Raw genomic sequence first — 62,875 nt, forward strand, 5'->3', positions numbered from 1 at the left:
CAGATCTTTCCTATGCATGCACACATAGTACTTGTGTATATACTACACACACACACACACACACACATACATGTACTTACAGATTATTTGGGTGGTTGTTGAGAGCCACAGCTGGCAGCAAACTTCCAGCTGCCGGCTGATGATTGGCTCACAGCACCCCAGCAACATCTAGCTGATTGGCTCCTCGGCCCCAGCAACATCTAGCTGATTGGCTCCTTTGCGGTGATGCTCATTGGACTGTTTCCCTGCCCTTTCAGACCACGGAGCTGCTCATTGGGGGACTTTTTTGGCTCCGCCCACGTGACCCAGCCAATCGGCCTCAAGAGCAGGAGGATTGTGGGAGGTGGGGAGAAGCTTGTGTGGGAGAGAGAGGCTTGTGGAAAGCCGGTGGTGGCAGTTGAGGCTCTGAGGGTTTTTCCTGAGAGGCTGTTTTGTTTGGCGTGTGTGGTTCTAAAAATAGTTAGTTTCTTTTGACAAGTGGCTCCTGATTGTGCCCAGCCAGACTGCGGCAGGTGGTTAATGTTAAACTCATGAAAAATGGTGTATTTATTCCACAGCTTGCTTTTAAATTTTTACAACTGTAATGGTCAATCTGAATTGTCAACTTGATTGGATTAAGATAAACCAATGACTAAAAGGATTATGGGTGTGTTAATGAGGGTGTGTCTAGGAATGATTTGCCTATGGGATAGCCAACTGAAATGGAAACCCTCCCTAAACTGGGCCTGAGGGACCACTAGGCTGATGACTTGGATGGAAAAACAAGGAAGCATTAGCAGATGCAAGCTCCATTCTTCTTGAACTGGTTTTTGGTTGCTGCTGTGATCAGCTGAGGATATAAGACTTTCTCTTCTTCACTCTTCCAAAGCGGACTCTGACAGTGACTGTTCAGAAGGCTTAGGTCTCAGACTGGAGTAGCACGGATGATCCCTCTTTTCTGGGGCTTCTGCCTCTTGGACTGTGCAGCTACTGGTTCTCCTAGCTCTCCAGCTTGCAGAGGGCCATTGTGGGCTATCCAACTTCTGGTCGCGCAAGCCAACCTAATAAGCCCCCTTTTTATAATTATAATTCCGATTGACTATATAGAAACAGAGTTTGGAAATCTTTCTCTATGAGTGTATATAGATCTTTGCCTCATCCTTGTAAAACAACATTGTATTTCTTAATATCGTGCCATAAAATTTTACTTGGCCATTTCTCTATTCATAGACATTTAGGTGGTTCAAATTTTCAGTTTAACAAATAGTGTTGCTTTATTCACACGTGTGTGCACGTACTCAACACTCTTGCCCACTTTGTATTTCTAGGGGACAGGTTGATAGAGGTGGAACAATAATTAAACTATTCTCATAATTCCTTTTGTTAATATTTATTTATTTAGGAACTGGGATTGGACCCAGGGGCACTTAACCACTGAGCCACATCCCCAGCCCTTTTTTTTATATTTTATTTTAGAGACAGGGTCTCGTGGAATTGCTAAGAGCTTTTCTAAATTGCTGAGGCTGACTGTGAACCTACACTGCTCCTGTCTTAGCCTCCCTATCCACTGGGATTATAAGTGTGCCTTTTGCACCCAGCCTTAATAGTCGTTTAATCAAACTGAAATTTGGAGGTATGAAATAGAAACTATTCCAATGAATAGTCCAATTATCTCATTTTCTAAAAATTGAATAGCTCACTCTTTTGATGGGGTTATCGAGGATTGAATTCAGGGGCACTAGGCCACTGAGCCACATTCCCAATCCTATTTTTTTTTTTTTATTCAGAGACAGGGTCTCATTAAGTTGTTTAGCACCTCACTAAATTGCTGAGACTGGCTTTGAATTTACCAGCCTCACTGAAGCAGCTTGGATCTGTTTCTTGACCATTTGTTTAGTCAGTCCCACTGACATTTACTTTACGCTAATATCAGTTTTAAATATTATAACTTTATAATATCTTTGACATTTTTTTAAAAACAAAATCTTTTCTCTCTCCTTTTTATCTATCTATCTATCTATCTATCTATCTATCTATCTATTTAGTGGTGCTGGGGACCAAACCCAAGGCCTCATAGATGCTTGGCAAATGCTCCATAAGCATACAAACAATACAACAGTAAACATCCTATTAGTTCAGTCTTAGAAAAAATGTAGAGAAAAATGTCTCCTGGGCTCTTACTGTTCTCCTCAGTTACTGCCCATTTTTCTCCATTTTAAGCCAAACTCCCAGAAACAGTTACCTGTACTTGCTGTCCCTATTCTTTACATGGACTCTTTTCTCATTTGCTTTTTATTCTTTATTCTTTTCTTGCAATTTTTTAAAGCATTGTCCCTGTTTATTTTGAAAATTTTTAAACTATGGAAAAGTTGAAAGAATGGTGCAAAGAGCATTCTTCATGTAATTTAACCCGTTGACTTTAAAAAAATTTTTAGTTGTAGATGGACACAATACATTTATTTTATTTGTTTTATTTTTATGTGGTGCTGAGGATTAAGCCCAGTGCCTCACACATGCTAGGCAAGCACTCTATCACTGAGCTATAACCCCAGCCCACCAAATGACATTTTACCACATTTTTCTCTTTCTATATATTTTAAACTTCAGCTTTCAAAATTGTTCTTCCCCTTTAGCATGTATCTGTTAAGAACAAGGATATTTTTAGTGGGGTGTGGTGGTGCTTGCTTGTAATCCCAGACGCTCCAGAGGCTGAAACAGGAGGAAGTTCAAAGCCAGCCTCAGCAATTTAGCAAGGTGCTAAGCAACTCAGTGAGACTCTTTCTCTAAATAAAATATAAAAAAGAGCTAGGGGTGTGGCTCAGTGGTTAAGCACCACTGGGTTCAATCTCTGGTAGCAAAAAAAAAAAAAGAACAAGGATATTCTCCACATCATGTAAGAATAGGATCCTAATATAATAAGATTCATACTTATTATAATATATAATAAGATACATACATACTTCTGTGTATGTATAATATGTCAAAATATACTCTGTTCTCATGTATATCTAAAAAGAACAAACTTAAAAAGTTAAAAAAAACCAAGAATATTCTCTAACATTCTTCTTCACAATCATAATACTGTTGATGTACCCCCAAGATACTGGAAATTAATGTAATATTTAATACACATTCCATATTAAAATTTCTTTAATTATTCTAACCTAATAATTTCCTCTTAATTAGTTAAAAATAATCTAAATGAGACACAGTGGTACATGGGGGTAGTCCCTGATATCCAGGAGGGTGAGACAGGAAGATTGCTTGAGCCCAGGAGTTCAAGAACAGCCTGAGTAACAGCAATGAGACCCTGTCTCAAAAAACAAAAACAAAGTGTAGTGCAGTTTGGCACATATCTGTAATCCCAGTGACTGGGGAGGCTGAGGCAGGAAGATCTCAAGTTCAAGACCAATCTCAGTTACTTAAAAGATCCTGTTTCAAAATAAAAATGGTTGAGTATGTAGCTCAGTGGGAGAGTGCCCCTGAGTTCAATCTCCAACACCACAAACAAACAAACAAAACCCCCAGAAATCACAATCCATGATCTGGTGACATTATCATGTTTCTTAAATCACCTTTAATATAGATCACTTCTAATCTATCTCGTGTGTGTGTGTGTGTGTGTGTGTGTGTGTGTGTATGTGTGTGTGTTTGGTTTTGTGGTTGGTTGGTTTGTTTGGTACTGGAAAATGAATGCTGAGTTACATCCCAGCCCTTTTTATTTTGTAATTGGAGACAGGGTCTCACCTAACGCTGAAGTTGTCCTTGAACTTGGAATCTTTCTCTTCATTCTCCTGAGTTGATGGGATTATAGGAGTGTGTCACCGCATCGGGCTACTTTTGTTTGTTTGTTTTTTTTTAAACAGTCCAGGATAGTTGTTTTGTCAACTGTCTTACACTTTGTATGTATCTGGTTGTTTCCTCATGATTACAATTTTTGTTCAACATTTGGGTGATGTGTCCTCAGCATCATGTCACCTTGTCTCATGATTGATGATGTGAAATTTGATCATTTTATTAAAGTCCCACTGTCTCTTTAATTCACTCCAATCATGTTTTGTTTCCTCTTTTTCACCAAAACTTATTCTAAATAGGATCACCAATGACCTCACTCATATGTTGTCAAATCCAATGGTCAGTTCCCAGACCTCACTCTTGTCAGTATTTGCTATAGGAGACCACTTCCTTTCTACCTGGGAGCACTTTCTTTTGACTTTCAGATCACCACCTTGTCTTTCTTCCTCTTTACTCACTCCTTCTCAGTCTCCTTTGGATATCACCTCCAGCCCTCTAAACTCTAAATGTTGAGTGCCTCAGTCCTGGACCTCTAATTTCTGTTACCTCCTCCCTTGGTGATCTCATCTAGCTTCTTGGCTTTAGTATTTCTTTTTTTTTTGGGGGGGGGAACCACTAAGTCACACCCTAGCCCTTTTTATTTTTTGAGACAGGATCTCGCTAAATTGTATAAGGCCTCACTAAGTTGCTGAGTGTGTCTTTGAACTTGTGATCCTCCTGCCTTAGCCTCCTGTGTTGCTGGGATTACAAGTGTGTGCCACCACACCCGGCTAGGTAGGATTACATTTTTACTAATGACTTCCAAATTTGTATTTCTAGCCCAAACCTCTTTTATAACCCCAAGCTCATACCCAATTTTTTTTTTAAAGAGAGAATTTTTTTTAATATTTATTTTTTAATATTTGGCGGACACAACATCTTTGTTTGTTTGTGGTGCTGAGGATCGAACCTGGGCCGCATGCATGGCAGGCGAGCACGCTACCGCTTGAGCCACATCCCCAGCCCCAGACATCTCAATCTTAACAGGTCTTACACTGAGCTCCTTAAATTCTCCCTGACTTGCTCCAAGTTTTCCCCTATGTCAAGCAATTAGCACCTTAATCTCATAGTTGCTGAAACCCCAAACCCTAACATTGTTAATTTTTTTTTTTTTTTTTTTTTTTTTTAATCAGGCCCCTCAACAGCAAATCCCAGCCATCTTGTCTTTTAAAAAATATCCAGAATGTGGGCTGGAGCAGTAGCTCAGTTGAGGCACTGGGTTTGTGTGAGGCACTGGGTTTGATCCTCAGCACCACAAAAATAAAATAAAGGTGCTGCATCCATCTACTACTACTACTACTACTACTACTAATAATAATAATAATAATAGAGTGTCACTTTGCACCACCTCTGCCCGTATGTCATGTCACAATAATTAGTGCAATAACTTCCTGATTTTCCTTCCCAAGTTAGTGCAATAACTTCCTGACTTTCCTTCCCACTGTACCCTTATTACTCTCAGACTATTCTCTTACTCAGCAGCTAAAGTAATTTTGTTAAAACATAAGTCAGACCATTTTCTCCTTTTGCTCAATTCTCCAGAGGCTTTCCATCTCAGTGACCCTGAAAGATCCTATAATGCCCCACATGCTCTGACTCCCATTATATCTCTAATTTTGCTCTTCTTGCTCCCTCTGCCTTTGCCTCCTTATTGTACTAGGAACACACCAGGCAGGGTCCCCTAGTGGAACTCTTTCAATAGGTCCTGGAATACTATTCTCTCTCATCCATGTGGCTTTCTCTTATTTTCTTCAGAGCTTTACTTGAAAGACATCTCTCACTGATGCCTTCTCTGGCCAACCTAACTTCCAACACCCAATCCCCTTGCAACACAACTTACCTCTATTTTTTTTTTTTTTTTTTTTTTTGTTGTTGTTGTAGATGGACACAATACTTTTATTTTTATGTGATGCTGAGGATCGAACCCAGTACTTCACACGCACTAGGCAAACGTTCTACCACTGAGCCATAACCCCAACCCCACTTTTTTCTCTAGCACTTATTTTTACCTTATGATCTATGTATTTTACTTTTTAATTATTTCCCTCACTAGAATTTAGCTCCATGGTGACAGAGAATTTTTTGTTTTGTTCACTTCTGCATCCTAACAGTACCTGGCACTTACGAATAAATAATGAATGAGGCATAGGGATAGGAGGTGATTTGCTTGAGGTCACCCAGCTAGGAGACTGGGAGTTTTGACTACATAGCCCAAACTCTGAATGTGAAGCTATACTGTAAATAATCATTTCTTTTTTAAAAATAATTTCCTCATTGACCTGAACTGTTTTCAAAGAATGTTTAATAATAGTAATGAAAAGAATATTGACTTTGAGAATGTCCCTTAGTTAGAATGTTCTGATTTTTGTCCCTTTGTTAAGATGATAAAAGTATACCTGCCTAGTCCTGTTTCATTGTGACACCAATGCTCAACAGTACGACGATACCTATTTAGCAGGAATCCTACCTGGAAATATTGGAAGTTTGATGCTAGGTTTTCCCCTACAACTCCGCAAGGAACAAGTATGTTGGTTTGCTTTATCATAATTTTCTATTCAAATTCAGCATTTATTGGGCATATTACATCAGGCCTTGCATTTCTGCATGTTCTCATTTAATCCTCAAAATAACAAATCAGTTTCTGTGTATTAGGATTATAGAAATTTAATGTTACCACATGAAAGCAGGAGTTTGGGACCCCTTGGTTGTAGACCAAGTGCTTAGCATGCATGAGGCGCTGGGTTTGATCCTCAGACTTGAAAAACAAAAAACCCAAAACTGGAAGGCAAGCATTAATATTCAATTCTAGGCGTTGATTTGTATGTAGGTTTACTGTAACAGCACTGCAACTATAATGGGAAACATAATAAAACTCCTGTTCTTGTAGCAGTGTAGTGAAAGTAGATTCAATAAAAAAGTAAACAAATTAACAAGGTAATTTCATATTTTGATAAATATTAAGGAAAAAAAAAAGCCAAAGAATATGGGAAAAGACATGTGGGTAAAGGGTTTGGCTGGGGCTTAAGTTGTACGTAGAAGGGGAATCGATTGGAAAGGCTGGATCACATTAAGGCCTCATGAGATTGTGAAGAGTTTATGTAGTTTGCCATGATAAGCTATGAGATATATATATATATTTTTAATATTTCTTATTTTTGAGAGAGAATTTTTTAATATTTATTTTTTAGTTTTTGGCAGACAACATCTTTGTTTGTATGTGGTGCTGAGGATCGAACCCGGGCTGCTCGCATACTAGGTGAGCGCGCTACTGCTTGAGCCACATCCCCAGCCCATGAGATATTTTTAGTGAGTGGGAAAATGACCTGGAACAGTTTAAGTTTTAGAGTCATTTCTCTGTGGTCTCTGTGGAAAAAAGGCCAGAGGGGATAGATGTAGATGAATTATTATGAGTCCAGGTCAGAGACAATAGCAGCTTGGACTAGGAAGGTTGAAGTGTTAAGTGGAAACTTTTGGATGCGATTTTGGAGGAAGCGCCAAAAGAAATTGAAGAGGTGAGAGGAATTAAGAGGAATGAGCAGGTGGTGAACAGCATGGTTTGATTGCACACAGGCTTAATTTTTTCTAAAATCTGTCCCCCTCATTCCTCATTTTGTCTCCCCCTGCCCATTTGTTTCTACTAATGCCAAGACTTAAACTTCTACGATCTATAGCATAATTGCTTTTTATTTTAGAGTATGGTCCTAAATTTGGCCTACCTGGGGACAAAATCCACCACCTCCATTTGCTGTTTAACTTTGGCAATTTCTTTATCTGCATAACAGGGTATTATAGTACCCATCTCATAGAATTAAACAAGTTGGAGCATACCTTTGCATCTACAGCATATACCAGGACTTCAATGTATTTGTAAACTTGAATTTATTTCTTATGTGGCCAAGATAAAGTGCAAGAGATTGGGCATCTATTTGTGATAGTTAAATGAGATTTCCCATTTGCTTAAGGGAGTGATGTTTTCACTTTTTTTTTCCCCAGCTGAGGATGAAACCCAGGGCCCAGTGTTATGTGGAGGTATTGAGCCACATCCCGCAGCCCCTCCAAATATCCTTCCAGTTTTAGTATTACTGATTTTCCTAAGACATACTTACCTGCAATTTTTTTTCTTACAATATAACTTTCTAGAGTTTTTTTTTTAAATCTGGAATTTTAAGGTGTTAACTAGCTATTTCTTTAAGTTACTTTAGTATTCAAAAGCTGAAACTTAACAGTGATTTTAGCTTTAATCCCCACACATGGTTTGGACCCAACTGCAATTTGCTATAAATTTTGACTTAGCAGTTATACCATCCCCAAAGCATGGTAGGGAAAAGGATTATTAGCCTCACAGTAACTGAGCACTAACCCAGGAGCCAATAGGCAGGCAGATGATATTCAAAACCTGAGTCAAAGAATAGTCTCAAGCTCAAAACTACTATGCATATTGGTCAGAACTCAAGAATACTTTTCCATTCAATTGCTTCACTTATATATACCTTTATGTGGTGCTGGGGTTTGAACCCAGTGCTTCACACGTTAGGCAAGTGCTCTACCACTGAGCTGCAATCATTGCACAAATATTAACATACCATGATATATTAAAGTTCAATCATACATTTGCATATTACCACTGAATGCAAAGCTCATTACATAATGCTAACTTTTGGTAATAAACACTTCATTGGTTATCTAAATAAGGTACATCATGCTAAAAAACTGGCAAATTAACTGCTTACAACCATTTTATGGGACAAGGAAAAAAAATACTTTTGGTTCACTAAAGCTTTATTAGAGTAATTTAGGATGGAGTCAGGCACACCTGTAATTCCAGTCACTTGTGAGGCTGAAGTAGGATTCCAAGTTTTAGCAATTTATCAAGAGCAGTAAAGAAAAGGGGTTAGGAATGTGGTAGCGCACTGCTGGGCTCAATCCCCAGTACTAGGGTGGGACGAACACAAATTAGGGCTCCAAGAACCTTAAGTATATAATCTACTTGTAAATAATTAGTCCCTAATGGATTCCAATAGTTAACATAACTTCCTCTCCCACGGAGACAGTTTACTTCTAAAAATTGTTTTCAATAACTACTAGATTTTGGTATCTTATACTGAAAAAACATAAGCAGAGGGAGAAAATGCCAGTACTTAGAAAGCCAACTATTACACCTTACTGATCTAAGTTTGTTCTTAGCCCAATAATTAGGTTTCATTCAATTTAATGTCACATTAGGTCTTATGTTATCTTCATTCCACATTAATCATTCCACTGCTAAATGTAGCTTATGAACTATTAGTACTTGCAGGGTTAACAAGTACACATCATAAAACAGACAGAGCTGCAATACACTAATACTTTTTGAGTTAAATTTAACAGCATAGTACTTTTTTGAGTGTACATTTAGTATTCAACACAGATTCAACTATTTCCAGGTGGTTTGAGAATCAACACAATGTATGTCCAGAGTTAAGATCTGGTTTTGGCAAATATTTACCATCTACACATTTTTAAAAATTAGAAATAAAGGGCTGAGGTAGCACTCACCTAGCATGTGCGCGCGGCCCAGGGTTCGATCCTCAGCACCGCATAAAAATAAATAAATAAAATAAAGATATTGTGTTCAACAACAACAAAAAAATAGAAATAAAGCCTTGTTTCCTTTCCATGCTAAGCTTATACTTATCCACACCTCAACAGTTTTGTCTTGAAGCACTTGTAACTAAAATCAGTTTTTAACATGGAACCTTTGAATTAATTGTATGGATAAGGTTGATTAATAAAGACCAAAAGCAAGTATAGTTTAATGTATTTTAATAGCAAACTTACAGGAACAGCACAGAAGACAGACAACATTAAAAACATGTACTTGAATGTAGGACAACTCAGTTAGAAAAGTATAGTGAATGGATGGAATCTACTGTATGATAAAAATGCTACAAACACCATTTAGTTGCCGTCAATAAGAAATTTACTTGTTTAAAAAAATCCAAATGCTGGCATTGTCCAGAAAAATTTAACAGTTTTATTTATAATTGTTATAAAGTTGAACTGCTGAAACCTGTTCACTGAAACATTTTGACTTGCATTAATGCTTTACATCCCCGCATTTATATTAAAAATTCACACACAAATGAAAATGGAAAAACGGCCAATACCTGATTTCTGTCCCCTATTTTTCCACTCGCAATCATATACTTAGGTACCTTTTGACCCCATGGAAAAAAATATCTAACGTTCAGAACTACCAATAACAGGAAGAAGAGAAAAAAAAATTTTTTTTTTGAGAATGAAACGTTTCCCATCATAGTGAATTCTTAAGCACGTTCTCCACGTATGCGGCGTGCTAGTTGGATGTCTTTTGGCATAATTGTTACACGTTTGGCATGGATAGCACACAGGTTGGTGTCTTCAAAAAGGCCAACCAGATAGGCCTCACTTGCCTCCTGCAACAAGAATAAAGAAAAATTATTAATGGTGTTATTTCCAAAACAGTTAAGACACATGAACTATAATGAAGTTTTTGAATCCTAAAAAAATAAACTTCACAAGATATTGACTTTTTAACCAAATAATTACATTTAAAAACCTATTAAAAAACCAAAAAAACCTTGTATGTCTAGAGGCTGGGGTTGTGGCTCAGTAATAGAGTGCCTGACAAGCACGTTTGAGGTACTGGGTTCAATCCTCAGCACCACATAAAAATAAATAAAATAAAGGTATTGTGTCCATCTACAACAAAAACAGAACAACAACAAACCCACCTTTGTCTATAAGTCCTCATGAAATTACACAAGTCAAATCACTTATTAATAGGATTCTTCAAATATCTCATGCCAGCCTGGTGTCCTTATTTTGAATCCTACTCACTCCAATATCTGAACCTTCATCTTGTCAACAGTGCAATACAGTTAACTGGATTCTACCATACATGATCCTTAAAAGGATCATCTTTTACTTTTGTGGTGCTGGTGATTGAAACCAGGGCCTTGCACATGCTAGGCAAGTGGGCTACCACTGAGATACACTTCTAGTCCTATCTTGTTTATCAAGTTTTATAATAAGAATACTTATATATTTCTAGTATTCATTACAAGCTGGGGTGGGGGGAAGGTTACTGTGGACTAAACTAAGAGCTTTAAAAACATGCTAGGCAAGTACTCTATACCAGTGAGCTTCATCCTCACCCTTCTTTAAAAACAACAACAACAAAAAAAAACTTTTGCAGTACTGGGGACTGAATCCAGACACAAAGCCACAATCCCAGACTTTTATTTATTTACTTTTTCGTTTTGAGAGAGAGCGAGGATCTTGCTAAGTTGCCCAGGCTGGCCTTAAACTTGTGATCTTCCTTCCTTGGCCTCCTGAAGAGCCGGGATTATAGATATACAACACTGCACCCACCTTAAACCCTTCTAAAGATCCCAATCTGTAACAGCATTTGTGTATTGATCCCGCCAGTTTTCCCCTATTTGACTACAATTTTATTTTAAGGCATATCCATAGTACCACTCAAAAACTTGGCTGTATGAATCACTGACACTTGGCATGTGAAGGGGAACTTCCACTTCAACTTATCAAGATTCTATCTCAAAATAAAAAGGGTTGGGGATATTGGCTCCATGGTGAAGTGCCCTGGGTTCAATCCAAGGCATCAAACAAAAAACCACCTCATTTTGAAATGACAAAATTACCAAAATCACCACTTTAACAGTCACCAGTCCAACTGTTTTTGATTTAGAGCATCAAATGAAAAGTTACTTGGTCCTCTTCTCTCTCCATAAGGAAAAGCTGTTTCTCTGATCAAGATATATTTAGGGTAGGGGTCGAGGACATAGCTCAGTAGTTCAGCCTGCTAATGGCCCTGGATTGAATCCTGAGCACACCCCTCCTCCAATGACTTCGCAATAAAACCAAGAGTCCACTTTTAAAAACATGAACATGACAAAAACTAACTAAAAAGGTTTACATTTTCCATTTTACGAAGTGTATCTTTTTACTTTTTTGGTGCTGGGGATTCAACACAGGGTTTCTGCATACTAGACAAGTGGTATACCACTGGAACTAGACCTTCATCCCTTTTAGCTTTATTGCTTCTATTCTGTAAAAATTTGTTGCATCCAAATTTTACTATTTTTACGTCATTCTTTAGCATTTGTTATTAAGAACTAAATCTTATTAGCCTTAAGATTTAGTTCAAGACTCCATGAAAAAGCAAGCAAGCATTCCTTCTGTCCATGTTTCTAGTGCAGGTAACCTTGAACTCCTACTTCCCTGGCATTTGTATTGCGTGCGCGTGCATGCACATTTTTTTTTTTTTTTTTTGTGGTGCTGGGGATTGAACCCAGGGCCTTGTGCATGTGAGGCAAGCACTCTACCAACTGAGCTATATCCCCAGCCCCTCAAATCTTTTAATATCTTATTTCATTTTGTACTCACAATGCCTTGCTCAAGTAGATATATGATATTTGCTAGTTTGTTTCAGTTTAATTTTGTTCAACCCATCATTTTAGGATTAGGCATTCCTTTAATGTTTCTATGAAATGCAACAAAAGTTGCTATATGGACATGTCAACAGGTGCACGGTTCTGAGACCATTTAGAGTGGTATCTTTTATTGGTATGTTTGATACAATTCAGATGTGGTATGGCAGAGCTAAGGCTCTCACTGCTGTCTTAGACCCCCAACTACTAGTATTTAAGGTCAACTTGGAGATTACTGAAACCAGAGGAGGGTTTGCCCATGACAAATGTAGTTCTTATTCTATTACCAATATTCCAACGTCCCTTAAACATTGACTGTAAAGAGGATTAAAGACTGACTACCACATTATTTTGTAACCAGTGAATGTAATTAATTTTGAATTAACAGCAGAAGGAAAAAGACCTTACAGCTTAAAGACAAATGTCAAATTTACAACATTTTGAATATATTTATGACTCTTTCTCGTTTCATAACACCAGTGTTTTGGTTTTTTTTTTGTGATGCTGAGGATCAAACCCAGGACCTTGTGCATGAGAGGCAAGCACTCTACCAAATGAGCTATATCCCCCAGCCCACAGCGTTCATTCTTAATAGAATATTTTAGTTCAAAGTGTCAGACATTAAAGGCAAAGACTAGAATTATAAGTTAGTCAATTTTTTATTATCTATGGCAAATTCTTGAGTAACTTCTCACTACTGAATGACTGTCCCTCCTCCAGCTATACAACAGCCCCTCTTTTATCCATGGTTTCACACCTTCAGGTCAACTGTGATTTGAACATATTATATGGAAAATTCCAGAAACAGTTCATAAAATTTTAAACAAAATTTATTAAAGGCATTGTTATAATTGTTCCATTTTACCATTAATTACTGTTATTAATCTCTTACTGTGCCTAATTTATAAACAAACTTTATCATAGCTATGTACACCTAGGAAAAACATGGTATATACAGGATTTTGTGCTGTCCAAGGTTTTGGGCATCCTCTGTGAACATGGGAATATGTACTCAGTTATAAACTGAGTGATTCTAAAGCAAAAACAGAAAAAAGGAAAAAAAAAGGAGGGGGCCTCAGAATCCTATATCAACTGCTATCTTCTATTTTACTACTTGCATCAGCAAATTATCAATTTATATCGTAAAGAGAATTAATGAGTATGCTTCAAAAAAGCAAACAAAAGGCTGGGGATATATAGCTCAGTTGGTAAAGTGCTTGCCTCGCATGCACAAGGCCCTGGGTTCGATGCCCAGCACCATAAACAAAACAAACAAAAAAAGCAAACAAAGCAAAAGAAATTATAATAGGTTATTCTTTCTAATTAAAATCAGAATTAATGCTAGAAATACAGGCAGATGTAAACATTTGGCCAAAAGCCAGTAAAACCAAATTTAATGACAAACATATAACTGAATAATAGCATGGAAGGAAATCTACACACGAACAATTTTAAAGACAAAAGCCTTTAACCCAGATTAAGTAATCCCAATTATAAGACTGAATTACTGACACTAATACTTTGACAATGAAGCTCAAAAATGCTAATTTTCAGTATAGTTTTATATTAAGCATAATCCTATTAACAATAACTACAAAAACAAAAATTAGTATTTTTATACCTACAAATCTTGGGAATCTTAAGAATAGTTCTGACTTAGTAGTTCTAAGTAACAGCATGGGAAGATTTTAGTAGTTGAAATTTCAGTAATTTCCACCCACTGAGAATTTAATGGGTGCCTATTACTGGAATTCACCAATCAAATGAAGTTTAGACTAACCATAGAAACAGCTCAACCAATTACACTTCAGGGTAGAATCCACCTATCAAATCTTTCTCACATATAAAGCAAAAGCCCTATTTTCACAGCAACAGCAGCCTAAAAATCCTCCAATGGAATATATGTAATTCTAGACCCTCCTCCCAGTCTGATTCAGGTCTACAATAGTGCCTAGAATCTGCATTTTAATCACTCTTTGCCCCATACTCCTGAGGAGATGGCAGTCTTAACCACATTTTCAAGAATGCCAACCATACGATATAAAAAACAATTGATGTTAATCACGCTACATACCTTATCAATTTTCTCTCTCTTTTTTGGTGGTGCTGGGGATTGAACCCAGGGCCTTGTGCATGCAAGGCAAGCACTCTACCTACTGAGCTCCTCTTTTTGTTAATTTCAAGTTTTAATCTTTTAAGTCGCAATTATTTTAATATGTAACAGCCTCTAGAACAGTTATTTCTCAAAGTCCCAACACTATGAAGCTAAGAGTAAGCTTAGTACGCTCTCCATTTAAGTGGAAATCCATAATTAATCCTCTTTAGCAAACTACAAGTCCTCAAATCCCTGCCCTCTTAACTTGTCCAGTTATTATCTTCACTGTCATCAATTCAACCTTAACTACTACGCACTACTTTTAACTTAATGCATAATTCTTTATCGCCACCTATTCTGTCTAGATGTTAAGCTCTACATTGTATTTGTCTCTTCAGGTCTACTAAAAAGACCTCTAGGTTCCAGATCTTAATGTCCTACTATAGTCATAACCCAAACCAGAATTTTTTCTCTGAACATTGCTTTTAGTGCAATTTTTAAAAAATTTAAATGGTATAATGGAATCTGCATCAGGTTTTGGAATCCAATGGGTTCAAATGTTGCCATTTTCTGTATGCATAACCTTGAGTAACTTAATCTTTCCCAAGTCTCAACAGTAAAATCACCTACATTTCACATTGACTCAACTACTTGAACATATGCAAAGATTTAAAATCATTCTTTAAACACAGCACAAAGAAAAACTCTCAAGAGTCTTCCCCACCCACCATTTTACCTGCAAAGCACCAATAGCTGCGCTCTGGAAGCGCAGATCTGTTTTGAAGTCCTGAGCAATTTCTCGCACCAGACGCTGGAAGGGGAGTTTGCGAATCAGAAGTTCAGTGGACTTCTGATAACGTCTAATTTCACGGAGTGCCACAGTACCAGGCCTTTAAAAAAAAAAAAAAATTAACATTAAAGAAACTGTTGCCACACAAAAAAGTGGTCAGCTTTAAAGAAATGCAATAATTTTTCTAAAAACAAACCATCCAGGTATTCTTCAGCCTCAGTATTAAATATTACTTAGCCAGGCTGCTAATAAAGACTCTTTAGCTGCTTCTCATTTTGGTACCACTCTTTTTTAATATAGCTGCACCCTAAATTATTTTAAAAGCCCTCAAAGACTTGTGAACATAACCCAGTATGTCATTTAAAAAGTGGTTTTTAATTTTTTTTTTTTTTTTTAGAATACCTGTATTTTGACTTCTGTCATCCCTCACGAATAATGAAATTTGTATACTCCTTATTGTACAGTGTTTCTTGGAAGTTTGGAAGCTTTTCTTTTCTTTTTTTGGATGGCAGCCCTGGGGATTGAACCCAGGTATGCTCTACCACTGAGCTATGTCCCTAGCACTTTTTGAGACAGGGTCTTACCAAGTTGCTGAAGCTGATGTTGAACTTGCCAGGCTCTGCCTCCCAAGTTGCAGGAATTACGGGAGTTCACTATTATGCCTGGCTTCTTTAAAAACTAATTGTCTACAAAAAAATTTTACCTAATTCCGACTTGTTTCTTCCACTGAATAGGATAACTGTAAAATCGCAGTCTACCTAATTATGAACAACTTCTGCCCTCTAATGGCAGATGTCCTTAACAACATTGCTTAGACCAAACTCAAATAAGCTAATAAAGGAGGAAATAAACCAATCAACTAAATGAGGGATGGGGACTTTATAATTAATGTTTTACCACAAGCAAGAATGGCTACCCAGAAAAAATTTAAAAAGCACTTTATTATTCAAAAAATACTAACAGCTGACTAAATGTTAATTTATCCCATTAACATTTTTACTGATGAATTAGATCCCCTGAGGCCTCTAGATCAGTTATGACTTCAAAATTAATGTTTCTAGTAAGATCCAATACTAAATTACACACACATGCATTCAAGTAGTAAATATTCAAAAAGAAACACAACAGTTTCCCTAAAATAAAGTTTGACTGTTAATCATCTTTTTTGTTACATTATTTGGATACTACAGGAGACTTTGTCCCATTTCTTCCTTTAATACCTGTAACGATGAGGTTTCTTCACCCCTCCAGTAGAGGGCGCACTCTTACGAGCGGCTTTTGTAGCCAGTTGTTTCCTGGGTGCTTTACCACCGGTCGATTTGCGGGCAGTCTGCTTTGTACGTGCCATGGTAGAAAGACCTCCTTACTTACCTACCAGCATTAAAAATAAAATAAAATAGAAAAATTCACCATATGCAACTACTAAACATCCAAGTTTCCTGTCACTACCCCCCCCCAAAAATCTGGAAACTATGATTAGTATAGAAAAAAAGTCCGTAATGTTATATAATGTGAAAGGGTGCGGATTACGCCTATCACCTAAATATGACTTCTTGAAACAAACTGTAGTACTAGAAAATTGTTAGTATTAATACCAGTCGTCTTTCAAAATGCCAATTCTGAGCGACAAACGGCAAAACAAAAAGCCCCATAAAAGCCTTTGATCTAATTTCTTTAATTAGAAATTAGAAATGTCTGTAAACATTCGAGCCACAAACAAGTCAAAAGAACGAAGCCACAAACCACTGAAAGGTCGAGTCAAATTACAGCAAAAAAAGGTTTTAACCCCCCCCCAACCCCCCCTCGCGTCTAGCAGTTAATGGATTGCTGTAAATATCTGAAAACATTCTTGGTTTTGCATCTTTACAGTTAATGTTGACAAAAGACGTCTCGATAAACAAGGGGAACAACAGCTACCACCACTGAGCATTCTACAAAGCACTGTCCTCGCGTCCAGTCCTCACAAGCTTCGCAATGAAATAAAAGTGCCCCGCACCCAGTCTTTAATTAACGCACGACACCGACCGACCCGTCCACCCCAAGCACCACATAAACTTTTGGTTTTGCTTCCTCCGGGTTCCTCGGCACAGGGTCCCTCCAGCCTGCCCGCCTCGCTCAGGCACCAACTCGGCTCCAAGACCAGAACAAAATGGAAACAATCGCAAAACGTATCCGATTCCCTTCCAAAGAGACAAAACACCAAATCGCTCGAAAATACCTCGATCCTCTGCCACGTGCCGCCCTCCAAAATGCAAAAGTTTTTTTTTTGCATTTCAAATGCATCAAGTTTCCACTTCTCCAAAAAAGGAAAAAAATGTCCTTCTTTTAAATTTTTTCCTCCCTTTTTAAAATGGGGAAGAGAGAAACGGGGGAAAATATGGTCGGTGACCAGAGAAGAGAGACAAGATGGTGAAGCTTAGCAACAACTGTGGGGAGGCAGCAAAAAGCGAGTTACCCCAGGGTGGGAAGCGGCGGCGATTTCACCTCTTTCCCGCCTGAAAACTGGGGGCTGGGACCCGGGGGCGGTAGTTAAGGGGCCCGCGCGGGTCGTGGTGAAGGTTTGGGGTCCGGGAAAGGGACATCAGGAGGGATTTCACCGAAGAAAGAGGAGCCAGGGGCGCGGGAGGAGGGAGAGCAGGCTCGGCGCCGCGTTGCTGCTGTAGGGCTGAGGCGGCGAGAGACGGGAGAACCGCCGCCGCCGCCGCCGCCGCCTGGGGGAAGAGGCAAACTCACTCCTCACCTCCATTTCTGGGCCAAAAAGTTTGTGGGCTAAGCTAAAGGGGCTGTGGGTCCCTTCCCCGCAATGGCAGGGCCCGGTTCAGGGCTGACGGCAAGCGGGGCTCGGTTCCGGAGAAGCGGGCAGATGGGAAAACTTACCCCCCTTCTCCTTCGGCTGGAGCTCGGCGAGCTAGAGGCGGCGCTGGCGTTAGAGAGCGACGGCGGCGCGGCGGCGGCTGCGAACACAATTGAAAGATGGCTGACACCGAGGCTATCCCCCAACATACGCCGTCCCGCCCCCGCGCCGCGCGCCAGCCAATCACACACAATGGAGGGAAGGCTCGGCTCCGCCCCCGAGTCCCCGCTTGCGCCCCGCCCTCTCCCCTCCCCCCGCGCGCCCGTTCGCTGGCGCGCGCTCGCCCCTCCCCCGCGCGTCTCCTGCTCCCTCCTCCCAGCCGCCTCGCGCGGTGTGTGTACAAACACAAAAGACACGCCGAGGGGCCGGCGGCTCCCGCCGAGACGGCCGCCCGCCCCCATCTAACTCTTGCCCCCGGTCCTGTACTCCCACCCCACTCTGTGCGCCCACGTCATCGAGACCCCGAAGCCTAGGTTTGGGGAGCCGAAGGGGAAGTAGGGGGAGGGGAGGAGGCACCGCGGAGGAACCGGCCTGCGGGCGATGCGGGGGGAGGGGCCGCTCCGCCCCCGCGCGGGCTCTGGTGCGCGCCCCCGAGGCGCCCCGGGCAGCGTGGGGGCGGGGAGGAGGACGCGGCCACCGGGTCGCCGCGCCCCAGTTGAAAATACTCCCTAACAGGAAGCTTGCAAATGGAAACCTGGCGTCCTGCACCCACTTTCGGATGGGGCTGCTGCAGCAGCTGGCGGGCGGACCGGCGGTCCTGTAACCGCTGTTGCTGCGGGCTAAGCGCGGCCGGGTCCTGCGGGTCGGGCTGAGTGCCTGCGGACAACTTTATCCGCTCAGACTCCAGCCGCGGCGGAGCGGGCAGCCAAGGTGCGCTTCGGGCTGCGCGGTGGACAGTCATCCCCTCGGAGGTGACTGTTTGCCGGACCAGGGGACGGGGCTCGCCCTCTCCCTGGGCCAGGGTGCCTGATGCAAGATGGCTGTATTTTGTAAGCCTCTAAAACAATGTATGGAATACAACGTTAACTGTACAGGGCCTGTCCTGGGAGTTTGTCTTACCAGCCAGAGTGGGCCTTGTAACCGTCTCAGTATTTGGTAGGATTACTTCGGAAAGAGGCTTGCCAAATATGATAGCGTAGTCCAGTGTTGTCAGCTTCTGCATAGTTTGCAAGGGGCTGAAAACGGCAGAAATAAGGGAAACATGGTTTGCGAATTATGTTTAACCATTTTCCAATTCTCGGTAGCCTGCAGAACAGACTTCATGGCTCAAGCCACCCTCATTAACTGGCGGTTGATTGGCTAGCAAACAGCTGAACCTTCCTAGATATTGACAACGCTCTACAACTGTCTGTGCAGGTTTTCCGTAGAAGTGTCATGAAGACATCCCATAGGTTGGTGAAGGAGACAAATTTCACAGATGAAGGACACTACTATCTGTAATCTGAAGACCTCAAAAGCATCTTAGTCATAAACATTATCCTGAAACAGATAAATGGAAATCAGATATGAGGGAAGGAATGGATTGGTCCAAGGTCACTTAAGTGAGGAACAGGCCTAGGAGAAACAAAATAATCCAAGCTTGTTTCATTATTATTTAATGAATGTTAAGTGTCCATGGTTGCTATACAGAACACATAAAATCTGCGATCCTATCTTAAAAGCACATGCAAAAAATCCTCAGCTTAGCTGCCAGCGAAGAATTCCTACAGTTTAACCCAAGGGAAAGAGGTTTTTTTTGTTTTTCTTTTTTGTTTTGTTTTCAGGAAACCAGAATATTTGTTGCTGGATTTATACAGGAAGGCTGTTGTACATCAGTTAAATTCATATTGTCAAGAAATGTTAAAATGACAGGGGAAATGTTCTCTTTGTATGCTATATTTTCCCATAAGTTTCTTCTTCCAGGCTTTAAATAAATGCCTAAGGAATGGAAAGACTGTTTCAGGTGAAATAATTCTGAACTTGGAATATCTGAACCAACTGTTTCCTGTCTCTACCATGTAGATAGTAATATTTATTTATGGGAAGGTATGCTACAACCTCTATCTTCTAGTTGTAGATTGATTATTAAGCACCTGGATAAGTGACTGGATACCTGATGTTAGCTTCAGGAAGTTTTTTTTTTTTTTTGTACTAAGGATTGAACCTAAGGTGCTCTACCACTGAGCTATATCTCCAGAACACATGCATACTTTTTTTTTTTTTTTAAGACAGGGTCTAAGTTGCTGAGGTCTGGAACTTGTAATCCTCCTGCCTCAGCCTTCTGAGTCTCTGAGATTACAGGTATGAGCCACTGTGACCAGCTAGGAAGTTTTCTCATTAGATGAATATGTATTGCTTGCCAACTCTGCTCCACACACACCTAGGTGCTAGGATTATAGCAGTGAACACCACCAGCGACATTCCCAACTTCATGGTGCTGCCTTGCTTCCTTATAGGGAAGTAGCACTTGGCCAGGGAGCAGGATGCTTTGGAGCCCCTTTGGCAAAAACTCAGGTTAAAGGGAAAGGGATTGTAGAGTCCAGATGGTGGAGAAGGAGAACTGCCAAGGCAAAAAGGAATTTTTATTTTTCTTTTGAAGTACTGGGGATTGAACCAGGGGTGCTTTACTGAAACTACATCCCTAGCCCTTTTTTATTTTGAGACGGGATCTTACTAAGTTGCCCAGACAGACCTGGAATTGGCTGAGGTGGCCCTCAAACTTGACATCCTCCTCTCTTAGCCTGCCAAATGGCTAGGATTGTAGGCTTCCAGGTGTAGGACACCTTACCCTGCCACAAGAGGGATTTGGTAGGGGGCACCAGGGGTCAGTGCTGAATTGGTTTTACTTCTGAAACTCATGGGCTAATAATGGCCTCAACATTTGGAGTTTAAAAAAAAAAAAAATGGGGGAGGAGGGGTATAAAAGCCTTAAGGTGAAAATATTTTCCCTAGAATAGAATACTTAAGGCTGCTAATTTAGATTTGTTTATAAGTAAAAGTATAGAGTGGAAAGGATTTTAAAAGCACCACTCTTCATATCCATTTGGCTCCTGTCAGTCAAATGAAAAGATTACTGCCTCATGGAAATGTTTCTGGCTACTTTAGTGCTACCACTTACATGTTATCACATCACTCTTTTTCTTTGTCATGTTGATTTAAACCTATCATCTGTTTATTGTTCATTATCTGTTTCCTCCCCAAAGAATGTGACCTAGGATAGAGATGGTCTTACCTGTTTCTTTATCCTATCTGAGCATTGCTCCCCCTGATTACCACCCCACACACACCAGTTAGGAGCCTTTCCCCATGATCTCATACAGTTCCATGGAAATTATCATATACAAAGGTAGAGAAAATAGTATAAAGAACCCCCATGTACCCATCACTCAGCTTCAAAAATTATCCACTCATCACCAATCTTGTGTTTTATCTTCTCTTTCACTCACTCCTCCCACCTCCTCACTTGAATTGTTTGAAGCAAATCCAGTCTACATCATTGCATCTGTTGATATTCCAGTATGTATCATAGAAGACAAATAAATGATCTGTGCATCTCTTAAATCTTACAGTCTATAGTCTATAGTGCACTTTGTTGAAAGACATGGGTCATTGGTCCTCAGGTTTTGTCTTCCCTTCCCCCAACTTCCCCTCCCTCAGTCTTGCCCAGTAAATAGCACTACCATTTACTCAACTGCTCAAGCCCAAAAGTACAGACATTCTTCTGGCACCTCTCTTTCTTTCACCTGTGTAGGTAGTCCTATTGATTCTGCCTCTGAAATGCTTCTCAGAACCATCTGCACTTGTCCCCACCTTTCACTGGTACTTCCTGGGTGGTCTTCCTCTTTCAACTCTAGCACGTCTGTATTCCATTCTTTGTACAGCACACATGGATTATAGATTATAGGGAAAAAATTTATAGTAGATCACACCATTGTTAAATCCACTCAATGACCTCCCATGCACTAGGTTAGATGCCACATGCATGGGGACTGGTGTTACTGCTTCCTTCTCTCAGTTCTATGCTGCAGACCAGCCACGTCTGTTTACCAAGTCCGAACTTGCTTTAGGGTTGCTGCACCTCCTGCTTCCCAGGCTTGAATGCTCTTCCCTCATCTTACCATCTTCTATGGCAAGATTTCTGACCTTTCCCATGTCACTTTATTTTTAAAAAATGGTCTTTAAAAAAAATTATTTATTGTTCCTGGGCATTAAACCCAGGGTACTTTACCACTGAGCTACATCCCGTGTTCTTTTATATTTATTGATTTTTTAAAATTTTGAGACAGGGTACCACTAAATGCTGAGTGTGGCTTTGAACTTGCAAACCTCTTGCCTCAGCCTCCTAAATCTTTGGGATTACAGGTGTATACCACCACACCTGCTTAGAAAATGGTCATATTCTAAGGTTACATAGAGGAGTAGAGGAGGAGATTTGGAGCCATTCAATATGGAACTTGATTTTATAATTCATTATATATTTCTAGCTTATATAATCACTGTAAGAAAATTTTATGTTTCAGGGAAGATATTAAATGTGAAACTTGTGAAGACTCCCAAATAAGTCATTTTGAAAATTTTCAATGAGAAAATTTGAGTTTACTTCTCAGAACATAATTTTTTGTATCAGGTTTTATGCTTGAAATGGACAAATGCAATTCCTGATCAAGACTTTGTAACAGTGGGGCCCAGTGCAGTGGTGCACGCCTGTAATCCCAGTGACTAGGGAGGCTGAGGCAGGAGGATCGCAAGTTCAAAGCCAGCCTCAGCAATTTATTGAGACCCTGAGCAACTTACTTTTTTTTGTTTGTTTGATTCTGGTATTTTAACCCAGGAACAACACTTTACCACTGAGTTACATCCCCAGCCCTTTTATTTATTTATTTATTTTTTATTTTTGAGACAGGATTCCGCTAAGTTGCTTAGGGCGTTGCTAAATTGCTGTGTTGCTAAACGCCCCCTAGGCTGGTTTTGAACTTCTGATCCTCCTGCCTTAACTTCCTAAATTGTTGGGATTATAGGTGTGTACGACTACCCAGCCCTAAGCAATTTAGTGAGATCCTGACTCAAAAAGGGTTGGGGATGTAGCTCAGTGGTAAAACACCCATAGGTTCAATCCCCATTCCAAAAACAAAACAAAACAAAAGACTTTGTAATGATGAGGCTCTGGGAATGTAATTCAGTAATAGAGCACTTGTCTAGCATGGATGAGGCCTTGGGTTTGATCCCCAGGACCACTACCAAAAAAATTACAATGAATATCTCTTCAAATTTGTGACAATCCTGTCGTTGACTTTGCTCATACAAATAGGTGATAAAAAATTAAAAATTTTTTTCAGTCATTTAAAACATAACAAGCTGGGTGTGGTAGCACATGCCTGTAATTCCAGCTGTTTTGGATTGTAGGCTGAGGCAGGAGGATCACAAGTTCAAAGCCAGGCTCTCAGCCACTTAGCAAGGCCTTAAGCAACTTAGTAAGACCCCCATCTCTAGGGGTTGAGGTTGTGGCTCAGTGGTAGAGCACTAGCTTAGCACAGGTGAAGCATGAGTTCAATTCTCAGCACCACATAAAGATAAATAAATAAAGGTATTGTGTCAATCTACAACTAAAAAAGTATTTAAAAAAAAACCCTATCTCTAAATAAAATATTAAAAAAGGGCTGAGGATGAGGCTCAGTGGTAAAGTGCCCCCTAGGTTCAAGCCCTGGTACCAAAAACAAGAACAATAACAAAAATGTATAACAGTTGAAGTTCTATATTTAAAATTCTTGTCAGTTGCAATGGCACATACCTGTTATCCCAACTATTCCAGAGGCTGAGGCAGGAGAATCATTTCAGCCAGAAAAAATTACAAAACAACTACAACAAAAAAATTCTTTCTTTTTAAAAAAATATATGTTTTAATTTTGCCTATTTATTTTTATGTGGTGCTGAGGATCGACCCCAGTGCCTCACATGTGCCAGGCAAGTGCACTACCGCTGAGCCACAGCCAATTAAACTTAAAGAGTTTAATTAGAAATAATGATGTGGCTCAAATTGCAGAGTGCTAAGCAGTCACCCTGCAGTTGCCAAAAGGGCCTATAAACTACAAACGGAAAGAAGTACCTGGTCGGGGGACAGAAATTTGGGTCTGCGCCGGGAGTCCTGTTCAGCCCCCTTGTCTCCAATCTGACTGGCTACATTTGGGGTGTTTCCAGTGTTCTTTGGACACCTGGCAAGGGAATTTCTCAGGCTCCTTGGCCATGATAGGTGGACTCTGCCTTGCAGGACTAAGGCAGGGGTCCAGAGGCCTGGGTGCTTCCTCATCTGTGCTCAGTGCTTTACAGGGAACAATGAGTGGTGGATCTGCTTAGCACTATGTAGACCAAGGGACATGATTAGGCCCTCTCCTCTTTGCCCAGACTGTCCTCCAAGGAGCCCCATATGGAGCTGCTCCCAGCAAAGGACACTGATCCCTAGAGATGAGGGGACCTTTTCTCCTAGTACCTCTGTAGCCCACAGTGAAGTCTCTGCTCTTGGATCTCAGCTCCATTATCACCCCTCAGACACTCCTGAGTCCCTGTGTTCCCTGTCCCCCACCTTTTTTTTTTTTTTTTGTATTGGGAATTAATTCCAGGGTCATTTTACCATTGAGCTATATTCCCAGCCATTTTTTTATTTTTAATTTTGAGGCAGGTATCTCTAAGTTGCCCAAATTGACCCTAAACTTGTGATCCTCTTGCCTTAGCCTCCCAACTATCTAGGATTATAGGTTTATGTCACTGCCTGGCCCTGTTCCCCATTGTCTCTTTTTCATACTTATTTTCTTCATAGCAACATCCACAAGTTGACATTTTGTTGATTTATTTGCTGATTTGTGGTCTCCTCCACTGAATTATGAACTTAGTAGGGTCCTCAGTGTTATACACTGCTTTCTCCATCAAACTTGTATCATACCAAGCTCATGCCAAACACACAATATTTGATGACTGAATAACTAAAAACTCATAGTTTATCAAGTGTTACAATCAATTATAGGATATAATAATAATTTTTCAGGAGGAAACTGGGGATTGAACTCAGGGGCACTCATCTGCTGAGCCTCAACCCCAGCCCTATTTTGTATTTTATTTAAAGACAGGGTCTCACTGAGTTGCTTAGCGCCTCGCTTTTGCTGAGATTGGCTTTGAACTTGCAATCCTCCTGTCTCAGCCTCCCGAGCTGCTGGGATTACAGGTGTGTGCCACCACACCTGGAAATTATAGAATATACTTTGCAGGACAATTCAAATCTGAAAAACCATACCTCTTAGAATTTATGAGTACAGTGTGTCGGTATTCTCACAAATAAAAGGGAGAGTAGGATATTTCTTTCATGGTGAAATTGTGAGATTGAAATGGGCCCATTTGACCAGGCCTAACTATCACCATTAATGTTTTTATTTTTTATTATTGTTATTGTTATTATTATGGGGGGATTGAATCCAGGGAGTTTCACGTTAGGCAAGTGTCCTATGTTATGATTTAGATGTGAGGTGTCCCCCCCAAAGTGAGACAATGCAAGAAGGTTTAGAGGTGAAGTGATTGGGTTTATGAGAGTTTTAATCCAGTCAGTGAATTAATCCCCTGATAGGTATTAACTGAGTGGTAACTAAAGGCAGGTGGGGTGTGATTGGGGTCTGCCTTTGGAGTATATATTTTGTCCCTGGTGAGTGGAGTCTCTCTCTGCTTCCTGGTGATGTTCTGAACTGCTTTCCTCCAGCACATCCTTCTGCCATGATGTTCTGCCTCGGTTTGAGCCCTGAGGAATGGATTCAGCCTTCTGTGGATTGAGAACTCTGAAACTGTGAACCCCAAATAAAGTTTTCCTTCTTAAAATTATTCTTGTCAGGTTTTTTGGTCATAGTAAGGAAAAAGCTGACTAAAACACACTACCACTGAGCTAAATCCCCAGACCATTTTCTATTAATTTTTGAATACTCTTTAAGTGATTGATGGCTTCTGTTCTTATCATTCTTCTCCGTGCACCAAGCAATTGTGGAATTGTGGCTGGGCTGTCTATGTAGATTGGAGATGTCCTCCCGATATTGGGAGACCTTACATTCTGTTTATAAGTGAAGACATGGAGGGCCTCCTGGTTCTGCATTAATTTTGGTGAACTGGGTTAGTGTTGGTCTGAATGCCAAAAAATTAAAGTGGTTTCTGACACTACCAAGCTCAGAAGCGCACTGTGAACCACAGTGAATTCCTGCATATACAGAGCACCTGGTGAAGCCTCTGGTGGATGTTAGGCTGAATTTGAGATGCTCCCCAACACTCTTTAAATTCCAATATTCTGACATAATGGTATTTATACTTCTGAAAGTAAAAAAAAAAAAATCTACAAAAAAAGGAGGATTCTTTCTTTTAAAAAAGCATTCCCTCTTATCTGAGAACCAGATTGTCTAAATTCAAGGAAAGCAGGGTACCGGAGGGGAATGTAGTCAGTGGTAGAACACTTCCATAGCATGCACTATACCCTAGATTTTATCCCCTGTACCATAAAAAGTTAAAATTTAAAAGATGCAGGGGTTAATAAATGCTAACTATTCTTCTGAAGGAAGAGGAATTGAGTTATTGAGTTTCCTCTGGTAGGCTTGAGACTATTTACCCAAGGACTTGGGTGACCAGGACCCCAAATTACCTTGCACTGTTTTTTTTTTTTTTTTTTAAATAATCCAAGCAGTAGTCTTCTTCTTTTTCTAGTCTCAAAAAAATTTTAATGCCGGGCCGGGTGGCTCACACCTGTAATCCCACTGGTTAGAAAGGAGTATCTTGAGTTCAAAGCCAGCCTCGGCAACTTAACGAGGCACTAAGCAACTCAGTGAGGCCCTGTATCTAAATAAAATACGAAATAAAGCTGGGGATGTGGCTCAGTGCTTGAGTGCTCCTGAGTTTAATCACCGGTACCCCAAAAACCACAAATTTGAAAAAAAAACAAAAACTTTTATGGTACTGGGGGTTGAACATAGGGGCGCTCAACCTCTGATCTATGTTTCCAGCCCTTTTTATTTTTTATTGAGTCAAGACCTAGCTAAATTGCCCAGACTGGCTTTCAACTTGAAATACTCCTCCCTTAGCCTCCCGAATTGCTGGAATTACAAGTGTGTACCACCCAATCAGGCTAAATTCTTTTTTTTTTTTTTTTATACAGGGTCTTGCTATGTTGCCTGGCCTCAAATTTTGTGATCTTTCTGCTTTAGCCTCCCAAATAGTTGAGATTATAGGCATATGCCACCACACCTAGCTTAAATTCTTATATAGATCCCCTTTGACTTCTAGCTTTTATTAGAATATTTGAGGATTGGGGATGTAGTTCAGTTATAGAGTGTTTGCCTAGCATGCACAAGGCCCTGGGTTCAATCCTCAGTACAATAAATAAATAAATACTGGACAAGTAAACTCATATAATCTGTCACATTAAGAATTTTTCTTTTTAATAGACTTTAATTATATTAAGAATTTTAATTGCAGAACACATCAAACCTGAAATGTGAAACCTTGACCTTGACAGTGAAAATTTCTGTTATCTCAGTCTGAAAATTCTTGTGCCTGTCCTATAAACTCAGAAGCTTTGTCCCTCCAAGGCTGAAATGTGAGAGCATAGGGTCCGAGTGGTTCTCTGTTGAGATGATAAGCTTTCTTTGGAAGTTTTCCTATACTGACACCCATCCAGGGCAAGACACATCCTAGATACTTTCCCCAAACCTCACAGAAGGAACTCTTCCTTTTGTTAGCCCTCAATCTCAGCCCACAACATCCTCCCCTGCCTGAATTGTCAGATAAAATGGTACCCAGACATACCTACCCTAAGAAGTGATTCATTGTTTATCTAAATTTCAAATTTAATTGAGCATCCTATTATTTGCTAAATCCACACCTTAACCCCTGCTAAAGTGTTATTTCTTTCAACTCTCATGGTCCCCTATCCCTGCTCGTGTTGCTCATGCTGTTCTGAGCTGTTCAGTGGCTGAAACTGGCTTCCTTCCACGGGCCTGGAGGGCTGGTGTCACCTGCATCCTTACCACATCCATCTTTCCTTTTCTAGCCAGAGAATTGCTTCCAGGTAAGATCTCTATATTTAGGATAAGGAGACACCATGCTGTCTTGGGTCCCCCAACTGGTATCGCTCAGGGACTTTCACATTTCTCCACAGTTGTGGCCAAGCTCCCTCCTAAATATTCAGCCTACCGCAGGGAATATCTGGGATCCTCTTTAGAGTTACAAGGCCTGCTGTGAGGGTAGACAATGCCATCAGCTAAATAATGTTCCTATTTAGTCCTTCACCCTAAAGAAGATATTCTACAATAATCCCCGTGGCACAACCAGGATAACAGGAGGTCAAATATGAAGGGCAGGGGATTTGGAGTAAAATGGGAACTGAATTTAAATCCCAGTGCTGCCCCTTATTGCCAGCCAATTATTAACTTCTGGCTCCTGGCTTCTTCATCTATAACTAATGTGGGTGAAATTACCTTGAAGTATAACAGTAATCCTAATAATTCTACCTGCCAGGACAGTGTAAAGTTTAGAAAGGACAATATGGAACCCTTGACACAGGATTCAGGCTCCTCAAATGATGACCCATTGTGCCACACCTATCTTTACTGCTCAGGAGAAAATGATCTGATCTTTGTTGTGATTTGAAATACCTGAATGAATACTTCCCAAACACATTCACAAATAAACTTTTTGAAACCTGAAGGTCCAGGTTACCTTAATAATGATTTGTCATACCTTTATTTGGCTTCACAATCCTTTGCTAGGTAGCTAGTCAGTACTGCCCAGGGCATTGTATGACCCAGTACTTCTACATGAAATTTAAAGAAGATATGTAAGTAAGCAATAGCTACATTCTTAGAAGCCCCGTATGTCCCCCAGTGGAAAGGTAACATCCCAGAGAGTGGCGGGGGGGGGGGGGACAGGAAAAGCTTTTACCATTGTATGCCAGGCCCTGCCCATGGGTCTTTACAGGATCTTCTGTCTGTTCAGAAGTGTGAGCAAACTCAATTCCATGGAAGAGGCTCTTACTCACTTTCAGTAAGACTGGTTTGTCTTAGGATGGTATTCCCAGGAGGGATCAGCTTGCTCTTGCTTCTGGGTTTCTTGAACACCCAAAGTAGCTTATCACTGGAAAGAGTCACTGATGAAACAGAGGTCGACTGTCATTTCAGAGGCAAACCCCTGAAACTTAAGAGTCAACAAAGCAACTCCAACATTAAGCATGATTTCTACAGAGATTATTAAAATTCCTTCTCTAAGCACTTTTGCAACTTTTCATTTGTGGGTATGGAATCCCCCTGCTTCTGAATCAGCTCAGTGCTTGGAAATTTTAGAGATCAATGTTTGTGTCAGGAAATGAGTAAAGAAAATTAAAAGATATTAATCCAAATAATTTTGGTTAAAAAAAAAAGTATGTGGACTGAACAGATTTTTTTTTCTTTATTCAGTTTGTTTTTTAAATTTTATTTTTACAGAGGAACAATTTGACTTTTATTTATTTATTTGGTACTGGAGATTGATCCTATGGGAATTTTACCACTGACTTACATCCTCAGTCCTTTTTATTTTCTATTTTCAAAACGGTTTTGCAAAATTGTGGAGGCTGACCTCAAACTTGGGATTCTCCTGCCTCAGCTTCCCAAGTTGCTGGGATTATAGGTGTGTGCCACTGCGCCTAGCCAATATTACTTATATACTCAGAAAAAAAATTAAAGTGCAAAAACTGGGAAAAAGCACCCATGGCTGTTGACAAGTGACTGGGATAAACGACCCTGTTCTGGAGTTCAGCTTTTGCCATCATGTGCCAGGCCCTGCCCATGGGTCTTTACAAGATCTTCCAGCTGTTCAGAAGTGAGAGCAAGATCAATTCAGACCACAGACATCTATTGAGTGCCTACTGTGTGCCGGCTGTCTGCTAGACACTTGCCACAAATGTGAAGACAGCCCTTGCATATTGTTGGTAATCTCAACATTAGGGGATGCATGCTCCGTCTGAGACATTTGAGGAATTCTGTGGGAACACTTGGGAAACCTGAAAGTGTTTGGAAAGGGTTGATACCGAAGATTTCTTTACTTTTTTTTGTACTATATAATTTATTACATTTTAATTTTATTTCCAACTTTAAAAAATCAGTTCTGTGAGCTGATGTATTACAAGAACAGTTGAATTCACAGTCTCACCAAGCTTCTCAGATGTAGTTCTGTCTAGTGATTGGCAAACAGTGGGAACTTGGAATGAGATGCCGTGTTACTTTTTGTCCCTTATATATTTTTTTATTTAAAAAAAATATTTTAATGTTTTTTCTTATTACAAAGAAGAAAAAATTACAGATAACTACTTCTAATACTTTGGGGTATGTATTTTCAGTTATTTTGACCTTTTTCTGAATATGATATTTATACATCAACATGCTTAAATATGAGAATATAAATTTTTCTTTTGGTGTTTTTACAAAAATAAGAATTTATGTGGACCTTGAAGAATGGATAGGATTACGTCAAGCAAAGAGGAGCTGCCTAGAGAAGGAAATGGCCTGAGAACAGTGCAAAGGCAAACACTGTCTTACCATCATTTTGACAGGAAATCTCTGGAGAAAAGATTGGAGAACAACAGCGACTTGGTCCTAGATGGCCTTGTCTGTCAGAATAAAGCACTTGGACCCTGGGGGAGAGTAAGACGTTTTAAGGAGGGAAAAGATATGATTGCATTATTATTTAATTATTTATTATTAATATTGGATAATTGTATTGATACATGAATATTAATAAAAAAGTTGACATCAAAAAAAGAAAGATAATTGCATTTTCTTATATTAACATAATGTTGACAGTAAGTTAGGTGGTGTATTTGAGAGGGGATAAGACTGAAAGTAAAAAACAAAGCAAAACAAAACAAAAAACACTTGAGTCTGCAGTAATGCACATTTTTTTACACTTAAAGACATAGTCCAAGGCTGGAGGTGTATACACGAGGTTCTGGGTTCCATCCCCAGCACTGCAAAAAAAAAAAAGAAAGAAAAAGACAGTGAATTTTGTCTCCCTAATTAATCTAAATAATAAATAATTAACTTTTCAGCAGAGATGGCCTAATGAATTTATTCTATCAATTCCAAGGGATTTGAACAACCCTGTTTATCTTGTACTTTTATCACCTGTCAAGTGGACTCTCTAATAATAAAAATAAGATAATAGAGAGCTAATATTTAGAATTTATGGGGTGCCGGGCACTGTGCAGAATGTTTAGGTACATTTTTTCAAGTAATAATATCTTATTTTGCCCCATTAATAGAAGAGAAAACACACTGAGGGAGGTCTGGCAACTGATACAGGCTAGAAAGTGGCAGAGCTGAAATGCTATTCCCCATGCTCTGCTGCCCACTGATTCCCAAGCTTATTTGACTAAGATTGATCATGGACAATTATCAGAAATTTGCCTTTAAAACTTAAAAATGGTCACATTGGACAATGTTTTTATCTATCAAGAATTGGCCAAGCTGGGCGCCATGGCTCATACCTCTAATCCCAATGATGCCGTAGCCTGAGACAGGAGGATCACAAGTTTAGGCCAACCTTGCAATTTAGCAAGATGCCCAGCAACTTAGCAAGACCCTGTCTCAAAAATACAAAAGGACTGGGTATGTAGCTTAGTAGTAAATTGCCCCTGGCTTTGATCTCCAGTGCCAAAAACAAATAGAATCAACAAACCAAAAACAAAGAATTGGCCTGTTTTTCTAGCCTGTCATATAACTGTACTAGGAACTTCACAATATATTGCTACAATCCAGAAATACGTATGTGTGTGTATCAAAAATGTAAATCATAATGCATAGTATTAAAAACTGCAGTTGGATTGCATGTGTAGCTCAGTAATAGAGCAGGTGCATACTCTAGTAATGTCCCTAGACACAACAGGCCTCCAGTAACAAGGGTGAGTAACAATACATTTGCCATGGATCAGCAGTAAGGATAGCAGTGGCACTTTGTAAATGCTTTTCTATCATCTCTAATTCCTTGAGGTGTAGGGGCACTGCTATTCCATAGCCCCCCAAGAGATGTAGTGGCTAGGCTGAGACTTAGAAGCTGGGGAGTCCCAACCACAGGGCCCTGGAGCTCTCTCATTGCTGCTCCCCTGGAATGTAGTTTGGAACTGCCAAATGAGGCTGAAAAGCCAGCACACTGAATCCAGGCTCCCTGCTACTCCCCTGTCCAGCACTGGGGATTGAACCCATGGCCTTGCACATGCTAGGTAAGCACTGAGCTATATCCCCAGCCCTTTGTGTTTTTATTTATTTATTTATTTGCTGGGGATATAGCTCAGTGGCAGAGTACTTTCTTAGCATGAGGAGGCACTGGGTTCTATCCCCAGTTCTACAAATAAATAAATAAACAAACAAATAAAGTACTTTTATTTTGAAACAGGATCTCAATAAATTACCTCGACTGTCCTAGAACTTGGATCCTCCTGCCTCAGTATCTGGGATTACAAGTGTGAGCCACCACACCTGGCTTAGATATAGGCTTTTTTAAGTGGACAAAACCAATGTGAAAGGGACTGGCTATTTGTCAATTGCCTACAAATGTGATTTCCTCCCTTCCCTTAGTCAATGTGTCTAGCCATTGTTTTATTAGGAAATAATAATTGTTCTCACGTATTGCATCTGTAAGTGAAGTTGACCAAACCAATGTGGGCAACAGTGCTTTCCATGGCGTTTGCATAGAAAGCAAACCCTTTGTATAAAGCCATGTGCCTGTGGATATAAAGCCTTTGGCCTGATACTCAAATCTGCCAAAGCCCTTCCTGCTGAAGAAGCTACCCCAGTTGTGGTTACCGTATGCCAGTACATTTGCCTCCCATCATTGGAAATTGGGGCCTGCTGCATCATTTATGTGTTTTTTTTTCTTTTCTTTTTTGCACTTTTTTTTTTATTGGTTGTTCAAAACATTTCAAAGCTCTTGACATATCATATTTCATACATTAGATTCAAGTGGGTCATGAACTCCCATTTTTACCCCAAATACAGATTGCAGAATCACATCGGTTACACATCCACATTTTCACATAATGCCATATTAGTAACTGTTGTATTCTACTACCTTTCCTATCCTCTACTATCCCCCCCTCCCCTCCCCTCCCATCTTCTCTCTCTACCCCATCTACTGTAATTCATTTTTTTTTCTTTTTAAGTACTCATGTAATTTAAATAACATCCCTCTTTGGTTTATCATCTTTAGTAGTGTATCTGTTTATTATTTTGTACCTATACATTGGCTACTAAAGGAGAGGACATTGTTGAGCGAAATTAGCCTGAGAATCATTTCAAAACCCCATCTCAATACAGGTGATGACCTGTCACAGAGGCCCCCAGATGTTGTTGGCTGTGTAAATAAGTACAACATTTTTGGAAAGCAATTTGTGATCTCCATCAAGAGTCATAAGCATATTCATAACCTGAGCCTATAATTCAACTTCTAGACTCTAAACTAAAGAAAAATTTAAAATATGTATCATTGGGTACACGATGATATTTATTACATATATTTTTTTAAAATTAAAAATTTTTAATGGTGTTGGAGATGGAACCCAGAGCCTCAAACATCAGGCAAGATCTCTATCATTCTATCTATAGCCCCAGTCCTTGAAGATTTATTATTGTGAAACACTATGAATAAATAGAAAAATGATTAACATATTTTTGTAATCCCCTGGGTGAACATTATCCTCCCATTAAAATACTGCCTTTAAAAATGATAACTAGAAATGTTTTAAAAAATATAATGTTGGTTGAAGAAAGTAAGACATGAAATTGTATATTTACTTTGGTGATTTGTTGCTGAGAAAATTACACACCTTTGTATACCATGTGTCAAGATGGCAGGCAATGTGTTTTTTTTTTCTAATTTTCCAAAATTTTAATAATATGATAACATTAATTTTACTGTATAAATGTTTTTTCTTTTCTTTTTATTATTTACTTACTTTTTAATTTTTGCAGTGCTGAGAATCAAACCTGGGGCTTCATGCATGCTAAACTTTACCACTGAGCTATATTGTCAGCTCTGGAAATATTTTTAATTAAAAAAAAAAAAAACTCTTATTAGTGCAATTATAACCATAGGACATCTTTTCCTATTGTGATTTTTTAATTGGTGTTTGTTAATTACACAGAATAGTAAGTTTCATTGTGACTTATTTGGATATGCACATAACAATCTGATCAATTTACTCCCTAATAATTTCCCTTACCCTCCCCACTTCCCTCCCCTTGATCCCCCCCCTCCTCTATAGAGAACCACAAGACATTATAAGGAGAGTTTTCAAAACTAAAGATACCAGGACCTGGAGTGGTGGAACAAAAACCTATAATCCCAGCAACTCAGGAGGCTGAAGCAAGAGGATCTCAAGTTTAAAGTAAACCTCAGCAACTTAGCAAGATCCTGTCTGAAAATAAATAAAAAGGACTGTGGAAGTAGCTCAGTGGCAAAGTGCCTTGGGGCTGGGGGGTGGGGAGCAGGGGGACAAAAAATAAATTTAAAAAAATCAAAATAGGACAATAATTGGTAATAGGACAAAGGTTTGAAATGGGAATTATCCCCCAAATCCAGGACACATACATATACATAGATGATATAGCAGTGATGACTATTAGCCCGAATTTGTCAAAAGTGACTTACATGACCTGGTATACTGGAGGGAAACCTCCAGACACTATGTTGGCAGCGACCAAGGCCTCCCAGTGTGCCATAACTGTGAGTTTTCTCAACAATTATCCTGCCCAGGAAACTTCCATGTTGGTAGTGCCATCATCCTATCCAAAGGCAAGTCCCACTAGTCCCAACTAACATAAATACTGGTACCCAAGAGCATCACAAGGTCTCACCTAGGATTTAGAAGCTTCTCCTTAGAGTTCCAATGATCATACCTCCCACTTTTCCCTTCTCCTGGGGCCTTTGCAGCCTGTCCCTGGAGAAGGGCCTTCCTCCAGGACCCTGCATCCGAGACATGTCCAGGAAGATGCAGGGGAGAATCAACTAGACACTTATGGTTTTTTGGCCCTTCTCTCTTCCTCTCCCATTACATATACTCCAAATTGTTTTAATAAAAAGGTATTGTTAAATATCCTGAAGGCTCATTCATTCATTTGTTCATTTATTAAATGATTAATTAAAATAGGCATAATTTATTGTGAACTGGAATTAAAGAGCACAAAAAGTATATCCCTCCTCCAACCCCAGTTTAAAAGCTAGATCAGGCTCACACATAAAAACAATCCAAGGCTCTTGGGCACTGTATTCCAGTGGGGGTTGGAGGTGTGATCTGTGTGCTGGTGACCAGAGTGAGATGGGACCACATGCTCCTCAGGGGAGGGACTGAGGAATTGCTTAGCCAGAGTGGGCCTTCTCCCTCCTGGTGAGCTGAGTTTAGCTCAGTTTAGTAAACTTACAGGGAAGTTCAAAGTGGAGGAGAGAAGACACTGAGAACAAATGTCTCATGCTAGGCAATTTTGCCCTGAATGAAGGAACAGTAGAACTATTGCTTTTCCTTCCCGGATGGATCTACCTCTGGAGTTTGGTCCCCTTTGGGTGTTCACGCCCACCTGCCCAGGAGGTTTCCTAGGAATTTGTTGAGCAAATTTCTTTGATGCCTGGGATTTGATGTTTGCCAAGAGTCCGTCTGAACAAATCCCTACATGCTGAACTTGAAAACAAAATTCTCAGGGTCAGCAGGCCCTGCTAATTGCTTCTTTCTCTACCAGACTGACAGGAGAACATGCTAACTCTTCACTCACAAACACAGGCCCTATGGTGGGGGGCAGAAGGGGCTGGGTAGCCTTCGTGCTCTTGCTTTGAGAGGATTTCTGGAGAGTACCAAGGAAGAATCTTCTCCAGCCTAGGGGGAGAAAGGCAAGGGGTTGACCTCTCAGGTGCTTCTTTGTTAATTCCATTTCTCTCCTTCTTGGTGCCCCCGCTCCTCTTTTTTCCTCCCCCTCTCACTCCCCATCCTGGGCAAATGGATTAGAGAGGAGGAAGGAATAGGTTAGGCCTGAGAAATCCATTCTTATTTCTTTTTTCTCTCTATAGAGAACTCCAAACTTTCTCCATGAAAATGCATAAGAAATTACATGCACCTGTGGGCTGCTGGGGTCACTGTTTCAAAACTCAGCCCAGCCCAGAATGGATCAGCTAGGTGAAGTGACTATCCCTGGAGTAGAGTCCCCAGAAACCCATCTTGTATTTTTTTTTTGATACTGGGGATTGAACCTAGCTAGGGACACTTAACTACTGAGCCACATCCCCAGCCCTTTTAAATCTTTTATCTAAAGACAGGGTCACTGAGTTGCTTAGTACCTTGCTGAGTTGCTGAGGCTGGCTTTGAACTCACGATCCTCTTGCCTAGGACTCCCAAGCCACTGGGATTACAGGCATGCACCACCGTGCCCGGCACCTGCCCTGTCTTAAGGCAGAGCTAGAGTTCACATAGTGCTGCTGTCCTATTTCTCGCCTAAATGTGCAAAAGCTGGAGGAGTTGAGTATCAAGAAATTAGGTGGAAAAAAAAGGCTTAGCCCTTCCAGAAGTGAATATTCAGAACTTGGCAGATCTAACTCACTCCTGAATTTTTTTTAATTAAAAATTTTATCTGGGTTCAGTGGTGCATGCCAGCTACTTGTCAGGAGACTGAGGCAGGAGGATCTTGAGGCCAGCCTGGGCAATTTGGAGAGACTTTGTCTCAAAAATAAAAAAAGGCTGGGGATGTAACTCAGTGGTAGAGAACTTGCCTAACATTGTGTGAATCCCTGGGTTCAGTCCCCAGCACCAAAAAAAAAAAGAAAGAAAAAGAAAAAAAATCATAAAATATTCCCGCCTAACAAAACATTGGAAAATGATTAATTAGATTAAGAAAAGAAAAAAATCCATCCAGAATTGCTTTCTCCTGTTACTGCTTCTCTTAGCATTCCAAAAAGGTTTTAGAAAGCACTGGAACCTAAGTGAAGCAAAAACTACTCTTTGAAAATGAAATTAGGAAAAATCATTGGGGTCAGCCTTTCAGAGAAATGGCCCAAACCTTAACTGCCATTCCTGAGATAATGAGATGGGGTGTGACCCCTCCCTGAGATGTTGCTTGTGAACCAAATGCAAACCAGGGACTCTACAGAGGGTGATGAAGAACACAGATGTGATTGGAGTCCCAAAGAAATGGACTGATTTTTCTTTTCCCCAAGCAGAACATGGGGAGATATGAATATCCCTGTGGATTACAGAATCCTGTGGGTTTTTCTTGAGGTTAATTTAACACTTCTTGGATCCTGCCAAGAGAATGTTCCCTGTGAAGAAGAGGGCAGCTGAGATTCAAGAATCAGAATACAGTTTGGAAATGAGAAGAGTTAGGAATCCAACAGCTAGGACAGACAACTGGGGAAATCTGAATATGGAAGATGTAAGAGTCATGGGATACGGTTTGACTGTGTTCCCTTCAGAGTCCAGGTTTTCCCAACATGACAGTGAGCCCTTTAAGAGATGATTCGGTCATATGGGCTCCTTCCTTGTTAATGGGATTAAAGGCTTTATTAAAGAGACTTCACAGAGTATATGTTCTGCCACTCTACCATTTATCGAGGACCCAGCATTTGCTGCATCTGTACCCCCAGAACTGTGGGAAATAAAGCTCAGGGTTTTGTTCATTTGTTGTATACGTGCAGTGCTGGGGATGGAACCCAGGGCCTCGTGCATGCTAGGCAAGTACTCTACAACTGAAACTACACTCCCAGCACAAGGTTCTGTTCTTTATGAATTATTCAGTCTGGAATACTCAGTTATTGTTGTACAAAACAGTCTAAGACAACATAGAGTTGTTGTTAATTTTATTAGGAATGATAACGGTATTGGAGTTATGTAATGGATTTTTCTTATTCTCTAGGAGGGGAAGGAGAGGATGTGGGGGAAGAGAGGAGAAAGCAAATATGGCAAAGGTGGCCTGCTGAATCGAGATGTATACAGCTGCCATCTCACTATTCTAACTTTTCTCTGTGTTAGAATTTTCATTAAACTGTTAGGAGTGGAGAAGAAAAGATGGGGGGGGGGGGGACATCCAGGGAAGTAAGAGGAGTCAGCCAGGAAAGAATTCAGAAAAAAAAAATGAAATAATTTTGAAAGAAAGTTGGAAAAAAAGGCTCTGAAAGTGGGAAAAATGGGAGACACTAGAGCAAGCATCCGGAGAAAGTGGAGGGGAGCACAGGCTTCCATCTGTACCCTTCATTCAGTTCCCTCGGGGCAGAGGAAGTTCTGATGAAGCAAAAAACCAAAAACCTCAATGAAATCACTGAGTTTCTGTTTTTACTTTTACATGAAACATGAGAGGAAACCCAAACTTATTTTATGGGAATACTAATTTTGTAATGCATTTGCCAAGATACACACCCTGCCCATGGCTGAGGGCCCAGGGTAGGGCATCTGGCCTCATCAGCTCAGAATAGGATATCTGGCTCTGATACCTGCCAGTCCATCAGGTATACTATGCATTGACTGCTGTTGCTTGAACATTGTAATACTCAGGGCTGTGATCATTTTGCAGATAAGAGGGACAGAAAGCTGCCCCTGATGAGAATGTGAAGCAGGGCCAGGGTGTGGCTCAGTAGTAGAGCACCTGCTTAGTGTGCAGGAGGCTTTGAGTCAATCCCCAGCTCTGCAAAAATAAGAGGAAAACAACAACAACATAAAAAAAGCAGAAGACTGGTCAAGAGAGATGAGTGGGGAGAGGTGCAGCTGAAGGACCCTAAAGCTCATAAAGCAGAGAGGAACCTCCCTTCCAGTCCCACCCTGTCCCCTGAGACTCCATCTGTTGAGCCCCATTTCCTGCTCTTTGAATTCATAACTCAAGATTGCCTGCTGTGTCCTGAACACCCACTGACTACCCTAACCTCTTTGATCTGAGTTGGTTCCCATGGACACCTGTTCCCTGTAACCCAAATGGCCTTGGGTAGAGTAACATCTTGTCCTTACCTGTGGGGCAGCCCAGCCACCAGGCCCCTGGGCTGCCCAGCACCTAGACAGTACCAGCAGGATGTCTGGACCCATCTATACCTGTCCACATTCTCTGCATAGACTGAAACTCTGTTTTTTTCTTGACTCTCATTCTAGCCTCAGGGCAACTCCTGACACCAGGGAGTGAACACCCAAAAACACCTCCAACTTCGACAGGGCCCTGGGATCTCTCTCTCCTTTCTATCAGCAATATGTTACCGTCCTTGCTGACATCCTTTTTGTTTCCTGCCCAGCTCTTCCACTTGCTCAAGTTACCTCCTACATCCTGCCTCTCTCCTCTGCAGTAATAACAGCCTACGTCCACTGACTGCTTATTGTGGGCCAGCCATGGTCATAGGCGCTTTCCATGAGTGTACTCCTTTAATCCTCTGGACACCTATGAAGCAGATCCTATTATTATCAGCCCCACTTTACAGATGAGAAAGCTGAGGCATGGAGACAAAGTTTCTCATCCAATGTCACAAAGTAGCCATAATGAGATTCCAACCAGGCAGTCTGGCTCCAGAGTCAACATCCTTAACCTCTTATTAGTTTTGATATTAAAAGCCAGCAGTACTTAGCAGCCTCAATAAGAGAGCAGAGAAAACTCTTTTTTCTTTAGAAAAGAACAAGACAAACTATTCTTTTTGAAAGCATGGTTGTAAAAGGAGTGATTGTTCTCTAGTTCTAGTGCTTAGCACAAATCATTGCCTCCTAGGTCACCAAGCAGAGGGAATCAAGTGTGAATTCTTCCGACTCCTCCCACCTGCAGACTTCTCCATCTGGCCAGCCCTTCCTTCCTCCAGTCTCAGAGAGGTGGGTGTTCTTTTCACATTAGCTCTTGGCCAGAGTCACCCCTGACTGTTTCTGGAGATTGTCTCATGTCTTAGTTTGTTTTCTGTTGTTATAACAATTTTGTTATAACATAATACTTGAGACTGAGTACTTTACAAAGAAAAGAGGTTACTTAGCTTATAGTTTTAGAGGTCTAAGAGCATGATGCTGGCTTCTTCTTGGCTCTGGTGGAAGACATGGTGGATGATATCACAATGGCAGGAGTCCCTACAAGAGGGAGAAATAATAAGACAGGACACCAGAGAGATATTTGAGAGGCATCCTTTTTTTTTTTTTCCATACTAGGGATAGAACTGGGGTACTCTGCCAGTTCTTTTTGAGGCAGGGTGTCACTAAGTTGCCAGGCTGGCCTTGAACCTGTGATCTTCCTGGCTTAGTCTTCTGAGTTGCTGGGATTATAGGCATGAACAGCAGTGCTGGCTTTCATTCTTTCTTCTTTTTAATTTAATTTATTTCATTCACTCATTTTGCAGTGGTAGGGATTGAATCCAGGGCCTGGTACATGTTAGGTAAGTGCTCTACCACTAAGCTATACCCCCGCCCAAATTTCTGAGATATATACATATATTATATATTAATATTAATATATACTAAAATAAATGTTTGTTCTTTCTTTTTGAGGCAATTTCACAATGTTGCCCAGGCAGGCTATGAACTCCTGGGCTCATGTGATCCTCCTGCCTCAGCCTTCTGAATAGCTGGGACTATGGGGACACACCACAGCTTGGCTAGACTTATTCTCTCATAACAACTCACTCTCTTAAGGACTACTTAGAGTCCCTAATCCCTTCTGAGGCCAGCACCTCCAATAACCTAATTACTTGCTCTAAGCCCCACCCCTTAAAGGTTCCACCACCTCTCAATACTGCCACGCTGAGGGAGAGAATGCCCTCACACTATCTTCCTCTTTTCTCTCCTCCCTACCAGCTTACTTGCAAGGACAAGCTCCTCTGCAGAACAGTTTCTAATAATTGTCTTCACTTTCTTACTACCTGTTAACTCCTTTAAGAATCCAATTGCATTTTAGATTATAGACAAAACATTAAGTTATACAAAATTTGAACACCACTGTAATATATAATATGTAAAATTAAAAACATAACAACTGTCAAGGGTTTGGTGCACAGGGCTGGGAGCCTGGCTCAGTGATAGAGCACTTGCCTAACATTTACAAAGTACTGGGTTCAATCTCAGGTACTACCAAAAAAAAAAAAAGATTTTGGTACACACAGTTTGTCTAACTTTTTAAAAAATATGTGTTTAAGCAGCAGATATGTTGGTGTATACCTGTAATTCCAAAGACTTTGGAGGCTGAGGCAGGAGGATCATAGGGTTGAGGCCAAGCTCAACCAAGTCACAAGCCCTAAGCAACTTAGTGAGACCCTGTCTCAACATAAAAAAATGAAAAGAGCTGGGAATGTAGCTCAGTAGAAAGCACCCCTGAGTTCAATCCCTGGTAGTCACCCCTGAAAATATACTACACACTATATACTGTGTATAGAAAGGGTATAGATTACTGACAACACCAAATGCTCGTGAGGATCTAGAGAAATTTGATTATACATTGCTGGTAGGAATGTAAAATGATATGGCCAGTTTGGAAAAGAGGATAGCTATTTCTTACAACATTGAATATGAAAAATTACCATATAATATAGTGAGTACACTCTTGGACATCTAAAACCCAGAGGAATAGTAACATTTGCTTGCACATCCAAAAAAATTCATGACTATTCATAGTAACTCTATTCATAATTGCCACAAACTGGAAACAACCCAAATGTCCTTCAGTGGTGAAAGGCTAACTAAATAATGGTATGTCTATACCATGGAATACTACTCATCAATAAAAAGGAAGAAATATGGATGGATACACACAACAATCTAGTTGGATCTCCAGAGAATTACACTGAAAAAAACAAAAGGCCAATCACAAAATGGTATATACTGTGTAATTCCATTTAGATTATTCTTTTTTTTTACACAATACTTTTAGTTTATTTATTTAATGCAGTGTTGAGGATCAAACCTAGTGCCTTACACATGATAGGCAAGCTTTCTACCATTGAGCCCCAACCCCAGCCTTAAATTACTCTTGAAATTATACATTTATAGAAAAGGAAAAAAAGAGATTGGGGTCAGATTGAAGGGAGTGAAGGGGTGACTATGGTCATAAAAATGTAGCACAAGGGATGTGTGTGATGGAACTATTTTGCACCTTGACATGGTGGTGGTCATATGAATCTACATGTGCGATTGAATTATATAGGACCTGCCAGGCATGGTGGGCTTGCCTGTAATTCCCAGCTACTCAGAAGGCTGAGGCAGGAGGATTGTAACTTTGAGGTAGTCTGGGTAATTTACCAAGGCCTTGTCTCAAAATTTAAAAATTTAATAAAGACTGGGAATGTAGCTCGGTGTTACAGCGTTTTGCTATCATGGATGAGGCCCTGAATTCAGTCCCTGGTACAAAAAAAAAAAAAAAAAAAAAAAAGTCATGTAGAACTAAATAAACATATAAATGAGTGTATATAAATTGATGATATCTAAATAAGGCTGATGGATTGTATCAATGTCAATTTCCTGATGGTGATATTGTATTTTAGCTACATAGAATATTACCACTGAAGGAAAAGGGGTGAGAGGTACACAGGATTTCTCTATATTCTTTCTTTTTTCAATAAGTTCTATTGAGCTGTATAATTCATATATCACAAGATTTACTCTATTAGCATGTACAACTCAGTAGCTTTAAATGTATTTGCTGAGCTGAGAAACCTCACCCTCTAATTGTAGAATATTTTTATGATCTCAGGAAGAAACCCTGCACCTATCAGCACTCACTCCCGTCCCACTTTCCATCCAGCCCTTGGTAACCATTGATCTACTCTCATCTCTGTGGATTTGTCTATTCTAGATGTTTCATATAAACACAATCACATAATATGTGTCCTTTTGTGTCTGTCTGGTTTCTTTCATTCAACATAAAGGTTTTCAAGGTTGTAGTTTTCTATGTTGTAGTATTATCAATACTTCATTTCTACTTATGACTAAATGATATCTCATTACATGGAAATCCTTGCATATTTTGTTTATCCATTCATAAGTTGATGGACATTTGGGTTGTCTCTATGTCTTGGTTATTATGCACAATGGTGCTATGAACATTTATGTACACATTTTTCTGTGGCCATGTTTTAAATTCTCTTAGGTATATACCTGGAGTAAAATTGCCAAGTGATATGTTTAACTTTTTGAATTGCTAAAGCTATTTTTCTTTCTTTCTTTTCTTTCTTTTGGTACTGGGGATTGAAGCCAGGGGTGCTTAACTGCTGATCCACATCCCTAGCCCTTTCTATTTTTTAATTTAGAGACAGGGTCTGGCTAAATTGCTTAGGGCCTTTCTAAATTGCTGAGGCTAGCTCTGAACTCAGGATTCTCCTGCCTCAGCCTCTGGAGCCACTGGGATTACATGTGTGCACCACCTGCCGAGCTATTTTGCAAAGAGGCTGCACAATCTAGCACTTCCATCAGCAGTGGATGAGGATCTTGATGTCTCCATGTTCTCACCAACATTTGTTTTTATCTGTTTTCTCTATTATAGCCATCTAATTCTAGTGGGTGTGAAATTGCATCTCACTGTGATTCTGTATTAATAATTTCTTTAATTGCATGTAAATCATCTCAAAATAAAAAGTTAAAAATACCTATGCTAATGTGAACCATATTTGTATTATTTTACAACGTTTTTTAAAACTTAGAATAGTTGGACATCTTTGCATGTTAGTATGTGCTATAGTTTGGATATTAAATGTCTCACAAAGAGCTCACTGTAGTGCTCTTGGGAGGTGATAGAAGCTTTAAGATATCAGGCCTAGTTATAAGCATTCTGGTCATATGGGGACATGCCTTTCCTTGAGGGGATACTGGCGATTGAACCCACATCCCCACTACTGAGCCACATTCCCACTACTTTTTGTTTGTTTGCTTAACATATATATTTTATCTAGAGACAAGGTCTCATTGAGTTTCTTAGGGTCTTACTAAGTTGCTGAAGCTGGCTTTGAACTTGTGGACCTTTCATCTTTCTCTCTTTTGCTTCCTGGCCACAAAGTGAGTGGCTTTGCTTTGCCACATGCTTCCACCATGATGTGCTGCCATGATTGAAAAGCAATGGGCAAATGCCAAATGTCTTCTTTGATATAAGGAGAGTAACTAAGAACAGAGTAGGGACGAAGAGCATGAGAAGAAGATTAACATTAAACAGGGATGAGAGGTGGGAGGGAAAGGGAGAGAGAAGGGAAATTGCATGGAAATGGAAGGAGACCCTCAGGGTTATACAAAATTACATACAAGAGGAAGTGAGGGGAAAGGGAAAAATAATACAAGGGGGAGAAATGAATGACAGTAGAGGGGGTAGAGAGAGAAGAGGGGAGGGGAGGGGAGGGGAGGGGGGATAGTAGAGGATAGGAAAGGCAGCAGAATACAACAGACACTAATATGGCAATATGTAAATCAATGGATGTGTAACTGATGTGATTCTGCAATCTGTATACGGGGTAAAAATGGGAGTTCATAACCCACTTGAATCAAAGTGTGAAATATGATATATCAAGAACTATGTAATGTTTTGAACAACCAACAATAAAAATTAAAAAAGAAAAAAAAAAAGAAAAGAAAAGCAATGGGTCTGTCCAGTCATGTTCTGGAAGCTTCAAAACTGTGAGTTAAAATTAAACTTTTTTCTTTCTTTCTCTCTTTCTCTCTTTCTTTCTGTACAGGGAATTGAGCCCAGGGGTGCTTAACCACTGATCCACATCCCCAGCCCTTTTTTGTATTTTATTTAGAGCCAAGGTCTCGATGAGTTGCTTAGGGCCTCCCTAAGTTGCTGAGGCTGGCTTTTAATTCACGATCCTCCTGCCCCAGCCTCCTGAGTTGCTGGGATTATAGACTAGTGTCACTGTACCTGGCTTGAATCTTTTTCTTTGTGAAGAATTTTCTTTCTCCAACCTTCATTCCTGTCCCCTGTGCCTGCTCTGGCTGTCCTTTTTCTACTGTAGCTCCCCGGTTCTAGGTATATTTGGACATCCAGTAGAGCATGCAGAGATCACAGTGTGTTACCAGTGCATGTACCAGGTTCCCCCACTAGATCCAGGTGCCCCTTGGTCAGCATCCTCCACAATGCCCAGCATATAGCAGCCATGTCGGAATGTTTGTTAAATGAAAGCATGAGCATATAGAAAGCACCCAGTGAAGCAATGTGTGTGTGTGTGTATGTGTATGTGTGTGTGTGTGTGTGTGTGTGTGTTGGTACACACTTCTCACGCCTACAAATCAGGAGGCTGAGGCAGGAGGATTGCAAGTTGAAGGTCAGGCTCAGCAACTTAGGGAGATCCTGTCTCAAAATAAAAAAAATAAAAATATCAAGGATATACCTGAGTGGTAGAATGACCCTGGGTTAAATTCCAAGTACCATAATTAAAAAGAGAAAAGAAAAGAAAGAAAGAATGCACCTAGTGATTCCCCATCGAGAGCTGCAGTGCAGTAGGAAAGTGAGGAGCTTCACGTGAAAGTGAAGGGGAGAGGTGGCCTCACGGCGGCTATTTTGTGGTCTAATGGAAACTGCTGTTTGAGCTACAGAAAGAGGAAAAGCTGGAAAGGAAGAAGGAAGAAAGATCCCTTGAGCTTTTGGCTGGAGGACTCAGAGCGCCTCTCACAGCTGCCCAGGGGTGAAGAGGGAAAGGAAATAAAAAGTTCAAGGAGATGGGCTGGGGATGTGGCTCAAGCGGTAATGCTCTCACCTGGCATGCGCAGGGCGCTGGGTTTGATCCTCAGCACCACATAAAAATAAAAAATAAATAAATAAAGAAAGATGTTGTGTCCACCGAAAACTACAAAAAAAAAAAAAAAAAGTTCAAGGAGAACTCAGTCTGTCTCTCTGTGCCTCCTTTGCTAAATTCAGCACCTAAATGCTAAATTCCGAAGCCTTTTATTTACTAAAAATATGTTCAGGACCAACTTCCTCAAACACTTGGCACTTCTTTCCTCCTGGAGTAGAATGAAAATCCCTCTGAGCAAAGATTAGATAATGGCTTTACTGTGTCCATGGGAACTTCCCTCTCTGGGAATAATGCCTCTTCCCAATTATATGAATATTTTCAGTGCTTGCCTCTTTGGAAAAGTTCAAGTGCAATCCATGTAAGTATAGTCTTTCTAATTATAAACTTATATTTGGGTAAAAGTTCTTCTGTAGCAGAGTGAAAATTATAGAGCTCAAACATAGAGAGTTGCCCAGAAGAAAGTTTGAATTTACCAGAAAAAGTGGGGTGAATATCATTAGTTTCTTTTATTTTTATCTATCTATCTATCTATCTATCTATCTATCTATCTATCTATCTATCTATCTATCTGTCTATCGTACTAGCGATTGAACCCAGGTGTGCTTACCCACTGAGCCACATCCCCACTACTTTTTTTTTTGTTTGCTTAACATATATATTTTATCTAGAGACAGGGTCTCACTGAGTTGCTTAGGGTCTCACTAAGTTGCTGAAGCTGGCTTTGAACTTGTGATCTTCCTGCCTCAGCCTCTAGAGCTGCTGGGATTACAGTTGTGTGCCCCCATACCTGGCTTGCTTTTATCTATTTCATATATAATTTATAATGACCTTCTCATTTTCCTTTTTTTTTTGGTACCAAGGATTAAACCCAGAAGCACTCAACCACTGAGCCACATCCCCAGCCCATTTTTATATTTTACTTAGAGACAGAGTCTCGCTGAGCCTTGCTAAATTGCTGAGGCTGGCTTTGAACTCATGATCCTCCTGCCTGAGCCTCCCAAGCCGCTGGAGTTACAGGACTGTCTCATTTTTTGTAATAAAAAAGAACAGTACATTTGTTCAAACCATAAGAATTGCTGATCAGTACATTAAAGGTTATAAAACAGAAAAGGTGGGGAGCTGAGACCACCTTACTCAGATTGGAGGCTTACAAGACAAGGGAATGAGTGTGTTTGTCTTCCATGATACACAACAAATTGCCATAAACTCAGTGGCTTAAAACAACACCCACATCCTGTGGGTGAGGAGATTGGTCATGAGCAGACTCACTCCTTGCAAAGGTGTCTTCATGGTGTGGGCCAGGGCTCAGTTCCATATGGGGAGACCTGACTAGTAGTAGATGAGCTTCCAGATGCAGATTGTTGGCAGAATTGAGTTCCTTGATGCTGTAAGACCAGGAATCCAGTTTTTCAATGACTGTGGGCTAGGCACTGCTTTTAGCTCTAAGAGGTTGCTCACAGTTCCTTGCCAACCGGGCTTCTCCATAAGTACTGGGGCAAAATGGCAGCTTGATTCCTTGACACCAGGAAAGGAGAAAGAGATTTAGCAAGACAGAATCTTATATAATGTTACTTAATTATAGACTGACATCCCATCATCTCGGCCATAGTTTTGATTGTTTTTTCTTTTTTCCGTTTTTATTTTGTTTGCTTTTTTTCCAGTGCTGGGTATTGAATCCAGGACCTTGCCCATGCAAATGTTCTGCCACTGGGCCGCATCTCCAGTCAATCTCTGCCATGTTCTTTTGGTGAGAAGCAGCCACAGGTCCCACCCTCACTCATACAAATGTATGAGTACCAAGGAGTGAAGATTATGGGGACCGATTTCTTTTTTCTTTCTTTTATTTTTTTGGTATCAGGGATTGAACTCAGGGGCATTCAACCACTGAGCCACGTCCCTAGACCTATTTTGTATTTTACTTAGAGATACAAACTATCACTGAGTTACTTAGTGCCTCATTGTTGCTGAGGCTGGTTTTAAACATGGGATCCTCCTGCCTCTGCCTCCCAAGCTGCTGGTATTACAGGCGTGCCCCCATGCCTGTTGGGGATCATTTTAGATTCTGGTTTCTTTTACAAAGAGTTCAGAAATTCTTGTGAGATCTATATCCCCTTGTACATTCCAATATCTATTCTAATACTTGCACCAAAAATCCTCCATTTTACATATAGATGTGCTGAGAAGTTAATGTCCCTGGAGTAGGCTTCAACCAATGATGATGAGAACCAGAGGCTTCTCCTTGCCCCTTGGGTAGGAAAACTCAAGGCATGTTTTTCAGTGTCCTCCAGAGTCTCCAGCAGGACTGAGCCCCAGTTGCAGTTACGTAGCAGAAATTTACTCAATAATGTTCCTTTTTTTGGCTTCCTTCCCTTCCTTGTTCTACTTCCTCATTTCTGGTCTTCCTGGGATCATCTCTTTTAAAAACCAGTTGAAGCCAGGAGTGTTGGTTACACAGGAAACTGAGGCAGGAGGATAGAAAGTTCTAGGCCAGACTCTGGCAACTTAGTGTCTTAAAATAAAAAGGGCTGGGGATGCAGCTTAGTGATAAAGCACCCTGGGTTCACTTTCTGGCACCCCTCCCCCCAAAAAACAAAAACAATTTCATTGTAGATTGGGGGTGTGACTCAGTGGTAGGGCACTTGCCTAGAATGTGGGAGGCCCTGGGTTTAATCCCTAGGACCACATAAATAAATGCTATAATTTTTTCTTGCATTTTTCCCCATTTATGTTTTTTCTTTTAACTAATATGTGCTTTTTAAAAAAAAATCAGTTTGGTTATATTCCTATTTTAAAAAATTATATAAAATTATATTGTACCCATGTTATAATACAACCTCATTTGTCACTATTTGCTTGATGTTTCTCTCTCACACTTGATTGTAAGTGCCACTAGAGCACAATTCAGGTGTTTTCTCATATTGAATTGACAGTGCCCACCATGATGCTTGACAGTATTAGGTGCTCAGTATACATGTGTTGATTGAGTGAATGAAAACTATCTTTCTTGTGTAAAGGTAGGAGTTCTCTTCCTAGAGTCCCCTAAAACAGATATCATTAGTTTGTTCTTAAGCCACTTGATTCATTCAAGCCAAGGATATATTGGTTCTTAGATGATAGATTCAGGAAGGAACCAAAAGGAGTTTTGTTTTGTATCAGTGTGAAGAAAATAACAACAAAAGCAATCAACTGATCCTTCTTCCTCTCCCACTGTTCCTCCAAGTGCTGGAGGAGAACGGGAGCCCAGAGTATGAGCCAGAGAATATCAAAGCCAAAGCACATAATGGATCAGAAACATCTAACTCATCCCTTAGATTTAAAAAAGAGAAATGCAGCTGGATGTGGTAGTACACACCTGCAGTCCCAGTGACTCTGGAGGCTAAGGTAGGAGGATCACAAATTTGAGGCCAGTTTCAGCCCTGTCTCAAAATAAAAAAGGACTGAGGTAGTAGCTCAGTAATAAAGGACCCTGGATTCAGTCCCTAGCATTGACAGGGGAAAAAAAGAAAGAGAGAGAGAGAGAGAGAAGAAAAAAAGAAAAGAAGTAAACAGTGGATGAACAGGTGGTGGCCTCGGTTTCCCAAGCCTACCTGCCTGGAGACATATGCTGTGCTGTGCTCAATTCCACTTTGGGGTTATTTGAGCCATGCACAGGTTTGTTGTGGGAGTTAAGTGAAGTTTTGGGTTAAGAGGCTCAAAGTGCCTCTGAGTCATTACTGCCAGAAGAATATAAAGTGTAAATGGCCAAGGGCCTCTCTAGGACATCCTTCATCTCTTCTCCTTCAGTTATTAGAGGATATGGCTACATGAACTTCAGATTGGTTGCTTCCAGATACAGGATGAGCCAAAAATGGGAAGTAATCTCCTTTCCAAGTGATAATGCCAACCAATCTGTTCTCTCTGGATTGAGAATTAAACCTTGCTATGACAAAAGGTCCAAAGAACATTGTCAACTCAGCATTTTTGGCCAGGAATGAAGTTATTAATTCCTCAGAAGTGTAGGATCTTACAGCCTTGTAGCCTCATGTCATTAACATACCTCTCTAACTAGACCCAGTTGGGTCCAATGAGCTTCATTTCAGTGAAACTCAGAACTGATAATACTGAGGAGAGATATGGATGGACAACAGCACCAGGGATATGATGGGATCCTCTTTATCTGAATTTGGTGACTGTAAAAGTTCTTACTCTGGATTGTACCTGGAAAAGATGAATATGAGGTGCAGAACAGCAGAACAGTTGACCAGGTGACCACGCCAGTCAACGTAGCCCCCTGGCTTCCAAGGTCATCTAGTGACTGGTGAGCCAGGCCAAGGCAGAAACTGGCTTTGTTTTGATCCTATTAAGTAAGCCTCAGTGATGCTTGGTATTTGGGAGTGGCCTCTTTTACTCATTCATTGTTTCACCTTGAGGGCAGAAAGGTTCAAGTTGTAATCCCACACAGTGTTACTCACTTTTGGAAAGAGCAGTTTTCATTTTCAGAGGACTCTGGATACTCTGGCATCTGGGTAAATATGGAGCCCCAAAGCTTCTAACAGAGCTGGCTGTCCTGTCTTGAGTTCCTGCTGTCAGATGTATGGGGGGTGGGGTCGGTTTCCCCATATTAACTAGACTGAAAATAAAACGAAGCTTCTCAATGGGGAGAACAGCTGGGTTCTGTGATTCCACCTCTTGCTCCACCTTCTCCCAGGTGTAACTTTAGGCTGGATAAACACTACTGAGGGGAAATAGGCATTATTCCGGGAATGTGAACGTGCAGGTCCCACACCCACAGTGTGTTTCATGGACTCACCCAAGAGGTGTGTTGCATGAGTGGCATTTTGTTTCGAACAATATGAAGCTAACGATAATCCAGGGGAAGATGCCCAAATGATACTTCCCTGGATTCTCCATTTAGGAAAACACAAATAAATTTTGGTGAATGGATTCAAGCTGATCATTTCTCTACTTAGCCTATCCTTTTGTCCCTTCAAGCTGGTTTCACAAGGTTTTAAATTAAGTCAACCAATGTGGGCGGAGCATTATCTCCTGGGAACTACTCCCAGGTACCTGAAATACCATTCAAGAATGAGCAAGACACTTTCCCAAGGCCAAGGGCTTCTTTGGGGCTGCAATTATACTTCACTAGGTACTGTGATCACACATGGATTTGTGGTTTAACTTGTAAACCCTGACAGGTTGTTGGTCAGGCATTAAAAATATGTGAAATCATAAAACATATGATATTTATCCTTCCCCCTTTGTTGTAACATTATTGCCCTGGAGCTAAGGTGGCATGTATCAGAAATGTTTTACTTAGAAACTCATGTCTTGTATTGTGTGCGCATTCTCAGATTGGGATTTGGTAGAAATGCTAAACACACAGATGCCAATTAGGAAACTAAAATCCAGTCATTACTCAGAGATTAAATATTTCAACACACTGTCTCAAGCTATAATTAAAGGCAGTGAGCTTCGTTACTGGGAGAACAAAAACACAGAGAGGCAGACTATTTTTGGAATTGTTCTTATCTTCAATATAATCTATTTTGCATTTTTTCTCGTTGTTTACAGTATTTTCCAGCCTTACACATTAATCTAAATAAAATATAAAATGATGTGTTTGTGAAATGACATAGGGAAGCAGGGGGGAAGCAGGCAGAAGAGGTGATAAGTACAAGAGAGAGGGAGAGACCTCTTCTCAAAAAAAAAAAAAAATAAATAAATAAAATCCATAGTATAGGCATCACATTTTGTAGGGGGTGGGGCAGGCAGTGCCAGGGACTGCACTCAGGGGCACTCAACCACTGAGCCACATCCCCAGACCTATTTTGTATTTTATTTAGAGACAGGGAGTTGCTTAGGACGTCGCTAGGTTGCTGAGGCTGGCTTTTAATTTGTGATCCTCCTTTGATGGGATTATGGGTATATGCCACTGTGCCTGCCCTTGGCATTACATTTTATGTGGAACCATAGTTTAATTTTACCCTTAATTTTCTTTTTGTATTTTTCATATCTTCCGATTCAAATTACAGTTTTAAAAGTTTAAAGTACACAGACAGCATGTACATGTCTTAAGCATATACTAATGCAGTTCACTATTTTTTTGAGTTAACTCTTTTTTTAAAAAAACCTTTATTTCTATTTATTTTTATAAGGTGCTGAGGATAGAACCCAGTGCCTCACACATGCTAGGCAAGCACTCTACCATTGAGCCACAACCCCAGGTGGCAATTCACTACTAATATCAAATTTTCACTTATTTTATAATGACTATGTACATATATGACTTTATATATACATACATATTTATACATATATACATAATAGGCATTTATAAAAATAAATATTAAAAATATAAAAATAAAAATTATAAAATAATTGAAACTTTGACATTTATATATAAATATATATCAAAATCTGCAGATGCTTGAGTCTCTTACATAGAATGGTGTAGTATTTGCAAGTAGCCTACCACCTACAAACATCTTCTTACATACTTTAAATCACCTCTAAATTACTTAAAATACCTAATACAACATTTATGCTATGTAAATTGTTGTTATGCTACATTGTTAAGGAATGATGGCAAGAAAAAAAAAATATCTGTACATGACCACTACAGCTGTGGAGGCAGAATCCATGGATATGGAGAAAAAATATTTGTTGAGGAAATAGTTAATACTACTTCCTTTGCCAGACACAGTGGCATACAACTATAATGCCAGCTACTTGGGAGGCTGAGGAAGGAAGATGCAAGTTCAAGGCAGGAAGATTGCAAGTTCAAGGCCAGGCTACTCAACTTTGTAAGGTGTCTCAAAATAAAATAAAAAACATCTGGGGATGTAGCTCAGTAGTAGAGCACTTGCTTAGCATGTGTGAGCCCCTATGTTTAATCCCAAGTACAACTATATAAATAAATACATAAATAAAATTCTATTTCCCAGTACTAAAACTTTTGGTCAACTATCCTCTTAAGATTTCATTTGTCTGTTTTTATATTGCTGGTTTGGCTTCATCTAAACACGTTCTTTTTTCTTTTTTTGGTATTTGGAATTAAACCTAGGGCCTCAACCACTGAGCCACAGCCCCAGCCCTTTTTTATATTTTATTGAGAGACAGGTCCTTACTAAATTGGCTTTGAACCTGTGATAATCCTGCCTCTGCCTCCTGAGCTGTTGGGATTACAGACTTGCGCCACTGCGCCCAGTGTAAGCACATTCTTAATGGCTTTTGTTTTGGTACTGGGGATCCACCCCATGGGTGCTTTACTACAAAGCTATATCCCAGTCCTTTTTTATTTTGAAATAGGACCTCACGCTGGCCTCAAACTTTCTGAGGCTGGCCTCAAACTTGTGATCTTCTGGCCTTAGCCTCCGAATCACTGGGATTCTAGGTGTGTGCCACCACACCTGTCCGTTTAATGGCTTTTTTAAAAAAATGAAACATGTTAGGTAAAGTACTTAAAAGCACTCTATGTGTGTGTGACTCTGGAAATTAACAGGACTAATATTTTGAAAGAGCTGAATATATATATATATATATATATATATATATATATATATATATATATATATATATATATATATTGATGGACCTTTATTTTCTTTGTATGTGGTGCTGAGAATCAAACCCAGTGACTCGCACATGCTAGGCAAGCGCTCTACCACTGAGCCACAACCCCAGCTCTTACTATGTTTTAATTTTATTTGTTTATTTTTGGTGGTGCTGGGGACCAAACCCAGGGCCTCCCTCATGTTAGACAAGGGTTCTACCAGTGAGCTTACCCCCTACCCCAATCTTGCTATATTTTTAATGCCTAAACTGGCATGATAACAGCACAGGTATTCCAGAGACAGTGTCAGGAAACACCATACACTTCAATAACCCCTTATGCTGATTATAGAGAATGGGGCAGGTGAGTTGAGGTTTGGCAGGAAGCTGTACTTAACACAACTAAGACTCATCCCGGTTAATTATGCTTTCTGACAACAAGCATGATGGGAACTCATATCGCAGATAATATTAACTAATCCATAGATAATAACACAGATGCTTGCCCAAATACTTTCAAACTTATCTGTATCTGGGAGGAATATTCTTTTACTTGAGATACTTTACAAACAAACAAACAAACAAAAAAAAAAAAGAAGTTTTTTCCATCTCAGTATCCTTCTAAATTTCATTGTTTTAGGTGACTGAAATAGAATATAGCCAGCTGTATATCCTTAATTAAGGATTAAGTGGGCTGAACTTCAATGATCTGAGAAATTTGATTATAGTCCAGATATTAGGTGAAAGTCAATAAGTACTGTTCTTTTTGTCAGGTGTGATATTAACATTAAGGTGTAATAACATGTATGTATATATATATATATATATATATATATATATATATATATATATATTTTAATTTCTTTCTTTTTTTTTTAAAGAGAGAGTGAGAGAATTTTTTTTAATATTTATTTATTTTTTTTTAGTTTTCTGCGGACACAACATCTTTGTATGTGGTGCTGAGGATGGAACCCGGGCCACACGCATGCCAGGCGAGCGCGCTACAGCTTGAGCTATATCCCCAGCCCAACATGTATATTTTTAAAGGATATATACTGAAATATATCTAGGATTAACAAAAACAATTCAGAGAGAAAAAGAGACAGTGTAATAAACTCTTGATAATTTTTTGGGGGGGGTTCAGGGATTGAACTCAGGGGTACTTGACCATTGACCCACACTTCAAGCCCTATTTTATATTTTTTATTTAGAGACAGTATCTCACTGAACTGCTTAGCATGTTGCTTTTACTGAGGCTGGCTTCTGAGCCTCTGGGATTATAGGTGTGTGCCACAGCACTAGGCTCTCTTGATAATTTTTAAATCTGGAATGAGTATGTGCAGGTTTATTATTCTATTATGCCTTTTTTTCAAAGTGTTGGGGAATAAGCCTAGGGGCTCTCTATCACTAAGCTACATCTTAAACACCCCCCACCTGCCCTTATTTTTTCTTTCCTTTTTTTTTTTTGGTACCAAGGATTAAAACCAGGGGCACTTAACCACTGAACTACACCCCAGCCTTTTTTTTTTTTTTTTCTTTTTGAGACAGGGTCTCACTAAGTTGCCTAGGCTGACCATGAACTTCCATTCTCCTGCCTCAGCTTTTGAGTTGCTGGAATTACAAGCACGTTCCACCAGTTGCCTTATTATCCTATATTTATATAAGTTTAAAATTTTTACATAGTAAAAAGTTTGTAAAAAACTTTGAATTCTAGTAATTGGTTTAATAGTTTGCTTTTTTCACCTGAAGAACATGAATTTTTATTTTATTTTTATTTTTTTTGAGGTACTGGGGATCAAAAATTGGGCCCTGCAGATGCTAGACAAACGTTTATTCACTGAGCTGCACCCCCAGCCCCAGAGCATGAATTTGATGGTGAGAATGCTGCTATATTTGGGCCTGTCTGCTGAAAAGAGTGTTTCTCTAGCTCATTAGTTGTCAAACTTGAGCTGCATTGGAGTCACCTGGAAGGCTGGTGTTTGCTAGGTCCTATCCCCAGAATTTCTGATTTAATAGATCTGGTCAGGTGCCCAAGAATGTGTACTTCTAACAACCTGGGTTGATTCTGATGTGGTCCAGTTATCATACTAAGAATTACTGTTCCAGCTATACCATCTCTTCCAAACCATCCTGCCTCATTTTTTTGCAAACAGTTCCATTCCTTTATTAAATTTTATATCAAGCATGAACTTTATCTGTTCATATGGCCCAATTTCTTATTTTACTTTTTTTATTCTGTGATATACTGAGAGTCAAAATCTTGCAAATTGATACTTAAAATTTTTCACTGTTGGATCCTGATCTACCCAGCTTTCCAATTTTTTTCTTCTCTTATTCCTCTGACTTCAGCCATATCAAAATATCTGCCCTCTAAGTCAGGTACGGTGGCAAACAACTGTAATCCCAGTGACTCCAGCAGGATTGCAAGTTCAAGGCCAACCTCAGCAATTTAACAAGACCCTGCCCCATAATTTAAAAAGTGGGGTGGGGTGTAGGGTGTGTGTGTGTGCTAGGGATGTAGCTCAGTGATAGAGCACCCCTGGAGTCAATCCCCAGTACACCAGTACCAGAAAAAAAAATCTGTCATCTAGACAAGTCATACATATTCCCACCTCAGTACCTTTGTCCATGCGTCATCCCCTAGTGGAATGCATTTGTGTGCGTGCACACACACCACACACTCAGAGTAGTCAAGGTCCATCCAAATCCCTCCTTCTCCATAAAGTCCTCCTTGGCCACTAACATCCATGATGATTCCCCACCACCACCATGAGGTCCTCTCATTTTACATTAATTATACTCTGTCCTGTAATAACTTTTACATTATTATTCATCTTATTATGCTTTTTACTTCAAGGACTAAGTTCCTTGATGTCAGGGACTATGCTTTAAACAGAACTTCTTTGCATAGTCCACAATAGGCAATTTCATTTTCCTGAGAATAGAAGGGAAATACTTTTTTTCTAAAGTAAATAATGGAAGGTAGGAGGCTGGGGATGCAGTTCAGTTGTAGAGCACTTGCCCGGTATGCACAAGCCCTGGATGCAGTCCCCAGCACTACAATAAACAAATAAATAAATAAAGCAAACAATGGGGATGGAACCCATTGTTCTGTATATTTAGAAGCATGAGAGGTGAATAGAATCCTAATATCTACTTACCTCCAAGCAGTGCTATGAGAATAATTAATGTTTATGCAGGTCTTTGAGATCTTCAGATGAAAGAGTTCAGAATTATTATGATGATTCCTATGACTCTTTCAAAGCCTCCAACCAAATATCAGAGCAGCTGTCAGATTTTCTCAGACTGAGAAGAGTCCTGGGTTAAGAGGTGACCTCCCAACCCTCTTGGAGATGTTCAGGGAACCCACACTTTAAAACAGAGTTGCAGATGGTAAAAATAGGAACAAAACAAACTCTTGACTCCCTGAGCAAAAGTGAAACCAAGATACTCCCTGGAGTCCTCTGGCGGGAAGTCCCTGTCTAGGACTGGCTGGCTGTGCCTTCTCCTCTGCTGGCCTCACTCAGGGCTTTCAGATGTCAGGACCTGCACTGCACTCACCTGGACCAGGAACTTCATGCTTCAGTTATTGCAGCTCAAAGTGATTTTTGATCTGAGTCTACAGATTTGGGCCTGAGGTCTACTCTTCATGATATCTCTCTCACTCCCTCAGAATAACTCAGTGATCTCTTTTTTGGGGTTTGTGTGTGTGGTGGTACTGGGGATTGAACTCAGGGGCACTCGACCACTGAGCCACATCCCCAACCCTAGTTTATATTTTATTTAGAGACAGGGTCTCATTTAGTTGCTTATCGCCTCACCATTGTAGAGGCTGGTTTTGAATTCTCAGTCCTCTTGTCTCAGCCTCCTAAACTGCTGGGATTACAGGCATGTGCCACTGAGCCCAGTTCAAGTGATCTTGTGATTACCAGTTGAAAATTTATTGCAACACAAGTTACAGAATATTTAAGCTTAAATCTAAACTAGTTTCCATTTTCTTTGATACCAAATTTCTTTTTCTTTTTATTTTCTTCCTGCTTACTGGTTTGGGTTGACTTGGATTGGTACCACTTTGACAATAATTCATTAACAATAAAAAATGTCTTCTCTGAGTCTAAAGCTATGACTACTTACGTTACAAAGAAAGAAAAGAATTCCAATACTTTTTCAGGCCCAGGCAGACATGGGTACAGTTATAATTAAGCAGTAAATCACAAGATGCTGTTAGAGCATGCCTCAGATGGGTTGAGAAAAGTTGAATGTCCTCACCTGCCAGCACAAAACAAAAAAATTTAAAAAGAAAAAGAAAAGTCAGCCAAGCTTACCCAGATGGGGCTTATACCTAGTACAATCATAAAGCCACTCCTGATTTCTATTTCCAGGAATGAAAAACCCAGAGGACAAAGATCCAGGGTAACATTACACACCAAATGCTAATTCCCTCCTTAGCAGATCAGGTCAAACCATTCCTGGTTTGCAACGAGCAACTTTGGTTTGGCCAATGTGTGAGATTAGACATCCCCAGGCTTTGACCAGCAGGATAAGAAAGTCTGCAATTCAACTGTAACAGCAACAATAAAATCACATAAAAGGACTCCATTCTTCCAGACCCTAAACTAGAAGTTATTCTTTTTTTGGCGACGGTTTTTGTGGTTTTGATTTAAGCACAAATAAAATGAACTTTTCTTTCTTTCTTTCTTTCTTTCTTTCTTTCTTTCTTTCTTTCTTTCTTCCTGACTGGCATTGGGATTGGTGACTGATGGCCAGCTGGACTGATCTTTCTGCAATGGCTTGTGGTTCTTGGAGGAAACGTGAGCAAACACAGTACAGTAAGATTTATTTCACATCAGTAGCCCTTCAAGCCCCTATTTATGTGGACCACGGGCTTCCAGAAGGCACTGGGCAGCTTATGCTTTGTTTTCCTTTTCTTTTTCTTCTCCTTCTTCTTTTTCCTTTTGGTACTGGGGACACTTAACTACTGAGCCATATTCCCCGCCATTTTTATTTTGAGACAGAGTCTAAATTGCTTATGACTCTGCTAAAGTGCTGAGGCTGACCTCACACTTGTCATCCTTCAGCTCCTGCCTTCCAAGTCACTGGGATTACAGGCTCACCCCATCGCACCCCACCTGGCATGCACTTTGTTTTCTTATTGCTCCCATAACCCATAATGGGCATCATCAAGATCTGGTCCTAGAATTTTCTCTGCACTTCATTGTCAGTACCTCTAGGTTTCTACCAGTTATGTTTAATTTTGATATATGAGTCTGATTGGTGCCAGATGAACTTCTTGGTCCTCTTTTTTATAATCTGGGGCTTCATGGGAAGTCTGAGGGCCGCCATGATGCCACACAAGGATGGCTGCCATCTCTGCAGGCAGCACCAAGGAAGCAAGAGAGAGTGAATCTACCATCAATTAACCAAGTGCTCTGTCCTCAGAGCACCTTGCTATGGCTTCTGAGGCTCATTGTTGGCATTGGTCCTGCCCAGGGATATTGATGTGGGTAGCCCTTGATTCCTAACTCAGGCTTCAGTAAAACAAGAAAACAAGTACAGGAGGAGGCCCTGATTCTCAGTCTCTAGCTGCCTTTTCAGAATATGCTTCTATGAAGAAAGAGGTCTGTCTCCTGGACAAATACATATGAATGATAGCTTGATGATTCCGCCTCCCCAAACACCTCTCCCAGCACACATGGTGTGAGGCTCAGCTTTGTTAGGGACCAGTAAGCAGGAAGAGGGGGTGCCCTGAACCAGAGGCAAAATAGCATTTATAGTAAGTTGTAATTAAATCATATTGCTACAGTCAGGCATGGTAGCACGTGCCTGGGATCCCAGTGACTCAGGAGGCTGAGGCAGAGGATCACAAGTTCAAAGCCAGCCTCAGCAACTTATTGAGCCCTAAGCAACTTAGTGAGACCCTGTTTCAAAATAAAAAAACAAAGGGCTGGCGATGTGGCTCAGTGGTCAAGCACCCCTGGGTTCAATCTCTGGTACAAAAAAATGAATATATGTATATATATATATATACATATATATATATATACACACACACACACACATATACACACATATGTATATATGCGTGTCTATAGACATATATATGTATGTGTGTGTGTGTGTGTGTGTGTGTATATATATATATATATATATAGAGAGAGAGAGAGAGAGAGAGAGAGAGAGGGAGAGAATGCTGCAGTTTTGATTTTGAATGTCCCCAAAGAAAGTGGGGCTTAGTGGAAGGAAGTTAGGCCACTAGGGGCATCCACTTTTTTTTTTAACAAAAATTCCCAGCCCATGGGCTGGGGATGTGGCTCAAGCGGTAGTGGGTCGCCTGGCTTGCATGCGGCCTGGGTTGGATCCTCAGCACCACATACAAACAAAGATGTTGTGTCCGCCGAAAACTAAAATAAATAAATAAATAAATATTAAAAAAAATTTCCTAGCCCTTTTTATTTTGAAAACACAGTCTCACTAAGCAACTTAGGTCCTCACTAAGTTCCTGAGGCTGGCTTCAAACTTGCAATCCTCTTGCCTCAGCCTCCTGAGTCATTTGAAATTACAGGCATGTGTCATCACACTTGGATACTGGGGGAATGCTCTTTTTTTTTTTATATTTATTTTTTAGTTTTTCGGCGGACACAACATCTTTGTTTGTATGTGGTGCTGAGGATCGAACCCGGGCCGCACGCATGCCAGGTGAGCGCGCTACCGCTTGAGCCACATCCCCAGCCCCTGGGGGAATGCTCTTGAAATGGATTTTGGGGTCCCAGCCACTTCCTGTCTCTCTCTTTGCTTTCTAGTCAGCATGAGGTGAACAGGCCTCCTCCTCCCCATGCTCCTGCCAAAGACCCACAGCAACAGGGCCCAGCAACCCAGGATTGAAATGTCTGAAACCATGAACCAAAATAAACCTTTCCTCCTTATAAGTTGATTTTCTACCACTGTCCCAGTGGTAGAAAGCTAACACAAATACATTAAATTCAAGCAAATCATGGGCTTAAAAGCCTTTTTTGTGATTTGAACTAGGACCCCAAACACCACTGGTAACATTTTTTTTGTAAGAAAAGGCTTCCTGCTGGGTACAGTGGCGCCTATCATCCCAGCAACTTAGGAAGTTGAGGTAGGAAGATCACAGGTTCAAGGTTAGCCTTGGCAATTTAGTGAGACACTATCTCAAAATAAAAAATTAAAAAATGCACTGGGGATGTAGCTTAGTGGTAAAGCACCCCTGGGTTTTATCCCCAGTACTTAAAAAGGTGGGGGAGGGGCAGAAATTTAAAAAAATACTTCTCAAGGTGTGCACATCTGGCTTATTACTTTTGGAACACAAATCTCTCAGTAAGTTGCTGCCTGAGTGTCCTGATCATAGGATCTAAGGCCTTCCTTCAGAATGTTCTAAGGAAAAAGGGATCTGAGGCTTTCTCATGACTCCATTGCTCACGGTCCATAACATGTTCTCTAAGCCCCTGAACATCCTGCATCATCAGCATCACCTGGGAACTTGTCAGAAATGCAGTTTCTCAGGACTTATTCCAGACTTACAAAATCAGAAACTCTGGGGTTGGCAATCTTGTCACAACCTACTGCATGGCACTAAAATTTGAGAACCACTGGTCTGTCAAGAAAATATTTATACATGGAGAAAGTTGGGGGAGACGGGGCATTATTGTCTGATTTGAGTGTGCTAAATATTTATGTGATTTGTCATATTTGTTCCTTCTTTGCCAACCAGTTTTTGCATGTGAATAGCATAAATCACCTCATTTTGTCCTCTTCAAGAAGAACCAACTGACAATGTATAGTGCACACTCTCTACCTGCCTTTCATCTCAGGCTGGAGACGAGATTCTGCTCAGAGAAAGGCCCTCCTTTAAGAACAAGGCCTCTCAGTCCTGAAGGTCACCAGGCAAGGGGCTTTCCCATACAAATCAGAGCAGCCTGGACAAGCTGAGGTAAGCAATATGAAGGATTGGCCACTACCTGACAGGAAGGAAATGTGCTCCTGTGACCTCAGGGGTCCCGCCTGGTCCTCCTGGGGAACCTGACAGCTTGGGAAACACCTGGCAGGCCAGTCCACATATGGTCAGGAGAGCTGTGGGCTAGGGCCTGCAAAGCAAGGACAAACACTCTCAATAATCTTTCATGAGCTGGTATCAGAATAAATAAATGGAAAGGCAGGGTGTGCCCAAAGGGCCTTAACCCTTCCAGAGAAAGTTGTATGTGAAGACTGCTCACAGAAATATGTGTTTAGTATAAGTGGGTGGCTGCTCATGGCTTGAATATGGCTTTTCCCCTCTGAAACTCATGTTAGAATTTAATCCCCATTATGAGATATTAGGATGTGGGACCAGGTAGAATCTTTCAGAGGCAATCAGGGCTCTGTCTTCTTGAATGGATTAATTCATTCTTGCAACTAGTGGATTAAGAAGTTACCTTGCGAGTAGGTCTGCTATGAAAACCAATGTGGTTAGGTCTCTTGAGTGCTCCCTGTCTTTTGCCACGTGATGCTCATGCTGTCTCAGGATTCCACCAGCAAGCAGGCCATCATCAGATGCAGCCCTTGACCTTGGACTAGAACCATGAGCCAAAATAAACCTCTTTTTAAAATAAGTTACCTAGCACCAGGTATTTTGTTATAGCAATCCATAACAGACTAACACAGTGACATCTTACCATTTGCCTATACAAACTTTTTTTTTTTTTTTTTAATTTTTTATTGTGGGTTGTTGCCTATACAAACTTGACTGGGAGTTCTCGAGGAAAGAGCAGTCCACTTCATTTAATAGTATATTGCTAAATGTCAACCACATTGTTAAGTGTAGCTGTAATGCGTTTGTTTGAGCTGCTAAATCAGATTCCATTGTAGGCAAAAAACAATGTGTCCTTCTATTCTCCTCTAGATAGGCTTTTTTAAAAAATATTATTATTTTTTATTTTTTGGCAGACACAACATCTTTGTTTGTATGTGGTGCTGAAGATCGAACCCGGGCCGCACGCATGCCAGGCGAGCGCGCTACTGCTTGAGCCACATCCCCAGCCCTCTAGATAGGCTTTTGAGTTTTCTTTTTTCTTTCTAATTTTTTTTTCCCATGCCAGGGATGAAATCTGGGGCCTTGCAAATGCTAGGCAAGCACTCTCTCACTAAGCTATACCCTCAGCTCTAGGTTGTTCTTGTTACTGTGAACAGGAGACAGAATGCTTGTAAAATAAGATCAGAAAGGAACAATTTATCTCCCAACCCTGGTTTTTGGTTTTAATTTTTTTCTGGTACTGGGGATTGAACCCAGGGGAACTTTACCACTGAGCTACACCCCAAGTCCTTTTTATTTTGAGACAGGGTCTTGCTAAATTGCTGATTGCCTCAGACTTGCGATCCTCCTGTTTCAGTCATCTGAGTCACCGGGATTACAGGCATGAGTCACTGCACCCAGCAAATTTACCTTATTGATAACAAAACCTATTATGAAATAAAGTAATTAAGACAATGTGGTACTGGCACAGTGACAGACAAGCTGACCAATGAAACAAGATGCAATGGTATAGTACTTTGGAGTATGTCAGAGAGTGGCATTTAAGATTAGTGGGTAAAGTAGGCATAGTAGCACATGCCTGTAA

At 40.3% G+C, this 62,875-nt stretch overlaps 1 protein-coding gene and 2 long non-coding RNA genes across 4 annotated transcripts; all 3 read right to left on the reverse strand.

The window, feature by feature from the left end:
* Positions 1-9,598: 9,598 nt before the first annotated feature.
* H3-3a (H3.3 histone A) lies at positions 9,599-18,151 on the reverse strand. The gene is made up of 4 exons (XM_027954733.2): positions 18,047-18,151; positions 16,390-16,540; positions 15,116-15,269; positions 9,599-10,247 (listed from the first exon to the last, which is right to left on the reverse strand). Exons 2-4 carry the CDS (start codon positions 16,515-16,517, stop codon positions 10,119-10,121), a joined length of 411 nt encoding a protein of 136 aa, XP_027810534.1. The 5' UTR covers positions 16,518-16,540; positions 18,047-18,151; the 3' UTR covers positions 9,599-10,118.
* A 937-nt stretch (positions 18,152-19,088) lies between these two features.
* On the reverse strand, positions 19,089-34,217 carry LOC139701399 (uncharacterized). The gene is made up of 5 exons (XR_011703958.1): positions 33,997-34,217; positions 30,953-31,014; positions 30,587-30,681; positions 29,053-29,160; positions 19,089-19,198 (listed from the first exon to the last, which is right to left on the reverse strand). It is a non-coding gene; the product is annotated as an uncharacterized lncRNA (long non-coding RNA).
* An 81-nt stretch (positions 34,218-34,298) lies between these two features.
* LOC114107352 (uncharacterized) lies at positions 34,299-56,671 on the reverse strand. Of its 2 annotated transcripts, XR_011703959.1 has the most exons (4): positions 56,423-56,671; positions 50,183-50,340; positions 47,001-47,246; positions 34,299-40,098 (listed from the first exon to the last, which is right to left on the reverse strand). It is a non-coding gene; the product is annotated as an uncharacterized lncRNA (long non-coding RNA). The 2 variants fall into 2 exon arrangements; XR_003585326.2 differs by lacking the exon at positions 34,299-40,098 and having other exon boundaries at positions 46,816-47,246.
* Positions 56,672-62,875: the final 6,204 nt, after the last annotated feature.

Source organism: Marmota flaviventris, chromosome 12 (assembly GCF_047511675.1).
Source record: "Marmota flaviventris isolate mMarFla1 chromosome 12, mMarFla1.hap1, whole genome shotgun sequence".
Classification (NCBI taxonomy): domain Eukaryota; kingdom Metazoa; phylum Chordata; class Mammalia; order Rodentia; family Sciuridae; genus Marmota; species Marmota flaviventris.

What these genes read in the sequence shown, in the direction of transcription:
- H3-3a (XM_027954733.2), bottom strand. Translation starts at nt 16,517, where the DNA reads ATGGCACGTACAAAGCAGACTGCCCGCAAATCGACCGGTGGTAAAGCA. An exon ending in AAGAAACCTCATCGTTACAG is followed by an intron (nt 15,270 to 16,389) that starts GTATTAAAGGAA and finishes TTTTTTTTAAAG; the next exon opens with GCCTGGTACTGTGGCACTCC. An exon ending in CAGCTATTGGTGCTTTGCAG is followed by an intron (nt 10,248 to 15,115) that starts GTAAAATGGTGG and finishes TTCTTGTTGCAG; the next exon opens with GAGGCAAGTGAGGCCTATCT.